At 40.0% G+C, this 71,048-nt stretch overlaps 2 protein-coding genes across 4 annotated transcripts in view; both read left to right on the top strand.

Annotated features, from left to right (window-relative positions):
* The first annotated feature begins 14,709 nt into the window (after window positions 1-14,709).
* On the top strand, window positions 14,710-67,547 carry ATP13A3 (ATPase 13A3). Of its 3 annotated transcripts, XM_041475690.1 has the most exons (33): window positions 14,710-14,762; window positions 33,725-33,818; window positions 35,572-35,745; window positions 36,270-36,440; window positions 36,750-36,820; window positions 40,334-40,414; window positions 41,116-41,185; window positions 42,040-42,174; window positions 42,962-43,034; window positions 43,823-43,954; window positions 44,716-44,895; window positions 47,666-47,823; window positions 48,514-48,702; window positions 49,569-49,630; window positions 50,220-50,370; window positions 50,461-50,577; window positions 51,578-51,595; window positions 51,691-51,844; window positions 51,930-52,050; window positions 53,230-53,354; window positions 54,242-54,420; window positions 54,874-54,996; window positions 55,081-55,160; window positions 55,835-55,877; window positions 55,975-56,084; window positions 56,937-57,033; window positions 58,015-58,087; window positions 58,894-59,071; window positions 59,732-59,919; window positions 60,359-60,447; window positions 60,645-60,725; window positions 64,419-64,508; window positions 65,994-67,547. In XM_041475690.1, the coding sequence occupies exons 1-33, from the start codon at window positions 14,725-14,727 to the stop codon at window positions 66,189-66,191; spliced, it is 3,843 nt and encodes a 1,280-aa protein (XP_041331624.1). In that variant the 5' UTR covers window positions 14,710-14,724; the 3' UTR covers window positions 66,192-67,547. The 3 variants fall into 3 exon arrangements, with proteins under 3 accessions (XP_041331624.1, XP_041331622.1, XP_041331623.1); XM_041475688.1 differs by lacking the exon at window positions 64,419-64,508 and having other exon boundaries at window positions 14,713-14,762; XM_041475689.1 differs by lacking the exons at window positions 33,725-33,818; window positions 35,572-35,745; window positions 36,270-36,440; window positions 36,750-36,820 and having other exon boundaries at window positions 14,715-14,762.
* Window positions 67,548-68,398: 851 nt separating this feature from the next.
* The window catches only part of LOC121357936 (platelet glycoprotein V-like), an 8,480-nt gene continuing 5,830 nt past the window's right edge, over window positions 68,399-71,048 (top strand). The window contains exons 1-2 of the mRNA XM_041475691.1: window positions 68,399-68,555; window positions 71,035-71,048. The exon at window positions 71,035-71,048 is cut by the window's right edge and continues 171 nt beyond it. The gene's annotated coding sequence lies outside the window, so the exon portion shown is untranslated. The remainder of the gene's footprint in view (window positions 68,556-71,034) is intronic.

Raw genomic sequence — 71,048 nt, 5'->3', positions numbered from 1 at the left:
TCACTGCTGGTGGCCGCCACATTTCCTGGTGATCCCTGGCTGCTAGCTTTAGCACCACGAACCATGGCCCAGTGAGATGGAAGCCCATCCAGCAGGCTGAGTATGTCTTCAGTGCTCTGTGTGGAGACCATCACTCATGGTCTGAAGGGAAGAAAGAAATGAAAAACCACAGTGTTTCAATGCCTTGGTCAATTCTCATCAAGCTCTGCTGCCTGGCACTGCCATCCCGCTGAATGAGCTGCTGAGCTGGCACCTGCCTTGGGCACTGGAAAATGCACAGCTCATGAATGGGGTGAGGATGAGGCCTGGGGCCACCAGACCCTGCCTGGTTTGCCTGCAGCAGCAAAAAGAGCGATTGCAGAGCTCCTGCTGATAAGAAGGGCCTGCATTCCTATTTCCAAAGGCCTGAGCATATTGGTGAGTGGCAAGGCTCAGAAATCCAGACGCCAGACAATGGAAAGGCTGGAAACATAAAGGAAAGGAAATTCTTCTGCTGTATTGCCTTTCCTATGGCGATAAGATAACCTCAAGTGAAACAAAAGTCTCTGCTGCAGACGCTGGGGTGGGCACCTCGGCTGCTTTCTAAAGCTCAGGAGCATGTCCGTGCGAGCCGGGATCTCCCAGGCCGGCGGGTCTGGCTGCCACAGGGGCAGTGGGCACACGGTGTTCTCTGTGCTTCACTGGGAGCCTTGCACCTACAGCCCGGCCTGGCCTGCTCCTGCTCCATCCCACAGGAACGTCTGTGTCCTTCATTTACACTCTTGCAAGAAATCATAGAATAGTTTGGGTTGAAGGGGACCTTCAATGGCCATCTAGTCTGGGTTGAAGGAGACCTTCAATGGCCATCAAGTCCAGCACCCCTGCAATGAGCAGGGACATCTTCAACCAGATCAGGATGTTCAGAGTTCCATCTAACTCTGCACTGAATGTTTCTTGGGATGAGGCAACTACCACCTCTCTGGGCAACCTATTCCAATGTTTCCCCTCATTGTAAAGAATTTCTACCTTAAACCTAATCTAAATTAATCCTCCTTCACCTTAAATCCATTACCCCTTGTCATATCACAACAGGTCTTACTAAAATGTTTGTCCTCATCTTTCTGGTAGGTCCCTTTCAGGTAAGGGCAAGTCTAAGGTCAGCCCCAAACCTTCTCCCCTCCAGGCTGAACAGCGACAGCTTTCTCAGCCTTTCCTCATCGGAGAGGTGCTCCAGCACTCTGATAATCTTTGTGGCCTCCTCTGGGCCTGCTCCCACTGCTCTATGTCCTTCTTGTGCTGGGGACCCCAAGGTTCCACTGCTCTATGTCCTTCTTATGCTGGGGACCCTGGCTGGGTGCAGTACTGCAGGTGGGGAGCAGAGGGGCAGAATCTCCTCCCTCACTTGTTGCCCATGCTGCTTTAGATGCAGCCCAGGACACATTTGGCTTTCTGAGCTGCCAGTGCACATTGCTGGTTCATATCCAGACCCCTTTCACCAGCACCCCCAAGTCCTTGGCAGGGCTGCTCTCAATCTGTTCTGTGTTGATATCAGGGCTTGCCTCACCCCAGGTGCAGGACCTTGTGTTTGCCTTTGTTCAACCTCATGAAATTCCCCAGACCCAGTTCTAGGGCTTGTACAGGTCCCTCTGGATGGCAACCCACCCTTCAAGGGTGCCAGTTGCATCACACAGCTTGGTGTCTTGCTTTAACTCTTACTTTAAACACTTTGGAAGAGCTGAGAAAAATGAGGCCACAACATTTGCAAGTGATACATTTCTGTTTGGTATATGAACATGCCCAAGCTGGTGGCAGATGAATCATTGCTGAGTGGCTGAGGGACAGAGTGACACGTTCAATGTGTTCGAGGTTATTTTTCAGAGCGGGGGGACAGGGACAGAGTGGTGTCCATGTGGACAGGACTGGGAGCAGGATTAGATGCTGCCAAAGAGGAGGCTGGTCATGGGAGCAGTGCTGAGTGGCAGCTGGTTGGGAAAAGGCTGGAAGACAATCTAATGTGTGTACAGCACTGGGCACCCCCAGTGCCCAGAGCTAAACAGGCCACAAGAAGAGGTGCAAGGGGCACAGGTGGCATCTCAGTAAGGATTGAGGAGACCCTCTGCAGCACTGTCCTGTCCCAAAGAGGGGATGTGTTGGGGTGGGTACGCTTGGGACAGCAGAGAGAAGGAAAGGAGGAGTGCCTCTGCTGTGTCCCAGAGTAAGGGGACAGTGAAGTCTGAAATTGAGTTGGCTAGAGCCAAATTCAGATTACAGCCTGCAGGCTCAGAGCAGGCCCAGATTAACTGCGGAAATCATTGTAGGCTATTTTGGGCAGCAAGTCTGGGATGAATGATGAGAGGAGTTCAGGGAGGCAGGCCGGGGCTGGCTCTTTGGCTCAGGAAGGCCCCAGGCTGTGGCACTGGGAGCAGCAGGGTGGGCTGCAGGAGGTCACTCTGTGCTGACCTGCTCTGTGCTGGCCCCAGAGGCGTGTCCCAAGGGCTGCCTTGGTGTTCCATCATTGACAGCTGCACTTCAGAAAGCACTGGGATGGGTGCTGTGCCCAGCAAGCAGTGCCTGGTCCCTTCTCATGGGGGTGGGAGCCATGAAGGTGCACACTGGTGTTGGGTCAGGCTGGGGGAAGGGACATTTCAGGGATCTGGCGAAGGGAGGAGCTGCACAGGGGGGGTTGGAGTACATCACACACTCCTGTGATTTGCAATTTTCCAGTAGCTGCACTTGTCCTCTGCCCTGAGGTGCAGCAAGTGGAGATCAGTGGCCTCAGCCCTTTCAGATCTTGTATTCTGTTCACCTGGGGTTTTCCCATTTTGTTTCACTCAGACAACCAAGCTCTAGACAGCAGAGAGCTGAGCTGTAGGCATAGGGGAGCACGCAGGAGTCAGCAGCAGCCTTGCTGGGATGGCTGTGACACTTGCAGCACCTTTCAGTCTCTCCCTTCATCCAGCCCTGGGAAGCAGGAGCCAGCAGCAGAGCAAAAAAGGGCACAAAGCACCAAAACACCAGGTAGGTGTTGTACAGCTGTACATGGTTTGCTGTAACCTCTGCCTGCTCCCAGTAGCCCTCACTGGCTGCTTCTGCTGGGATATTTGGGGAGATACCACTGGCACCAGCACCTCTGTGCAGTTGTGCTTGGGGGATGAAGAACTTCCCAATGCATTGCACAAGCAGTGAGGTTGGCTGCAGGCATCCATCATGGTCCCAGTGCTGTTCCCCCTCCCAGGTGAGCTCAGTGGGTCAGGCAGGGGTCCCTGTGAACATCATTGCAGGGTCATGCTGGCTGTCCCACCGGCCATCAGTCCCCCTGTGGTCTTCTCCTGCCCTGAGGCTTGCAGCAGATGTGAGCCAAGCACCTGCTGCTCCCTGCTCTGCCAGGAAATGTGGTTTGTGGATCCATTGAACAGCCTTTTGGTCCTCATGAGCCTGCTGGGAAGGGTCCCCAGGTGGCCTTGCAGCAGCAAGGAGCAGAGAGGTCACAGAGTGCCCTGCTCTCCTCCCTGCATGGGTGCTTTGCAGAGATGGGTTTGTGGGCGTCTCTTAGATTTCCTGGTGTGATGACATAAGCTCTCCAGGTGATGATCCTCTTTGCCCTGGGACTGGGAACAATGTGTCTGCTGTTGCAACCGGTATTTCAGGGGCCAAGCTGTCCCTGGCTGAGCGTCCCAGGGGCAGGACGGCCACTGGCCACGCTGGATCCCCTGTGTGGTGACAGCACTAGGCTGAGTGCCTTTGAAGTGCCCTGCTGTGCTCCGTGCTCCGATGTTGGACAGGATCTGAGCAGCCATTGTGCAAAGCAAAACAAACCCTTCCTATCTGTCCCAGGCTCAGAGCTCAGCTCCGCTTCCAGCTGTGAGGCTCTAGAGCCAGCACAGCCCTGCCAGAGACTGCTGATAACCATCTCCCCTTGCAAAAGAGTTCAAGTCCCTGCTCCAGGCAGGCGATGTCACCTTATCAGCACTTGAAGGCTCCTGATAAAGGGATCAATCTAACTTCAGCTGCATGCCCACCTGCAAACACAATGCTCTGGGTGCAGCCAAGGTGAGGATGGCCAGGCCCATGTGCTCTCTTCCTTTCGGGAGGGTCGTGGCTGCCCAGACTCCGCAGGGCACAGCCAGGGCTGGGAACAATAGTGGCCACTGGCGACCACGGGGTGGGCGATTACCGAAAATCATGTGCTCACCCCGGCCGCTGCAGAGGCAATTTGTCAACGTCCCGTTTTCCTTTCCCTGATAAGATAGGGCTCAAGGAACACAATAATGCTTTTCTGAGATACAATCGTGGCTCTTCTACCCAGCACACACACAGGGGAAGCTAATTTTGGCCATGCTGGGCTGGCAGGGGCGGAGAGGAGGCTTCTGTCTGCCGGGGCTGCAGTCCAAGGGACAGGGCATCTCTCTAAGCCCCGAGGACTAGGACAGCCCTGGGGGCAGCAGGGTCACTGCCCCTGTGGGCTGGCACACTCCCTGCTCCCTGGGCACTCCTGGAAGATGCTGTAGCTGCAGAAGGAGCTGTTGCTGCTGGCTTCATGACAGGGAGCTGATACGGTGTGGCCCAGTGCTGCAGCTCTGCCAGCACCTGTGAAGCCCTGTCAGAGACTGGGGCAGCCGTGGCCAGCAGTGCTTCCCCTGCTGGCACCCAGCACATGTAGCTGCACCCTCACACCCCCTTCCCCCCTGCCCCATGCTTTAGTCATTATCCCACCCCAAAGGTGGCACCAGGATGCCAGGCCAGTGTTCATGCCCTGGCCAAGGAAAGCTGCCCACTCCCAGCTGTTTGCTCCATGGCAAGCTGGCTGAGCGGGGGGAAAAGTGATCTTGGCTGCCTGTGACAAGCCAGTGCCTCCACAGGCTGCTCCTGTGCCACCGCAGTCTCAAGGGGAAAGGAGTAAAAAGCACCACTGGCAAAGGCAGACCTTGTGCAATTCCCAGCCTCCCTGTGAACCAGACCCTTTTAATAGCATATACAATATTTGTAGGTGGTGGATCTGGCTTTCCTCGGGAGGATAATGAGAAGCACACCCATCTGGCAGAGCTGACGTTTCCATTTTGGCATGTTGCTTGGGATGCACTTTCTGCACAGTTTGAAATCTGTGCATAATCCTATCTTCATGAACCACATTCACTAGTCTGATAATGTGACCCCACAAAAGGTCAATGGAAAAGTTAATATAATTTATTGGCTGATTTTAAAAAAAAAATCTAATCATCTCTTTTTCCTTTTTCCTGACCCCCCCCACCCGCACCCAGTGCCCTGCTGACATTTTCCAGTCATTCCCAAAACAATGGCCAGGGTGGGAATGCTCTGAGCGGGTGCAGCTTTAGAGGAGGCTTTTCCTGAGGGGCTGCAGATGCTTCTGCCTGCTCAGCCTGCCCTCTCCAAGAGGTGTGTCAGGGGTGATGTGCTCAGCCAAGGTCACAAGCCTGGCTAGGGACAGGGCTGGCACCAGGTCAGGTTTGGGCAGATCTTGTGGTTTCAGTGTTTGCTGGGTATCCTCTGCTCTGTGGGGTGACTGGAGTTCAGCTGCTTTGGACTGTGAGGAGACACACCTCTGTTGATCATCTCTGCCAGTTTTGTAGCCGTGGAGAGCAGGGAAGGAGGAGCCAGCCAGATTCCTGGGAGTCAGCAGTCTTGGATGAAGCCATCAAGGGCCCCAAGAACCCTTTCTAGGGACACAGAACCCTGGGAGGTGCCATGCTGCTTCTGGGGAAGGCAGCGAGAAGCTGCAGTGCCCACGGGTGAGCTCCTTTGCACGGCTGTGCGTCACAGGGGACGTGCACTCGTCGTCCTTGCACCGTCCTCCCTTTGGGTTTCCCAGCCACCAAGAGCACCCACAGCACGCTCAGCCCGGGGTGCCTGCAGAGCCCCAAGCGCTGTTTGGAGCAGTTAAGCAGCCAGGTGTTTGTCAGGGCATGACCTGTCCTGGGGAAGCAGACGAGCTTGCTTGTTAGGGTGGAGCTGCAAAAGTAATTACGAGCTGCAAAAATAATTAGACCTTTCTTAGTCTAAAACCTTCACGGATAGAGAAGAAAGGACCCCAGAGGGCAAGGAAGGGTGGAAAGGATCCAGCAGCTTCTCTTTCAGCATTAGTTGCTACTTCGAATTCGTGGCTTTGGAGTTGCCACACTGCAGAGCTGAAGAGAGTGCACTGGGAAAACCTCTTCTGGCAAGAGCGGGGAAAGGAGAAAGCCCAGAACCGCCCATCGCTGTCGGGCTGCAGCACTGCAAGGCCGGGGTGCTGCCACAGCTGTGCATGCAAACCCTGGCTCCTGTCAGCCGCTCACTGTCCTTCCCGGCTTCTTCAGAGCACTGCTCCAGGCCTGGCTCTGGCCAAGGAAAGACTGCAGAGATGGAGGGAGCCTGAGCAGCCTGGCTTGGAAAGCACAGGGCAAAGAAAACACAGGTAACTTCTATAGTCAGTAGTTTCAGAAAAGCAAAATGATGTTTTAACATGGTCTCACCTTGTGCTTTGTAAAGCTGGTTTGTGCACGGGGCTGGCCATAGCCTTGGGGCTCCCTGGCTGTGCAGCTCTGCCTGCTGCCCACCCTGCCTGGCACTGAGGGGTGTTGCTGCTCACCAGCAAACCCAGCCTCCCCAGTGTGGGGAAACTGGGCTCCCACACTGTGAATGCTCCCCTGCCTTGCTTTTCAGTGCCTTGAAGGTGAGCCGACCTTCTCCAGCCCTTGTATAAGATGTTCTTTGTCCATCAGCACATTCAGCTCCTGCTCTGTTCCAGCTGGTGCTGGGCCATGTGGGCAGGGAACGCCAGTCCCGACGGCAGCAGTGCTGCCAGTCTGCAGGGTGGGTAGGGAGACACCGGGGCATCAGAGGGCATTGCAGAGGCACAGTGTCTCAGATCATAACAAACTGTGGACTTTACCCATTTAGTTGAAATAACAGAGATGAAAAAGTTATTGAGGATGACTGATGGTGGGTCAAATGATCAGACAGCGTAACCTGCTTCATTCTCTGAGGCGCCATGCCAGGGAGAAGAGCTGCACACAGGCTTTGGTTCCTGTCCTCTCTGAAAGCAGAGCCTTTGGAGAGCACAAAGCAGAAGAAAGGCTTCCCAGCCCTCTGCTTTGTTGTAACAGCACCGACTGCCAGTCTGCCAAGCACTTTCCCAGGAGGTGCTGTGAGAACTAGGTTGCGGAAGTCACTTCAGCAATAACTGCTTGATCTGCCCTGGACCATGTTAAAATTTTGTCCAGTCTCAAAGTACAGCAAGGGTAATGAGTTGTTCGTTAAACTGGCAGGATGGGGGCATCTTGATTTGGGATCTGTGATGAAGTCCTGGAGAAGTGGATGTGAAATGCCCCTGTTGCTGCCCATGTTGCAGTCCCCGGTGGCATGGCTGCAATAGAGAGATTTGTATTTGGCTACCTGGTGGCAGGGTGTGCAAGGTGTCTCCTCACCCTGGAGTTCAGAGCACTTTTGCTCCTCACTGCCATCACAGATGGCTGGGACAGTGGCCTGTGTGGACCTCCAGCCTGGCCCAGAACAGCTGCTTCTCTGCAAATGATGTTGAAGGACAGAAGGTGAAATCAAGGGTTTCATGTGCTATAAAATCAAGTCCAGGGTTTGTTTGCTTTTTTTTTTTGTTTAGTAGGGTAACTTTGCTGTGATAAATATGTCTCAGACAGTGGGAACCCAAACAGCAATAGTTCAAAGACATTTTTCCAGTGCCACACATTTAAGCTGCTCATCACAGCACAGCTTTGTTGGGTGAAGTGTAACAAGGATCGTGTCCTCTCTTTCTGCCAAGGGTGTAAGAGCAAGGCACAAATTCACAGATCTTGAAGAATGTGACAGTGGTATTTCAGCAGCTCTAATGCTCTGCAGCCTGTGAAGGCTGCACAGTAACTGAAAGGAAATATCTTTGGTTTTATTCACTTGGCTTTATTCCTAATTCACTCTTTGATGCCATCAGCCTGGGATAATAAGTTTTCAGAGATATGCTTGAAATTAAGGAAATGAGTCTGATTAAGTCCTTTAAACATACTTTGAGAGAGAAATGTATAACAATAGAGATATTAAAGGTCCTATTTTCAAGCAATTCTAATATGAAATCAAAACATTGAGCTGCTGGATGGTGAGATCCATTACTAGTGTGCGTGCATTCTTCAGCTGGAGCGGGTATCACCTTCTTCAGCTAGGAGAGTTGCCAGAGAGCTTGAATCTGTCCTCTGTGCTGGGTGGGCAGTGATCAGCAGATCCATTTCACAGTAAAATACTTGCAGCTAAATAATAAAAGCACAGACTCTTGCCTTTTGCATGTTGTATTTTGCTGGGTAGAAGTGATGGTTTCTCTAGAGTCTCATGTTCAAGGTTTGCATGTGGGGGTCTTTTAGCTCTGTTTAGCTAGTTGCTTTATTTTTCTTAGCAGTCCTGGGGTAATTTAGCTGTAAATAGGTTACCTAGTATGGGGTTTAGGCTGTCCATTGGTCAGGGTGGAACTCCCCCCCATTCACTGGAATGCTTCCCAGTGAAGTCAGCAGTGTTGCAGGTACCTACTGCGTCCCCTTGGCAACTTTTCCTTGTGGCTGGGACAGCTGCTACCAAACTCAGCCCTCTGTCATAGCGTGGCAGCCTTTGCTGCTGCTATGATCACCAGTGCTGATGTGGTGCCCCAAGACTTCAGCCCAGTCTGCAGGCTGGATGGGACAAACCCTGTGCAAGCCATCAGGAAACTGGTGTCCTTGGTGGAGACAATCCCTCAGGGAGCTTTTGTGTGTGTGCTGCGTGGCAGCTTTATGAAACACTGTGGTGGAGGTGTGAAAGCAGATAAAGGCACTCAGATCCCACTTTTCCCTAGGTATGATGTGAGCTAGGCAAAGGCTGTCAGTCCTACTGACTGAAAGACTTCTGCCTTGTTTTAAAAATAGAAGGGAGAGGGAAAGGGGCAAGTACCAACAAAAAGGATGTGCCAAGTAGCTCCACAGTGATTCTATTACAGCTTTGTGGAAGCAGGGAACCAGGAGAGGAGAGTGGAAGGTAAATTCTGTGGAGGGAATAGTCTTCAGAGGATCCGAGAAGTAATCTGGAGACAGCAGTGACCTCTTTTACTGCTTCCCATGGCAGTCATGGGGCTAGTGAGAGGAACAGGAAAGCACAGTATTATTTTTTTAATCTAGTATAAAAAGTGACTTTTAAAGATCTTGTTCAAGTAAATGGAGCAGGTAACTCTGCCTCTGACTGCTGTTGAAGACATGTTGAAGACTTACTAGATAGGCTGCTGTTGTAATGGAAATAACTCACCTGGCTATTTTAAACCATGAAGAACTGGATGTCTGGGAAATGGGGGAAAAAGGATCGAGTGGCACAAGAGAAAAGAAACTTCATCTGTGACAATCTTGGGCACTTTGTACAATTTCCTCTTAAAGTGGTTTCACAAGCTCATCTGGCAGAGAAGTGATAAATTGTTCAACAACTCAGGCTTGCCAAAGTAGTTTAAGGAGCTTTCAAAGGAAACTTTTAAAGACTTGTGGCTTTCAACTGCATGTGAATCATCTTGAAGAGTGAAACTATAATTGCTAACCTCCATTTAATGAGTTACCATATACCTGTCTGTGTTCATGAGCTCTGGCACTCAGTTCAAGAGTCACATTCCCATGCAGATCCCATGCCTGTGTCCGAGAGCCCAGAGGGATGCCGCTGCTGTTGCCAACCTACTGAACTTGCAAATCTAAGCTGGCAGAGCCTGCAAGCAACGGAGGTCAGAGAAAACACATAAAGGCCGTAGGAGGAATGTCATGTCCACACACACAGCCAAGGCACGGAGCCGTGTCCTTTCTCAGCCCCTTTTCTTATGAGCCTCTTTCTGTTTGCCTAAGGATGTGTGGAGATTAGAGAGAGTGGGCTATGGGGATTTTATCCCCTGTGTAGCACCCTTGCCAGGAAAATCAAACCAACAGGGCCAGAGGCGTCCCACAGGAGGCCCCACAGCTGTCCTCAGGGAGGGCTTGCTGGTACAGGGCTAGCAGAGGTGTGCTTGCAGCATCTGGGACCAGATGTGGCCAGCTGGCTGCTGGTGCACTGCAGAGGTGGGTCCCATAACCTCCTCTGAGCTAAGGCACATATTTATACAGCCCTACCAGAAAAGGCAGGGTGGAACATGCTAATATATACACATTAAAGAGACTGAATAAATAAACAGTAGTTTCTGATTTATTTTCTCTGCTACTTGGATATCTTAGTTTTGGCACAAGATAGATTTCATACACAAATGTGATCCCCAGATAGGTTTTTGTCCTGCCTGGTTTAGAAACCATGTGCAAAGGAGAAAAACTTCACAAATGTTCTTAAAGCATAATGATATTTATGCTGTTTATTGCCAAAGCACATAAAATCCTTGGCCCCTTTCAGCTAGGTAATATACAATAGGTAACAGTGCTGATCTCTGCCCTGGAGGATTTACAGTTACAGATGGGAGATAACAGTGAGTACAGTCAGACTGGGAAAGTACATAAAATGTGATTAGTCAGTCTGAGACTCACTAAATGCTGTACACTTAATAAGGATTGTTCAGCTCATTTGTGTCTCACCTGGGAGAGAGTGCAGGGTTTGGTGGGGCAAAACCAGACACGGAAAACAGCAAACGCCCTCGACACTGGGGAAAAGGTGATGGGAGGGAGCAGTTGAGAAATGTTCTGGTCACAGAAAGTTGTAAACTACTTGTAAGTTTTATTATTAAGTGGGACTTGTACCCAGTTAAGGTTTCAGGTGGAATATGTGTAACAATGCAATCAAAATTGTCATGGGAAGCCCGTTAAGAAAGGCTGCAGGACTTAGCACTCCTCCTGTCCTCAAGCCCCAAGCTGCTTATCTCCTCCCACTGAGCAAAGTCTGGAGGAATTACACTGTCGTGAATGGCCATAACATTTCCAGAAGCACTGACAATGCTGGATTGTGTTCTCTGGCTCATTTCCTCCTGCTAACCAATCCCTCTAAGGTGAACAGAATGGAGAAAAAAAACTTGTTTTTCTTGCAATTTCTCTTGTAATTTACTTGATTTTTTTCTACCAGGTTAAACACTTGATATTTTAAAAGCACTGGATGCTGTGATTTCTAGGTGTATACCTAGAAATAACTCGTGATGCCCTGTGAGCCCTCTCTTCCCTAGGGAAGCTGCAGCCAGGAATGCTGCAGGAGAGCTGAGGTTGCCAGGAACTTCCAGCAGTACAAACCAGAGTGATGCCAAGAGAGCTGGAAAGCAGGGAGCGTGCCAACCACAAAATTAATCTCTGAGTTAATAAAAGCCTGCATGGTTTGAGGTTTGTGAAGCAATAAACGAGTTCAAATTTGCCAGCAACTGAAAAAGAAAAGCAATTAGGTGTTAAGGGAAACCTTCTAATGGGGATAAAGATAATACATTGGAATATGCAATGGGTTGAAAAACGTGATGAGAAATTAATCTTTAATTGAAAATTACTAAAGGCATTTTGATGAAGAACATAGAAATGTATATATCAAAGCAAACCTTTTAATTCCTTTTACTAATAGGGAATGATAGGGTAAGAGCTTCTGTTTAATAGCACTAATAATTTCATAATATTTTTCCTCTGAGTCATAAGATAGGCTCTTTTTACCAGTGAGTACTTCATCCAAAAAAAAAAAAAAAATCTCTTTGGCTTCTCCTCATCATAGTAGTTTCTAGGTCTGTATGACCTAGGAAGCTGCTTGTACTAATGTGTTTTACCTCTGCTTTTCCAACACCCAGGCAGAAGGAGACCCCTTTCAATTTCCCCACACTCCTATGACTCTACTGGGGACACTGCTAGCAAGTTTGCAAGGCTAAAAGAGGTTATGAGAAAAAGTGAGCCTGAGGAAATACCTCAGTGTGATCCAAATGGAACCTGGGGGAGTCCTTCATCAATGTGTTGTTAGGTGACTCAAATGTGCACAATTTCAGTGGCATCAAAGGAGGCTTTTCTGGTTTTAAAACAAAACATCTTGCTCAAAAGGGAAGAATAGGCAACAATAAAGACATATATAAATGGGAATTTTGCAAGCTGATTGCAATGGGTAGTTTAGCAGTTTGCAAAAGGGGTAAGTAGCTAGGGAAATTCAATGAAAATGTATTGGTCAGTACCATTGATCACCAGTGGCATTTCCTTGAGGCACAAATAAAATCCTAGCAGTGATTTAGGTTGGATGTTGGACAACAAAAATTGCAATTCAATGAAAAAAACCTCTTAAATTATTCATTAATTTTTCTGTTCTTTGTTTAAAAAATTGACACAACAGTGTCACCATATTGGAGGTATTTCACATGGTCTTTCACATGTAACCAGAGTGAATGAAACCACTGGTTCATACCCGTCTTTAAAACGTTCATGCAAAAGAACTTTAAGAATTGCCTGAGAAGATCACCAAACCCTTAGTACTGATTTCTCAGTAAATACTGCATCACTGAATTTCCAGAGAATCAGGGGAAGTAACTGCTGAGTCATTCCATAAAACCCAGTGACTGGTGTGTCCCGGGTGAGCAGGGACAGAAGCTTGGCCAGGCTGACACCAGCCTTGGCAAGAGCGGTGAGGTGTGCAGTCAACAGAGACTCAAACTGTGACAGCAGAGTTAGCACATTAACAGAAAATAGATGTTTTTAGGGTTTTTTCGAGTAGAGGAAGGCGTCCATCTGATTTGAGTCAGAGCAGCTCAGCATTATGTGTGGGTGGCTGCCAGAAGGGGCAGCTTTCTCATTTTGTTTTCCTCTCATTCCCTCAAACAGTGGTCACATGAGTGAATCAACTCACCAGGCCAACAAAAAAAAAACCTGTATTTTCTTTCTATCATTGTCAGAATTTCCTGCTGGACTCCCATGCTGGGCAGACTCCCCCCAGAGCTGTGGGGTCACTGGAGCTGTCACAGGAAGCCCAGAGTGGTGCTGGGCTGATGTGATGATCTGCCAGATGGATGTAACCCCTGTTCAGTCACTGCTGGGGTTGCATGCAATGAGATGTAGCAGTGAATGTCTCCCTTCACCTGCAATGGAGAAGAACTACTGGAAAAAAATAGTATGTGACAATAAATATAGATCCTGTGGTGCCTTACAAATCCTATAAATGGTTTGCAGTGGTCTTCAAATTTGAGCAGACAGTTGACAGAAGCAGGGATGGGTTATTAAAAGCAGGCGTAGCTAGGACAATAGGAAAGATCCCTGATCACTTCTGTCAGGCTGAGGGGAAGAGCTGAGTGACCACTGTGGGGCCGGGGTTGTGTCCAGCACCCGAGCTGGGGTCTGCGATGGGGGTGCCCCAGGGCACTCAGGCTTTACAGGGATTTCCCTGAGGTGATCCCCACCCTCTCTCACTCTGCCTAACGTTCCCAGTGGTCACACCGAGTGAGATGTGCAGAGCTGCTCATCTGGGGCTTGCCTGCCAAGGTTCACCAGTGCTGGATGCAGCCAGATCCCCCAAGAGCAGCCGTAAAGCTCTTGGCCTGGTGTCCTCCCCTATCCCGTGACAATGGAGGACTGGAGGTAATGCTGGAGGGTAGCTGGCACAGCTGGACCTGACTCCATGGAAATGTCTGCCATGTAGATTTTAGGGGCAGCACCCAGCCCCCAGTGCCAGCAGGACACCCACGGCCAGCACACATGGCCTGGGGACCCTGGCTCCCACCCGGAGGTGGGGTCTGCAGCCCAACACCCCCCGCCATCCCTGTCCCAAAGGGACCCCTTGTCCTGCCCCCAGAGCCCTGCATAGCCATGTCCCCCACAGCCATGTCCTGCCACAGATGTATCCCCCATATCCACCTTCCCGCGCGTGGCCGGCAGCGCGGGCGCCCGGCGTGTCGCGGCCGCCGGTGTCCGGACACGTGCGGCGCTGGCCCAGAGGCCGGGCCGCCCCCCGCCTTGCCCAGGGGCCACCCCGGGCTGTCGGGGCCCCCTCGGCACTCGGGCAGCTCTCCCGTGCCGCTTCCTCCTCCTCTCAGCCCGGCCCCGGTTCTGCCGGCGGTCCCGGTTACCGAACCGCGCGCGTTCCGCCGCCTGGGCACACGTCAGCGTGTTCTGCAGTGGCGGGGTCGGTGGGGAATGCCGGTGATCGTACCAAAGAGAAACTTTGGCAGCCCGAGATGAGGACTCAGTGCGTCTCATCCTTTTTTCAGCACATGAGTCAGTGCGTTCTGCTGCTGCTGCTGCTGACAAAGGCTGTAGAGCACTTTTCCATCAGCTGAGCTATGGAGCCGGGATCTCGCACTGCGAGCACCTCTGACAGCCACTGCGTCATCCCTAAGAGGAGGCCTGTTTATGCCTGTTCAGGATAAACAGCTCCTAGGTGAATTAAACACTGAGAACCTTAACAGAATTGATACTGAAAATGAAGATGAACTCGAGTGTCTGCAGTATTGGCTCTGAAAGCTTGCTGCTACCATCAGTGCTCTGGCTTGCCTGCTGGGATCAGTGTATCCCTGCAGGTGCTGTAGTTGGAAGAGACTTTTGGAGCCCTTCAGGAAGCTGAGATAGCATAGCCTCCAGCAGTGGGAGATGGGTAACTCTAAACTGTTCTAACATGAGTGCTGATGGTTGTCTGGCCACGTTGACTGGCTGCTTCCTCTGAGGTTGCTGAGTTAGAATTCGTTAATGTGTTTTCTTTGCAGTATGCACTCACTTCAATTGTAGGGTGTTTTCTTAGCAGGGGCAATCAAGATTATGTTTTATTTAGCCTATTCATTATATTCATTACTCTGACTGTTTTTTTTTTTTTTTTTTTTGTAGGTGACTCAGCTGTTGTATGTATGAGATTTGTCCACACACTGGCTCTTCAGACAGGTTAGTAATATTTTTCAGCCATCAGTTTCATCATGTTTGAAAGAATTGCTACTTTTACCTTTTCTTAAAATTTTGTACAATGCTGTTGCATCCTGTAGAATATTGATTTTCTTGGTCTTGTGAGAAACAGCTTTTTTGGCATTATTTAAATTTATTCTGTGGTGTAAGTGTGGTCCTCATAAGTTTAATGTCCCTGTATCAGTGTCATGAGTGACAGCAGTGTATCTTTATTACATGTATACTGAGGAAATGTTTGTCTTAGTATTTGGCATGACACTGATGGCTACATACTGCTGTTTTTGTTAGCTGCTTTTTCTTGTTGGCTAAGTACAAGTACAGTTTCACAAAGTTTAAAGAAAATACACTGTGTAAACTTTGAACTGTACAATTGGCTTGGAAATTGATTGGTACTGATTTAACCCTCCTGACTTCTAAGAAGCATATCATTAACATGATTTAGTGAAACAAAAATGTCATCTGTTGTTGGTGTAGTCACCTTTGGGAAAGAACACTGGCTTCTGGCTACATTGAGTGTTCCAGTGTGAGCATCTAGGTCAGCTGTGAAAAACTCATGTGCTCCAAGGTTATCAGTTTTTGAAGTGCTTCAGAAAATGAGTAAGAGAGATCTTTTTGTTAACTTTGGTTTTGGCCAAGGCTGGCTGTCTGACACAAGGAGGTGTAAGCAGTGAAAGGGGTCTGAGCAGGACTCCAGCAGAACTGCTGGACAGCAGCTGCTACCTTCCCAAACACCTCCCAGGAGCAGTGGGGCTGTTCCAAGCTCTGCTTGGTGTCTTCCTGTAGTGCTGTCTAGGCTTTGAGCTTGTTTTGCTCTCCCCACTTACATTTTTTGTTAGTTGTCTTCTAGCATCTGTTCCTGTATTTGTTCTTCATTTCTTTCTAGTCTGTGGAGGACCTCATGGCATTGGTAGGCACTATTCATCCCTAATCTGGAGAGAGGGTGGGGTGAAAGGTCCCAGCTGCCTGGTCAGGAAGCTCACAGTGCCTGCAGGGGAGCGTGGGGGCTGCCTAGCAGGAAGGGAAGTTGCATCATGATGTCTGAGTGATTGAGAAACTTTGTGATTCAGTCCTCTTCTGCTGCTGTGCCATGTGACAGGCATGGTGCATCAGACAAGCTATTTTACTGTGTTCCTAATAAATTATTTAAAAAGAAGGAAATAAATTTCTTTGTTGATATGGAACCCTAAGGTTATATTTTCTCATTTGCTTTGAGGAGGTACTATGCTACTGTTTTCTGTGTGGAGTATAAAACAGCCAACAGGACATTGATTTTCTGTGGGATGAAGACAAATTCCATTTATTCTGTGGAAGTAAAATACCTTTATATTGTTAAAACCAGGTCCAAGTGGAGTGTCCAGGTCATAGAGGAAGTCAGTTGTAGAACTGGGAACTGACATGGAAAGGTCAGGTTTTCATCAAGCGTTTTGACCATTGCAACCTTGTTCCTTTTTCTGGAAACATTCAGATAATCTCTGCTTTATTTCTGTAAACAACAGAAATCTGCAACAGGGGATTACTTTGACTTAGCTTGTCCAAGGTCTGTTGTAGAAATTATTACTTTTGTTGTGATAAATGTCTCTGTTGAGTGCTGTGCTTAAGCATCTTCAACTGCAGACCAGGGAGCATGGTTGTAACACCTTCCTTATTTACTGTCTGTGTGGTAGACACACGATGGATGCCAGAATAAAGTCACTCCAGGACAGAACCTGATGGTAGCTGGCATGGAGAGATGATGTGTCATTCCTTATTGCCTTGAGAAACTAAGTCCTTTAGTTAAATCTTCTAAAACTCTTGAGTTTTGGAAATTAGAAAAAAAGGATTTCCTTAGATTTAATTTACTCAGTGCCCAAACCTTATCAATGCAGGGTGAACGTAAGTGTTCTGCCATTTGTGTTCAGGCTCATCTCTTGAATGTCTGCAAGAATTGCCTTGGAGAACAGAGCTTGTGTTCAAGTGCAGGTTTTTTGGGCAGGGATTACTGGTCTCCACAGCATGGCATCTATTGTGGTCAAACCTGCTTTGGGTCTGGAGTTGTGTTGTTGTGCAGATGGTTTTGTGGACTTGCAGTGGCAAAAAAACTGCCAGCATTCTGACTAGTGCTTGGATATGGTTATAGTTAGCATGAGAAAGTTTATACAAGACAAATCCTAGTTCAAAAATCCTAATTTTACATGAAAACATTGAAAAAAAATGTTTTAAGTAACAGTAATGCTAAAATGTTTCCCTTTCACTGTTACACAATGAGCTAAAAATAGTTTTCATTCATAAAAAAGCTGTTTCCTTTGTTAAATAATCTGCATAGCAGAGAACAAAAGTTCATTTTGTAGTAAACTGTAGCTGTATTACAGCTCCAAGTCTGACACCTTTATCCCGATTGAAATAAGACTGTAAACTTTAATTTTTGGTAGCTGAAAAGCAGGCTTAAATAAAATAGAATGGGTGATACACAATCGCTGTTCAGTAGCTATGGATGTGATCTGCACAAAATGCTGAAGTTCTGTGTCTTGCAGCTCTTTTTCTAAAATGTATAATTTCTGTACCATCTTCATGGAGTGCTGTGCAGGGGTTGGGATTGGGAAGGGGTCTCCCTGGCTGTGGAATCTTGCTGATTGCTCTGAAGTAGTGCAGTGTCAATCACATTCATAATCCTACCAAATTTAGCAGAATTAGCTGCATTTGCATTCATACAGCTCTTTGGATGTGGTAGTGGAACTGGTAGCAAGTCCATTACTTTTTAGTTGGATTGAGATTTTTTTACGTGGTATTTAAGACTAAAAGATCATCCTTCAAAATCAAAATACACAACTATTTTTTTTTTGACCTTTAGCAAAATTATATGGCAGTGATATTTTCCGTTTAGAGGGTACATGCAGTAACATAAATGGCAGCTCCTTCAGATTTTATTCTAGCTAGAAGATGTCAAAGGTGATAAATGGCAATGGCTGTGAAATCACAGCTGATTCTTTTAAAGGATAGGAGAACAGTGTAATGAGAAGGCTTTTGAGAAACAGTAGTAAGAGCAGCTTAACTGGATTGGGATGCCATGAGAAAATACATGCAGAATGTGAACTTGAGTCACGTTGTGAAGAAGATATGAAAGAGACTAGTGGGGCAGATATAACAAAGGCTACAGCGCACATGGAATGGCGAGTAGCAAGAGACATAAAAGTCAGCTACCTATAAAAGTAGTAGGAAGAATGGGAAATGTAGTAGGGAAGTAGTAGATTGGGAAGTAGCAGGAGGAGGATTGGGAAATGCCTCACTTGGTTTGGTAGGGAGTACATGTGTCTGCAGAAGGTGCGGAACATCTGAAGGGTTTAGTGCCTATTTTGCTTCTCTTTCACATGGTGTCATGCAGGTGCTTAATCTTAAAATATTTTTGACAAGGTAGTATTTTACACTACAGTGTACTTCCACTAGATGTTTCTGTGTCAACTGGACCTGATAAGTTTCATTGTACAATTCTTAAAACTCAAAAGTATTACCTAGAACTACTCAGAAGTACTAGAAGACTGACAAAGGATGAGTCTTCCGACACTTACAAAGGAGAAGTGCCGAGGGAGATGAGTTACAGCCTGACAGTTCAGTTTGTCCCAGTTTTTTCCATCAGTTGAGATTAATAAGCAAACATCAAACATTCTATTTTCAAGTGCTTGGTAGATACAGCAGCATGAACTGATTTGTGGGAAAAGTAATTGTGTCTGAAGTCTTGATACCTTTTACTGCAGAGCAGAAGGCTCAGTGGCTATAGCAGAAGCAGTGGAGGTTTAGTCTCCTTAATTGATTGATTTTAAAAGGTTTTCCTCATTTTAATGGCCTCATAAGTAAATGGAGGCATGATCTGGGGGCAGATGATCCTGTCTGGAGAACTGTAATTAATAATTTGGTGTTAAAATGAGAAGTTAAGTTGAAGGATTCTGTCCTGGGTCCTGGCCTTTAATGAAAATATTAGTCAGCTGGCTGATTAAATGTGCTTAGTAAATTCTCAGGGACTGTGTTGGAGGACATGATGAGAGTTCAAAATAACCTGAAAAATTAGCACAATATTCAGTAGGGACAAATGCAGGTACTGCACTTAGGCAGGAATTGCCAGCTGTTGAAATGCGGGGTGAGAAATAACTGGTTAGCTACTAGAAAAAGGACCTGGGGGTGTACTGGATCACAAGTTGAACATGAGTCAGTGTCATGCTGTTTTGCAGAAAAGGCAAGTATCTTACTGGGATGTTTAAACAGCAGTATTGTCTGAGAGACGTGAAGTTTAAATCCATTGGCTTTATTTGCTGTTGATGTACAGTCTGTGCAGACAGCATCTGTTTTGGGTGCCAAGATTCAAGAAGAATTTGGACCACTTGGAAGGAGTTCAGAGTAGAGAAATGAGAGTAATCAGAGTTCGAGGAAACAACTTCATAAATGTGGAAGAAAATCCAAGCTATTTTGGCAAGAGATGAGGAGTTTAGAGGGAATGTAAGAGATTTCAAGTATTTAAAAGATTTGTAAGATGGAAATGCTCTTTTCAGTGGCCATGATGGGCAGGTTGAAGTGGGATTAACTTTCATCACAGAAAACACCAATTAAGTTTTCAGCATTTCTCACAGTTAATGTAGAACTTTAAGAAGTCTTTACTTGTGGCCATGAAGAACAAGTTTGTGTGTTTACAAAGAATGGTATATGGTTTAGGTTGGAGAATAAACTCAACTCGCTATTAATGCCCCTTTCATCTCATTTTGTAAGATTCTATTTTTAGTTGATGTTAAGTTTGAGCCAGTGAGGGAGAAATTGTCAGGATTCTTTTTGGCAATCTCTTTGTTGTACCATGTGGGTGTAGATCTTGTACAGGTTCAAATGGTTAGAGCTGTGGTGCTTCTATTGGTTTGGAAACATACAGTGTTTTGGATTACTTTCTTCTCCTGCCTGCTGCCTCCTGCAAATGGAGCAAGGTTTCTTGTGCTGTCAGGATGTTCTAAACCTCCATGGTGGAGGTACTGCATGTTAGCAATGTCTGTGTGAGTTAAACCTAGCACAGCACGGATGAATTTCCATTCATTTTAGCAGTCTTGGTAGCTTTCAGATTACTGCTTTAGCTTCAGGTGATAATCTCATCATGTTTCTCATCCATAGCTACAAAGGTCCACCTTCAGCTTTGAGGATCTCTTTGCAGTTCCCATACTGTGGTATATTCACCACTGCAGGGATCCTCACTAAGTGAGGACAGACCCATTGCAAAGTGGAAAGTCCAACTGTGAGTGTAGCCATGCTATTTTATATATCATTGTTTTTATGCACTATTATCATAACTTTTGATTGTCTGCAATAGGCTGTGTGGCAAAACAAAGGATCCAGCTAATCCTTCTATTTCAGCAATTGATTTGTAATGTAACTGCAGTGTGTGAAAACAATTAATTCTATGCATTTTGCTGCCATATCACATCTCCAAATCATAGAAGAAAAGTACAGTTACCCTCATGAACTCTGCCCTTAAGATCTGCTATGGTGTTTCACATCAACAATAGCAAGAGCTTATTTTCTGGAGGCTGCATTTAGTGCAGCAGTAGATAGCAGTAACTGAAAGGTCAATGACAGGGATAATGGCTGGCCTCCGGTGGGAAGATTGTACAGTTGAGTTGCGTTACCTGCCTGACTTTACCTTTACCCTGTAATACTATTTATTGAACTGTTTAACTTTTGGGTACAGGTTCATTTCCTGAAAAGTCCTATTACTGTTGGCTAGAGGTTTTTTTCTCTGAGCAGAGGGGTAATTTTTCTTACCTCTGTTTCTCAAACAGGGGATCTATTTTTATCATACAGGCATGGAGGGTTCTTAACATATCTGCTGTTGTCACTAAGTCGTGAAAGCTTGATCCAACGTCTGGTTAATTCAAAGGGTTGTTCCAGTGGCTTGAGTGATCTTTGGCTGAGGGTGCTGCTGTCTGGAAGTGGTGCTTCTGTCACTAGAGCAGTACTCCAGATCTGACAAGCAAAAAGTTCTTTTCACACCAACTGGTAATTCAAATGGAAACATAAAAGGGCTGTCAAATGTGCAGTCTTGCAGAGTACATTCTTTAGATTTACCCTATCTCAGCTCATCCATTTAGTGAGGACCTCAAACCTTAAGTAGTGCTTTGAGAGAGGGTCCTGACATTGTTTTCCTGCATCATAGCCATGCTTTATTGCTAGAGGCAGCCTACTGAGCCTTAATACTCGCAATATTGAAGACTTGTGTAAGGGGTAATGCTGCTGAGTCCAGTTCAGACAGCCAGACTTCAAATGCCAGCAGTGTATGGATGAAACACAGCTTCTGCTGTGTTACAGTTGTGCTGTTGTGTTGGCCTTCAACTGCTTGGGTGAGATCAACCTGTGGTGAAGGGCATGTATCTGGAGCAGAGGCAGATGTAATGCGTCTGAGTGAACCGGAGCACTTGGAAAACCATTGTTGTTCAGCCTAAGTTGTTTGAAAGTCTACTTGTGCTCCTAACTTCTTAATTTTCCTTAGTTTATCTACAAATTTTAATTTTTGATAGCAGTATAATTTGTGGTTTTTTATGAACTTGTCTTCTCCAGCAGAAATAGCTTTAGTAATGAACAGGCAAAAATAACACACAAATTTCACCACACAAAATGCATACCTTTTGTAGGATGAGAGCACAATGGAAAATAACCTACAGTCTTGTCAGCCTGGCAGAGTCCTTACTCAGTAGTGTGCAGATGGAGTTGTCCTCATAGCACTCTTCATTCTGCCACCCTTTCCATTACCCAGCAAAATCCCTTCCCTAGAGTAATACAGGTTTTTTAAGTAGGGAGTCTGTTGGCATAATTGCATTCTGAGCATGTATTATGGAGGACTTCTATGCCTTAAGCTGGTACTGGTATGCTGGTAGCATTTGTAACCCCAGTTCTTAGTCCATGGTCATTTCAGTAGTGACTGTCTGGTGTGTTCAATAGTGGCTGTCTCTGCTGGAGATGCTGTTCCACATAGGTCCATTGCTGGAACAGGTCATAGAAGTCCTTGGCTCTGGTTTCCGCGTAGAGTATTTTGAATTAATGTAGTCTGCACCTTGCATTTGGAACAAATGTACAGTCTTAGTTTCCTGCTTGCTGTCATCCTCTGCTGGCATAAATGTCAGTGAAGAAAGAGTATCTTAAATGCCAGAATTGTCTGTGTAGCTGAAGTCTGATAACACTTGGATGTGCCATTGGTGGGTGTGGTAGCAGGACTCATGCAGCCTTATAGTCAAGTCAGTAGTGCTGGTTGGTGAGGTATTGTCAACAGAAGAATGTATTGGTTGACAATATTTTGGTGTGCACTCTCAGAGAATACTTTTTGTTGGCCTAGCTTAATGGAAGTAGTTCACCTTTTGTAAAGCTCACTTACTTTGGAGACTAATTTTTGGTGGTGCAGACATTATGCTATACCCAGATGCTTTGCTAAGTTTGTGGGGCAATATTTTATGGTGACTTATCTCTGTGGTGCTCTTTCCTCCCATTTTACCTTTGCTGGATTCCTGAAGAGTGTGTTTTGTATCTGTGTGTCCCTCTCTATCAGAGAACGTCCTCATTCTTTGGTTACTAATTTTGATTTTAGCTAGGTTAACGTTTTTCAATTTTGAAAGTGTGGTAGTACATCCAGCTATGAAAAAGAGTTTGGTACCTATAACATCAGCCTGAAAGTTAGTAAAAATGCAGTAACTGGTGGTTGATTCCTTTCTTAATGTCCCATAGAAATAAGGTAATGTTCAGAGCTTCAGTGTTTTTCAAAACATTTTGATTATTTTGCTTATATTCAGATTAAGCAATTGTTTGGCAGTTTGCTTTTCCTAATGCTGTAGGCAAGGAGAAACTAAAGTGCATGATCATAAAGCTAATAGAGTAGGGGTCAAAATAAGGGCAAAATGAATCCTCTGTGAATTCAGGAGTTCTTTGCAGGATGATGGCAAGCTTAAAACATGCCACAAAATAATTAAAAAAAAAACCAGAAAAAATCCACTTAGTAATAAGTAAGATGATAGGGTATTTGGCTCATGAAACTTTTGGACTACAAGTCCCTGGGACTGGAGATTGTTTACTGGGGAGCATCATTATGTGACTCTCTCTGTGCTGTCTCCTTGACTGCCGGGGAAATGCACGTTTGATCTGACCTTTCTGGCCCACTGTTTTGTTGCTCTATTAGCCTTCAGCCCAGCTTTCTGCTCTTCCATGCCACTGATACAAAGAGTATGGAGTAAAAGCTACTTGGGCATTTAGTATAAGTGAAATTGTGACAGTCCTCCTTGGTACTTTAGGAAGCTGACCTCTGTTTTCACCTAACATTTATGAAAAAGCAAGGCTGAAGGGGGAAAGCTGGGTCGAGCATCTGGAATAGAGCTATCTGGGAAGAGGCTATTTCTGGATATTTGACTAGACAGTGGTGATATTTCAGTTAGTGAGGTCAATGCTTGAGGGAAAAGCACTCCTTGATACACTTCATGTACTTGAAACATTTCAGTCTTGCTTTTCAGGAAATTTTCCTCCTCACGGAGTAGAAGATGGATACAATTACACCTCTTAAAACTGTTACAAAAATTTTTATAGCTAGGAAAGAAAGAGAAGTTCTAGAAAAGGTATTTCAAACAGGGATAAAAATGTTGCTCTAGACAAGGTGCGTTAAGGCAGAATTTCTCCTTTAAGGTAAGTGTGCAGGATAAAAGTTAACTATAAATGGACTGATAAGCAAAAGCTATTACTTATGGGAGAAGCAAGATTCAAGACCTTTGCTGATGGCCATTAGGACTGAGAATAATGCAGCAGTTGAAGGGATATCCCTTGTCAGATTTTTGCAGTCTGTTTCCATTATACAGGAGAGGTCTCCCACTGCTGATGCTGTGGAAGTCATTCCCAAGGGGCAAAGAATAGTGCCATTTAAACAGAGCTATTTAAGGCAATGATGAAATGTATTGTAGTAGGATGTGGGGAGTTAATTTAATTTCATGGATTGTAGAAGTCCTTCTCTGAAATACAGCTGTTTACTAAATATCTGAAGCTTTTCTGGGTTTGTAGGACTGTTCTGAATGGCTGGGACATAGTAGCTAGGTGGATGTGGGCCAGGATTTACATTACAGGCATGGAGTTAAATGTTACAGTCCTGCATGTCTGTTCTCTTCTTGTCTTTGTCAAACATCTTTTCATGGAAACAGAGTGCAACTTTTCCCCCTTGATTTTTTTCATCTTGCCTCATATGGTAGTTCTGAGCATAAATTAATAATTTTCAGACGTTAAGCTGTTAGGTTCTATAAATTCCAGTGCATAAAAAATTGTCCTGTACAGCAGTTCAGTCTTGGAAGGAACTTGTTTGCAGATTCTTGTGTTAATCCTTAATTTCAGTTACTGTAATTTGAGCTCAAAACAAATAAATTGTCATATGTGACGTCTTCAGTTGAATTTATGAAGTCTTTTAACATTAATATTTCTTGTTGTTATATGATATTTAAAGTCTTAACAGTTTCTGTCATGCACAGTATTTCTATTGATTGACAAGTTGTTTGCACACAAGAGCTTTTTTCTTGAAGTGTTTCTGATTTAAATTAAGTGAATGTGCCACATACTTCAGACTTTGTGTCAATTTATTATGACTATTTAAAAAAATTATGCTTTCAGGAAACAGTAGAACCCCCTGGTTTAATGTATAGATTTTCTTACAGAATACATTTTTAGAAATTAGTACAATTTGGTGTATAATTAGTACAATCTGTTATTCAGGAATATACTTTTGTGTGGTGTACTTTTAGTAGTTACATAATTGAACTTTAGAATATCTGAGTTTTGCATTTTGACTTCAGGAAACTGAAGAAATACTGCTGCTTTGTCTGAGAATGCTTTGCTAAAAGCAGTGAAAGGTACTAAGTCATAATTAGGATGGGAAAGGAAGATGTGAAAGCCAATTGCTTGCTTACGTTGAGCATGACTGCTGTAGTCATAGCTGTATGCCACTATGTGTGCTTCTGAGGAAACAAAAGTTAAATGTCTAAACTTTAGAGGAAAGTTCATCTCTTGTGATTGGTCTAGTTGTGCTTGATGATCTTCTTGCAGATGAAGAGAAATTTGATTCAAATGTTCTTATGTTAACCTCAAAAATATTTTCCAAGAATTTAAGAGGAAGAGGAAAAAAAGTCATTGCCTCCTTTTATTGAGCATCCATACTACAAAAGCAAATATATCCCAGGAAGCAGATACTCTACATTGCACAATAAGGCGGCAGCCACACAGGAAAGGTTGGGCTCTTGGCACGGCCCCTAAGGGGAAATGCTTCCTTGAAAGGACCCATTGTTGCTGGGTCTGGGTCTTCAGACTCCCAGTTCTCCACTGGAATGGCTGCAGGTCTCCTGGTGCTGGGATGGGGCATCTTTGCCATCCCCATTATCTAACCAGAATAGTCTTGGTTATTTAATCACATAGAAGGGCTGAGTAAAGTTCACACCTCATGTGAGAAAGGAACGTTTCTTTGGAAGCAGCCTCAGTGCTCAGCTTGAGAGCTCATGCTGGGTGTAATGGTGTCATGCCTTGCCCAAGGTATTTTGAACAGTTTAACTTTCTCTTCCAAGAACAAACAAAACACAGTCTGTGAATTCTAACCCAAATGTCTGGTATACTCTTCCAAGAGACAAAAGAACTAATAAGCATCCAAAATAATTGTGTGCTTTGTTGGATTCCCTGACTGTGGAACAGGTTTTCTTTCCCTCATGGCAGTTAGGTAAGAGATCCAGATATCTGAAAGGATATGGGTAAAGACTGTTTCTGTGAGCCTGAGAGTGGGAACAAGCTTTGGGTGATTGCGATTTTTGGTGCTTGGTTTTCAGTTTAAAATTTTCGTTAATGTGAATAGCTGCTGCTTGAAGTACGATAAATGAGATGGTGGGAAGGTTAGGTGGTAAAATGCTTGACTAATTGTCCTTGACATGACCAGCAGCTTTCCTAAATTCTCTTCCGACATATCTTCAACTTCTTCTTTGCTGCTATATTAATAAGAAATTTCTAAGTGGTCTGAAAATAATGATTTGAAGACTGGTTAGAAAGTAAGTTTTGAGTGTAGTATTAGCTATAGTACTTTGTTATCATGATGAATTGACATAGTGAGTTTATTGTTAGATGTAGGATTATCTTTCCTTAATGTAGCCTGTACTCTACTATAAACATTGCAATTGCTCTTACAGCCTGCAAAAAGTATACTTTACAAAGAATACACTCTACAAATGTAAATACAATTTTGGTTTGGGGATTGTTGGATACAATGGTCTTCCTTAAGCCTAAACACAGAAACAAAAGCTTGTATTATAACAGAAAGCCTAAGATGGGAAGTGATAAAATAGGTATTGAGTGGAGGGCTTTGTTAAAATTTAGCTCGTGTACTTGTAAAATTTCCATGTATTCATTAAACTATTATGTCATTCTTATTGTTAGAGCTTGGTTAGTTGACTAAAGTGTTAAGCTTTGTTTGTAGTACAAATTATAACCTTAACTCCTTTCAAAATACAGTTGAAGGATTTTTGATCTGCCATAGTTATTTGAGTTTGTATGTCTTACCCGAGCATCTGTTGTACATTATGTGGATAAATTAGTATGTAAGGGCTCAGCTGCAAGGTACTGGAGAGCTGTAAATGCATCAGCTCCCATTTCTGTAAGGTGCATTTCTTAGGGTGAGGCTGCCTCTCAAGCAAAGCATCTCTTGTGTTTATAAACCACATGCTTGTAAAAATACAGATATGTTCAAATAATACTGAAAGCTTTACAGGTGCGTTACGTGTGTAAGCTCATGGTAATGCATATTGAAGTAAAAATCATAACCTTTTGGTTTTTACGGTCACAAAAAGTGTGTGTGATAGCCCCAGGCCTTTGGCTAAGTCATGTATCATCTGTAAAGGGACCTGTTTGAGTTCCTGGGTGGTCTTTGAGTGACATGGGTTTTATGTTTTGGGGACAGGCAAAGAGGCTCTTGCACGAGATGTCGGGCTTGCCAGGTGGTGTGAGACATCTCTGGCATTGTGCTGCTGCTCAGACATGATGCTTCCAAGTCCAGGGTGTAGCAAAATCTGTCTGGCACACACCATGGCTCTGGTCCTGGGTACCTGCAGCAGTGAAGCAGAATCAGAGAAGCAGAAATGTGGAGTGCGTGCATACCTGTGTACAGAAGCTCTTGGGAGACTGGGAATTCAAAAGGAACAACTCGGGAACTCTTTCCTTAAAGGACGTACAGAGAGTAATGGTGAATCCTGATTACAGACTCTTTGGTGACAAGATGTCATGAGGTGCATTTTAGCAGGACTTATAGCTGTTTGAATAGATTTCAAGATTTTTAATAGCAAATGTATTAAAGTGGTCCTTCTTTCATTCTCAGTGGCTGCAGATTTTGCCTGTCTTGTTTCAAAAGCTGCCAGTGGAGAAATTTTAGGAAATAATACATTATTTTTACAGAGGCTAAAGTAGGATATCTTATGTAAAAGAGAAGTACTGGAAAGTAAATACAGGACTTATGTCCAAGACACTGTGGGCAGAAATTTTGATTCCATCCCTTGCAAGCTGGAAATGTTGTGTCCAAATTTGCTTTTTTGGTGATTGATTTTTAGCATGTGCACCATATTATGAAATATGTTTTGAGAAGAATGTGCTTGTAAGTATTTTATAATCTTTTTTCTTAGCGTTGTGTCAAGGAAAATATTTATTTCCTTGTGTCAAGGAAAATGAACTGCCATCCCTTTCTCCTAATGGTCAACTATCAACCAGGCTGAATTCTCATCTTTCCTAAGAAGTCAGACTTATTTTCAGATGGAACATTTTCTTAGAAGATACATTCATTCCTCTTCCTGGCCCATTACAGCTCTTCTAGTTTGAGTGTTTCTTCACTCAAAGTTTTAATTTCATTACTGCCAGTATGGCAGAGATTGAGCATTTGCTGGTGTTTTGTGCATGTCTAGCAATTCTTTTACCTCCATTTTGGGCCCATTGCATGAATCCCAAAAACTTTCACTATAATGTTTGGAAGAAATGGAAATCAGTTTGATAACTGATCTCAGTGTATGGGAATCTCATGGTACTGTAAAAGAATAAGCCCTAGTGGTAAACATTACCTTTGTACGGTCTGTTCTGTTGTAGGGTTGATTTCTTCTTGGGGTAAATTGTTGAAAGTATGGCTCTAAAGTGCAGAAATTTAGAATTTCTGAGTGACTAAAAAATTTTGGATTTCAAGTTGCAAAAACCCCCCCCCCTTTTTTTTTCCTGTGTTTTGGCAGCTAGTTGGGATACAGTTGAAGATGATGACTTTTAAGGTGTTTTTTATTCAGAAATATGAAAGGCTTTTTATGACATCGAGCTATTTAGAAACATAATTTTTAATAACAGAGGTGTAAGGTGGCTCTTAATGGAGGATGTACTTGTTGTAAATAAGTTCTGAAAGAGGAGTTCTAGCCCTTTAGTATCCTTCTGGACCCAGAAGAGCCCGGTGAGTCACTTGCTCGGACAGTAGCTCAGATATCAGGAATGGGAATTGTGTTCGATTGTTTTCTAGACAGGTCAGCCAGGTTTTTTTTTATTATTATTAATTTTCTTCCTGTATTACTTTGATTTATTTATTGAGAGTAATTGCATAGGGTGCTGAGGAAGATTTACTTGTATTAATCTTTGCACAGAGGTGAATTTGAAGTTTGGCCTCTCTTATGTGTCTCTTGTTTCTTCTGCCTGCCTTGCTAGTCTCTTGGTTTGCCTTTTGTGTTCTTACCAAAGCAGAGCTGCTTGAGCCGTGTACAGAAAAGTACCTTGTTTCTGTGATGTTCAGGTAGTGACAAAGTTCACTTTCTTAGCGTTGTAGCACTCAGTCTCTAAAGGCTATTTGATCTGGTGTGTGTGATTGCTTCATTATGCCCTGTGATGAACTGCAAAATGCTGAGTGAGAAATGCGTGCATTTCTGACCCGCTGCCTTTAGCTCCTCAAAATGTTGTCTTCACTCACAAGCGCTGTAAATACAAGGAAGGGTTTGGTCAGCAGCTTAGATGCTTTTAGCTGGGCAGATAGTATCAGGGCTTGTGCATAGTCCTGCGGGTGTCTGCAGCTCCTGGGGAGGCATTTGTTGTTTGAATAGAAGGAGCTGGACCGGGCGGCCGATGCCTGGAAGCGCAGCCTCCGCGCCAGCCCGGCCACAGTCTTGCAATTGTTCGGCCACTCTGGAGGGAAGAGGAAAAAAAAAAAAAAAGCATTCCAGGCAGTGCCAAATTTTCTTTGATATGTTAATCTTTTGATAACAGTTTGAAAAGCCCTTGGAGACTTTTTTTAGATTTTAGACAAAATAGTTCATTTGTCAGGACTTCCCTTGTAGATAGGGTCTCCGTTATTAAGAACTGCCTCGCTAACTCATGGTAACAAAAGCAAGTGCAGAGGACAGCTGCTGGACTGCTCGTTGGTAAGAGAAACTATTAGTTATCATTGGACTTGTTACAAAAATCTGAAAAGAATTAAATAAGGAGCATTTAAGATACAAATGTGTAAGTTTACTCATGTATTTTAAGCAGACAGATGATATGAGCATAAGCAAAATTAATAACTTGATAGTTTTTTATATGTATCCATACATGGATTTTATTAAAGACTTCAGCTTTAAAAATTATATTTTAATCGGAGAAATCTGGGGTTTAAATTATCCAATGGTTGCAGGAGATATCAAAAGTTTCTTCTTTTGGAGTTGTAATTTGTCCAGACTTTAAAAATTTTCTCTTGAAGCTATGAAACTGCCACTTATATTGAAAAACTGGAAGAATAAACAGACAGCAACAATGTGTGTATTATTTAGTTTTTAAGGATTTGGAATTGGGAGAAATGTTGAAGGCAACAGAGGGAAGATTGTCTTTGCTTCCCACCCCAAAAATGAAACTAAGGGTAAAATTTGCACTGAAGTAGTTTACTAATTATGCCAGCTGTTAGAAAACTGACTTGAGGTAAGCCAGTAGTCCTTTGAAAGTGTGGCTTGCATAAATCTTCAGGTGAACTGATGGAGACTTGCTCTGGTGCTTTTAGAACATTTTCCTTAATAAATACACCATGACTTCACTTGCACCTCTTATACTGTTGCTACAAATGTTTGTATAACAATATTACTTACAAATATTTTGGTACAATTGCTTGGTATCCTAGTTGTGTAGTCAGGATAGATGAACAAATACAGAGTGGTGTAGTAATTGAGACAAAGTGCAGCATTTTCTTCATTATGAGGGATGCATATAATTTTAAGCTCTGTACACTGCTGTAATTTCTTCAATGATCCAATTTGTGATTTATTTTAGCTTCAAATTGTATCAACTTAAATCTGAAGCTGCAGGTGCTGTCCTGTTCACGGCTGCACACTCTTCAGGACAGTAACAAATTGGAAATGCTGTTCAACTTAATTTTTATATGCTGTGTTTTGCAGGGTTGCAGATTTACTGTTTAAGCTTGTGACTCTAATGTATGCTCTTAGAAGTACTTAGAGTTCAGACACTGTTCAGCTGATCTCTAGACCATTTGTTAAATTTATACCTACATTGTTACAAAATGTTACAAGAGATTTTATTCTCTGAATCTCAGTGGCAAACTGCCTTTTCTTTTGCAGAGCTTTTTGATATTTCCTACTGCTCTGACTCTAGAATATGCTTAGCTATTCAATAGCAATGCAGTAAGTAAAAATTATGAGTGGAGTGATAGTAACTTCAGCATTTTCATTGGTTCTAAGTCTTCTTTTTTTAAAAGGTTGCTGTTTTCAATTTGTTAAAAGGGGCAGAGGATTTCTCTGCCTTTTCACTCCAGGGCCGGAGAGAGGCTCAGTGGCAGCCTGTAATGTGCATCAGAGGCACATTATATTTGAATATTCCCACGTTCATATTGCTTATTGCAAGTGGATTTCCACCTCACTTCAGTTTGAGTACTAGTAAAATGTTACACTCTCTCACTTGGTCTGGAAAGACCAAGGTTTATATTTAAATCTTTAATTGAAGGTTTAAAGTAGTGAAATGTCTAACTCCCCATCATATTATAGAAGGAAGGAAATAAAACTCAGATGCAGATTGCTAAAGTCTCTTCTGAATTGGTAAGATTTTTTCAGTCTGACCCAGCAGCCTGAAGTCACCCAAGGAGGCAGCACCATGTGGTGATGTTCAACCCCAGCTTTCAGCAGGGCAGGGGGACACAAACCAAAGAAATTACCCATTTGAACTCGAGGTGACATGCTTGGGCTGATGGTGTGCCAGAAGAGACATGATAGGAGGGAGAGTGCAGTTCTTTGTTGTGGAATAGGAATAATTTTCATGACCCATCAACGAAGAAAATATTTCTATAATGCTTTTTAAGTTTCGAGCTTTGAATTGGACTTTAATATGGAAAATTACCAGCAGTATGTGCCATGTTGAGAATGTGTGTTAGTTGAAGGTTGTTCAGCAAATGAGGCTGTATAAAATAATGCAGATGGAGCTAATGATGTGAGTCAGAAATAGCCTCCTAATTCTCCTCATGTATTCCCTGTCTGATTCTACCCAGCTGTTCAAAGAGCTTACTGAATCACAGGAATTATTGCTAGTGCTGAGATTTCTTTTCATACTTCTTCAGACCCACAACTTGATGTTCCTTCCCATTGCCTAAATGAAGGCAACTGCACTTTTCTCTCACACTGCCATGGTGTCCCATGAAGTCCCTATGCTGACATACTGGCCATGGAAATCTCAGTTGAGATCCATTGATATGGAAGCTATTTGCATTTATTTTTCTGTCTGGTGCTTTCCTGTATCAATTTCCTACTTGACGTGTCCATCAAGGTTGGAGAGTTGCCTGCAGGACCCTTTTTGATGTTACTGTGCATCATAGCAGGGAAGTGTGTGCTTGTTTAAGAGCAGACTAGCTCAAGTATGATTAACCTAATAATTCTTTCCTGGACCTGTGAACTCTATTAGGAGTATAATTCTGTAAACACACAGAATGTTTTCTGGCTGCATGACTTCTTGATTGAAAATTTGATTTGTATGGTGTACATAAAGTTGTTTGATGTAATTAATTCAAGATTGTCCTCAGGAGCTTTCTTAGCAGTCCTGTGTAGATTTAGGACAGATTTTAACTGGTTCTATGTATTATCTACACCTTTCCCAGGATAGAAAACTCCTTAGTTAAGAAAAGTGACAATTTAAATGAAAGTGTGGTTTAGAACTTTAATGACTTGTGTGGCTTAATTTCCAAATAAATCTGGAATAAAATTATAGTATAGAAATAGAAAATTTTTAGCTTAACAAGTGAAGGGAAGTGTGAGCTGATGTTCTAATCAAAGGAGGCAGTTGTTGCCAAGTTAGCTTCCTTCCATTCAGAACAAAATGCCAACTGAATCAATTTATGAAGTACTGAGCTGCTTCTCAGCTGAGACTCAGCTTTGGGCTGTGATGCAGTTCTCTCCTTTGAGTGTGTGTTTCTTCTACTAGGACCTTAGTCAGCAGTGGGAATAGATTTCTGAGGAGATCCAGTCTTGGGTAGTAAAATAAATCTTTCCTGTTGGGTTCCTGCTTCATTTATTGGGTTAAGTGGGAGGGGGATGGTAGGTGACACAAAACACGTGTGGATGTGATGCTGTAGATAAGCTGCAGGAGATGGGAGGAGGGATCATTCAAAGCTGGCATTGCTGGTGAATGTAAGTGCATGGATCCAGGGGCTGGCTTTGAGAGGATCTGACTTGTAGTCTGGTGATTTGGTTTGTGAAAATATTGGAGAGTTAATGACAGAGAAGTTGGTAGTGATTGTACTTAGTAACATTACTTATTAATAATAATATGTACTTATTAATAACAGCCTGAAAAAGGACAATTAGAGTAGCTGCTTGTGCTGTGACTTGAGGACTGGTTATAAGTTATGGTAGTAGGTGCTGTCTTCCGAGAGATTTATGTATGTGCAGTAAATAAAATTGAAGGCTGTACCATGTCAGTGCAGAGATTTGTAGTTAATTTGTGTCTTGGCAGGTGAGCACTGGCTATTTAGTGACTTTAATTGTGGTAGTTTTTTCTTCCTGTGCATTAATTATAAATTATATACAATTAACATGTACGGGGTGCCCAAATGAAGGTTAGGTGCAGTTTTAATTTCAAAAATTTGGCTTTTTGACATGGTACTTTGGATTTTTTTGCTTATGTGATGAGGAAAATTTTGATAAGCCTTTTGATTAGTCTTTGTTTGTAGCTCTCCCCTTTTGGAGTAGGGATCTGTGTGCACTACATTCATCTTGTAGACAGTGCCATATTTTTTCCATCTTGAATCTTTTCTGATTAATGAAAATGGTGATCATAATCTGTCCTCAAAGCACCTTTCAAGATTAGCAACTGTGGGAGATTTTTGATGCAAATTGAACAGTAGAGGCATTGGAAAGAAGGGGAAAGACCGATCAAAAAGCATGTCTTGATTTAGAATTAGTAAGCTGAGGACTAAATATTTTTAAGAAAGTATTTATTCTGCTCAGATGAGAAGTGTAGATCTCAGGGGTACTGTGCCTTTCCTCTTGAAACATAGCCTGACTTCTGAAAGCATCTGATTGGAACTGTTACATATAGAGTGATACAAATGTGTAATATTGACCTACTTTTAAGCTTTTTTTTTTTACAGGATTAATTGATATTTCCAGCATCAAGCTTGTAGAATGTACCAAAAACTGCTTGCTGCATGTAGAATGTAGCCAAGTTAAATTGGTACAAGCTTCTTCTTCCTCTTTCAAAGCATGATTTTTCTGCAGTATTTCACTTGTATTCATCTGATGTTCAGTCATAAAGCTATATAGACATCCTTGGATAGTTATTTCTAGAAACTAGTAACAGTGAAAATTGACGATAAGTATTAATATTTTGTCAGTGTTGTGTTTTATGTATGCACTTACCAAAAGTAACTTGAAACCACCTAAACTTAGGTGTAAAATCACCTAATTCTTGTCTTGTTGAAGGTCTTCCATATCTCAAGTTGAGAAGTTCCATATCATACTAAACATGGAGAAAGAAGAAAAGAAATATGTCAATAAAGCAGAGGAAGATGAGATGGTAATGAATTCTGTTAAACTTTTTTTTATACAATGAAAGAAACACATTTTCAGTGTTTTTTGCTTAAAGGGGGCGTATTACATCGGGAAGTGGATTGTCTCCATTTAAATTAATTTAGCAATTTGATAAGATTATCCTTGGCAATATTTTTTGGCATTAAGAAATTAGTCTTGGGGTAGGAAAGGTTTTTGTTAAGGTCAGTAGTCCAATAGATAACACATTTTGGTGCTTAACATTTCTACTTTTACACATGAAAATGGAAACAAAGTGAGTTGTGTTTTGGTTTTTTTATTATTACCATTATTTAGTTGTTCTTTGGTTAGTTGGGGTTTCTTCTCTCCAAATCCTGGAGATTTCTTGTTGTATTTTAAAACAGGTTAATGCTTCATAATGTGATTCAAAGCTGTAAGATTTGACAGGAAAGTACAAGCAGCTAATCTTTCAATTTCTAGCCCACTTGGGGTTCATAGGGATTTTTCTAGTCCATTTGGTATATATAGGGATTTTTGTTTCCAAAAAAGATAGGTTTCTTTGAACTGAAGTTCTTGTTCTGTCCTTGTCCATCCTGCTAAGAAAAGTAGTTCTTCACTAGACAGCTCTAATACAGAAAGTAAGCAAAAGCATCTTAGAACAGGAGGTGCTTATGGCCTCTTCACTAAAGTTAATATTTTTTTGAGGAAATAATTTTATTTTCTCCTAAAAAGAAGAATTAACTTCTCTCACCATCTTTCACTCTCCTATTTTTATTGCTGAAGAGTGTTTTTGAGGTAAGAGATATTGGGCTTTATTTCTGCTTTTTGTCATCAGAGAAGGTGGCAAACCAAACTTTTGAAAAGCCTTTTCTTAGGAAAGGAGTTTAAACAATTTCTAACACTGTTTAATGAAAAGTGAAAAAAACATCCAAGAAGTTCATGTCAGTATGAACAATGGGTGGGACTCAATGGGAAACTTCATTACCCTTTTACAGCAGGAAATATAATCTGATGATGTAATGTGAAACTCAGGAATGTAACACAGTGTCCAGTAAATCACTAAATTATTTTATGTTCCTGGCTGTCATCAAGTTAACTTGGTGCTTGCCCACTGGATACTTGGGAGTTTTTTCATGGGAGAAAAATTTTTCTAACTGTTGCAAGTTACAGAACCTTTGAGTGTGGTTTGGAGTTTGTAAATTAGCATTTCTTGTTAAATGGCGGGCAAAATAAGCAAAATTCTCTACTAGAAAGTGATGTTTGATATATTTAGGGGCTTTTTTAGAATGTATAAAATTCAGCCTGCAGTAGTAATTCAAAACTGTGAATGCTAGCTAATCAGATACTGTGTCATAAAATCAACATTTAATAAAACCACACACTTCTGCGCTTAAATGTTCAGTTGACTTGTGCTGTGTCATGGTCAAAAGTGTTGTTGTTCACTGAGAGTTAAGGCAGGTTGTGTTGCAACCTCAGTCCTTAGGGAGCAGTGCAGAGAGGAGACAGTCTTGCAATGAAATGTTTTACACGGTGTGGATGATCTGCCTCTGTCAGGCTTTTATTGGTGTTTATATTTCTGACTAAGCAAAACAGTGTTCCTTTTTGCTCCCACTCCACCATGTATTGTGTTCCAATTCTTTCCTTCCCCCAGAAAAGAAAAAAAGAGGAAATGGCTTTGAAATTTGATTTGCTTTAAATATTGCACATAATGAAAAATTAATGTCGGCATCCCAGGCACAGTAATTAAGAGAGTCATCATTCCTTGTTTTACTGCCATGCAGGAGGTCTATGGCTATGATCTGTGTCGCTGGAAGCTGGTGCTAGTTACTGTGGGAGTGATCTGCTCTGGTGGCTTTCTTCTCCTCCTCCTCTACTGGATGCCCCAGTGGCGTGTGAAAGCAACGTGCAGAAGGACGGCGCTTAGGGACTGTGAGGTGGTTCTGCTGAGGACGACTGTAAGTGTGCAGGGGATGCGCAGTTCCTCCTGTGTGCTGGAGTACACCAATCCCTGCCTTGCAGTGCGGGCATGATTGTGTTTACTGCAGTGCAGAATGGTGCTCCCGTGTGTAGCTGTGTGCCTCTGTGGGAAGGCTGACAGCTGTTTGCAGTGAGCGTAGCATAGTCTGTCTTTCAGTTGTAACAATCAAATACAGGAATGCTGTTGTCATCAACAGTTACAGAACAAATACCTTGTTCCTATAAGCTGAAACATGGTTTCCCCTCCCTTGTTCAGCAAAGATACATTTGTTGAAGTTAGGTGTAACTGCTGTTACAAAGTGCAAAAATATGCTTTTAGAATTGTGGAAAGAAAATTATTCTTAAAGTAGCTGATATTAACATGGAGATATGTTCTGTAATTCTGTATGGGCTCTGCTGCTAATCTGTGATCTGTGATTTTGCTACAGCTGTTGTAGCAAAATGCTGTAAAATGCTGTTCAGATGCTCTTTCAGCTAACTCATTTTCCCCTCTCTTCTTAAGGATGAATTCAAGATATGGTTTTGTGCAAAGGTTCGCATTATGCCTTCCTTGGGAGCCAGTCCTTTACAGAATCCTAACCCTATCATGCACAAGGTTTCAAATGGCCATGCTGTTCATTTCTCTGAATCTGCTGCAGAAGAGAATAAAAATGATTCGAGAAAACATTTGCCTGTAAGTGAACTTGTAATACTGTGCTGGCTAATTCTCAAGTACTATTGAGAATAAACACACACAGTACAGTACATGTGAGCTGCTACTTTTGTCTGAAAGGCTAACTCATTTTTGAGTGGAACAGAAATCTCCTCAATAACCTGTTACTGGAAATTTTGGAAAGCTTGAAAGATTATGTTGAAAGAAAAGTACTCATTTTTCAGTGAAGCTTTTCTAAATTCAGTTTTTGTCACCTCTCAGAATAAAGTCAGTCAGAAGAGAAGTGTTAAGTGGTACCAGTTTGACATCTATGTTTTGTTGCCCTTACAGATTCGTTACTTCACACATCACAGTGTGAAGTATTTTTGGAATGATTCAGTTCAAAGTTTTGATGTTGTACGGTAAGAATATTTTTTCTTATGTGTTGTGCTTCAAACTGTATTTAAAAAAAAATAGCATGCCTAAGACCATGCTGAAAATTGGTGTTATTTTCTGACCAGCTGTTTTAGCTCATTGAGTCTTTGTTTTAACCATAGTGAGGGCAGGGAGATTTTAACTCAGTGCGAATTTGGAAGGAAGATGTTTGTTTAACCTGCCTTTATCAAATGTGATTTGTGTAGGGTGGCAGGCTGCATGCTTCTGCAGGCTTTTTTGCCTTTTCTTGGAGTGTTACTTGAGAATCAGAGCACCTGTTCATAGACAGTAGTACTTGTATAAATACTCAAAGGCTTTGCTTATGATGAAATAACTTACATTTTTTGTGTTGCTGAGCTAGACCCAAAAGGAGTATGTAGGAAGAAGAGGAATTCACCAAATACCTTTTTTGCTCATGTTTGTGTAGGTCTGTTTCTACGTTTTAGTGCAGTTGAGCTGGATCTGATCCATCTTTTGTTACTCTTTAGTAACAAAAACAGGTCTATTGCACTGATAAAAAATGTCTTTTAGTGGGCAGCACTACCTTGTGATGCACTGTATTTTCTTTTGTCCAGCAACACTGTTGCATGATGTTAGGATTGAAGAAGAAAGTTTTTCTTTCTGTGATAAGGTCTTCTCATAATGCCACAAGTTAAATGAGCACAGGCTTCTCCATTTTTTGGCAACTGCCCATTGAAACAATAAATTCAGATCACAAAATCTGTTTTAAGCTTGAATTAGTATTTACTGCATTGAACCATCATATGGAGATGGGTTTTTTTCCCAAAAAAGTGTGTGCAAATAATATGGAAAATTACCAGCAATGAAAACAATTTTAAGAAATTACTTTAACACAAGCAATTACAAAACTGACCAGTCCTTATCTGAGAGGGTGGAAATGTCTTCCTTCTCAGGAGTAAGTAATTAAAAGCTTTGTGTGCATTTTTTGTGTTAAGCCTCCCATGAAATACAGTTGTGCAGGTAGTGACACTCATCATTTTGCATTGCAGTCTCCTGTTTTCTTGCCTACAGTGCTCCTAATTTAAACTGTTCAAAGGGAATAGTTCCCACAGATGAGATTAAGAAACTGTACTTGTATGTTAAGAGCAGGTATTGGAAAAAAATCATATGACTTCATGTGTTTAGAAAAAAATGTTGTTCCTTAGCATTAAAGCAGTGACTTGAAACTTGGCATTTGTGGCTATTTGACTGTGCCTTTTGATGTTCTTGTGATAACTTGGCCAATTTATAAGCCCTGGAAAAATCTCAGATATGCCTGTGAAGTTATGTGAGCATTTATTCAATCACATTCTTGCTGATAAGCCAAACTTTCATTTGTTTGATGTATTAGCCATGACTGAGCCTGGCCACTTGTTTAGTCAGGTACAGTAGCTGAGCTGGACAGGATTATTTAGCTATTGAATAATAAAGAGGAGAAAGAAGTGGATCTGAGACATACTGGATACTGTTAGAGCACTAAGTCACTTTTCCACAAGGTCAGATTAAAATGCCAGTTTGTTGCAACTTTCCTCTAAAGTGGATGATCATCTAGTGAAGTACTAGATACCATGTGTAAAATAATATCTGAGCTTGTGAATGATAAATATTCTGAAATAAGGTCTTGAAAAATTTGTCTTTCTCTAAGATATGTCTTCTTATTCTGCTCTTCAGTTTATATGTACAAACCAAATAACATGGTAGAGAATCAAGTTAATATTTATAAAGAGACAGCCTGTGAGACAGAGGTCTTTATAGTAAAACCCTTAAACAGGCAGCGTGTTTGTAGTTGTGATCTAAGCACAAGACTGCATCATGAAGAGCATTCACTTTGGGCTGCTACTTATGCAAGTACTCAGAGACAGAACAGTTTGATCACATCATGAAAGGCTTAGCACAGCACAGAAGGGGGGCAAATTAAGATTTTTTGGGCAATTAATTCAGTTATGAGAGCTTGAGTTTCATATCATTGTTCTTTTTATATTACCATAATATTAAGATCACTGTTTTAAACACAGGAAATGCAAGTGTAATTGTTCTTGGACGAAGTCAGACTTGGCCACATGGCCAAAGAGGATGCAACTCTGACCTTGGATGTCTGTTTTGTTTTAGCTACTGTCAACTGAATTTCTGAGTGGGTTGATGAGTGCTTTATATAATAAACTGTGCACACGGGGATTTTAATGCCCTGGGAATTCAGTCTGTAGCAGTAGTGTAAAAAGCAGAGAACACCGTGCTAGAAGCTCTGTCCTTGCATGGACATTGCACACATAGGTATGAATATTTGCATATAGAGCACTTAAATTTAGGGACCCTCCTTAAATCCACTGTTACATTTCTTTTCCTACAGGAAAAGTTGTTGATGGTAGAGTGGGAGGAGAGACGCAGCTATTAACAGAGTTTTGTGTATTTTTAATCTAAAATAGTATTTTTAAAATCCTCGAACTTAAAAAAGTTTAGAGAAACCTGGTAAACCTAGAGCCAGGTTAACACATAATTTTCATCTCTGTTCTTGTACAAGCAGTTGGTGGAAACGTGATCCTAGGCTTTGCAGTAGTGAGGATATTTAAAGCTTTCCCTGTGTTCTAGAGAATGGAAATAATTGCTATGAAATATGCACAATAAAGAGTTGGGTTTTTTCTTTTTTTCTACTGGGACAACTCTGAATCCTTTTTGACAGATAAGTTAATAGATATCCAATATATGAAACATTAGTGTGGAATAACGCTGCTTTTGTCATGATGTTTGTGAAAGCCTTTTGGAAGTGATATTTTCCTGTGCATCCACAGTATGTCCATGAGAAAATGCCTGGATATTGGGCAGCATACATTTGATTTAGTGCATTTGATAATTAACACAATCCCATAGCTGTAAACATAACAATGTTTTAGATTTTTCTGCATATCTGTAGATTTCCTAAAGCACAGCATTGGCTTTCACAGCATGTGGAGAAGTCCTGTGAAAATGAGTCTTCTGGTGATAAGAAAGAACTGAAAATGTAGGATGCATTTTTCCTTGTCATGGATAACACTGTGATAGTAAGATGCTGTAAAATAGCTGTGGTATAGATTTATTTAATAAATTGATTAATAATTATTTCTAAAAAACTTCCATCACTACTTAGAGTCAAATGAAGATAATTTGAAGAAATGTTAATCCACATTGATTTCATATAACATTTCATAAAACTTGCTCACTTTTTAAAAGCCTTTGAATACTAGTTATGCTAGTATTCGACTTCATTTTTTAAATGTCTCCATTTTGATTGGAATAGGTATGACTACCTTACAGAGTAAGATATATCAACATGAAGATTGCTTTTAATGTGTCACTGGTATCTGCAGTTGTGACAAAACCAGTTAAGAACAAATTAGTCCATAGATTTTGTTGTTTTATAAAACAGTGTGTACCTCTTGCCAAAGACCTAGCTCTTTTGAGTCACTCAAGACTTAATTTTAAATATCAGATTTCTTAAATAACTCATTGACTTTTCCTTTATTCAGAGGTCTAGATGAATCTACCTTCTGCTCTGCAATTCATAATGAACACAGCACAGGACTGACAAAAGGAATGCATGATTACAGGTAATATTGCAGTAGTATTTGGGGGAAGAGGTGTTGATGTTTTATTACCTGTGCTCAGGGTGGTAAAAAGCCCAGAAGACAATTGAGTGATCAGTGTCTGATTTTTTTTGAAAATCAGATTAAAATATGGGAGCATCTGCTTGCTTATCAATTCATCTTCTGGCAATTTGTGTCTAAAATAAAAGCCTTTCCCCTCAGATAATTTTAAGGGCTTTTTCATGTCACTGTCATTTAATCAGCTCTGATCCCATTAGGGCTTGGTTTCTTGCTCTCTCTTTCATGATTTGGCTTTCTTCCTTCTAAGAATAAAATTAAGATACAGGACCTTGAAAACATTGTCTTACTGTAGGGTAAGAGTTAACACGGGTTTAAGCTTAAGCTAATGAGAATTGCATACTGGATTTCAGAATGACATATTTAATAACCTTGGACTCATACACAGTTTACAGAAAAATCTTATTATGAAAGAATCTAAAAAATAAGGTACAGTTTAAATTGAAGTATAAAATAATTATCTTTGTATTGGAACATCTCACTAGGTAAATGCTTTCTGAAAAGCACTTCTTGAAACTATGATAAATAAGAAGAGTGTCACAGATTTGGGACATGTTATACTTTATCAGATTAGCAGAATTCCTTTGACATCAATAAGACTTCTAAAAAAATCTTAACTTTTTTGTATTTTTCTTTTTTTAATGCAGAAAAGCATTCTATGGAGTAAATGAAATTGCTGTGAAAGTGCCTTCCATTTTTAAGCTTCTGGTTAAGGAGGTAAAATCTTTTCTTTAACAAATTATAGGTAAAAGTATATAATTGAAAGTTGTTTCAGGTGCAATGACTATTGACTGTTGGAAACCTTCCCCTAGAGCCCAGCATTGTAAAACAAAATCATATGGACAATTGTTTTGAGCTCTCCAGCTCTCCTTAGAGCTAAAGATCAAAGAGGCCTCAGCTATAAGCTCTCCAGAGTTTACAGCCTGGTGCCTTAGTAAGGACATTAGAAAACATATCAGAAAACATATCAGAATTCTTTGAAAGGGTCAGCATCTTATTTATTTTTTGTAGTTAATTGAAAACATAAAATGACTTATGTTCTCCATGAGGAGGCGAGGGATTATATATAACAACATAATCAGTAAATCAAATGTAGTCTTGTTGAATTTGTTCAGTTTTCCTTGTATCAGGTGGATTTGAATAACTGGTTTGTTATCTTGTGTTATAATAATGCACAGTAGAACTTCTGAACAAAGAAACTCTCCAACCTGATCTAAAGGAATAAGAACTTGAGATATCAGGGCATTTATTAAGAATAAATAGAAAATAATATCCAAATTGGTTTAAGAATTATAACTTAAGGTGCCATCAGATATTTCCATTACCTTGTTTTGAGGTGTAGGGGAAAAGGCATTCAGTCTTCAAAGTCTGTATTTTGTGTTATTTGAGTGAGCACTGTGATTTTGAGGGGCTGAGGAGGTAGTGAAAAAAAGGATCATTTTGGCAAATCAAAAAATATGTATAAAGAACTGAAATTGTCTTCTCCCTGGAGGAGGATAATTTCAGCTTTGTTCTGATGGAAAACCCATGTGACCTTTTGGTGTAACTAGAATGTTCTGTCACTCTTCTAGGTTCTCAACCCTTTTTACATTTTCCAGTTGTTCAGTGTGATATTGTGGATCACTGATGAGTATCACTACTATGCATTAGCAATTGTGATTATGTCTGTAATATCCATTGTTAGCTCACTCTACACCATTAGAAAGGTAAGTTCAAAGAAAATGGATGCATCTTTTTGGCTTTTTACTGATTGCCTTATTTTGTTGTGAAATTGTCTACAAATCTTTAAGAATTTTTTAGTTATACAGATAGAATATTGTTATGCATTTTCCCTCTTTGAGCTGAAAGAATTTGGATTTATAGTTTTCTTGGAGACCTTTGCAGACTTTCCACGCTGATGAATCAATGGGTTGGCCTCAGATAACAGAAACACTACCTTGCTTAAATAAAACATGGACACAAGTTTATGTACCAAGTTTTATTGACAGTAGTGGTTCCATCTTGCGTTGTTTCCTTGTCTGAAAAGACCCTGCAGAACTGAGCACCAGTGAAGCATATGGATTGTTAAACTGGTGATTCAGTTTGCTCTGTAGACTTAGCTGATGGGAATCAAAGTAGTAATTACCCTTAAATTGCAATCTCTGAATTCAGTCCAGAGACAAAAAAAATCCAAACAATTTCTTTCTTAATACAAGTTCATAGAACTACTGCAGCTGTAACTTTTTTATGTTAATGACCAAATGATTTTATAAGATTTTGCATGACAATGTATGCTTGCTTCCAAAATGCTGTTAAAATAGGAGCTTGTACAGGTTGGTGCTCTCAAACTTTATTTGCCCATAAGTTTTCTAAACTATGTTCAAGAGAATGTTTTGAGTAGTGTTTTGTTGTTAAAGAATGTTAGTAGAGAATCTCATCACTTCTACTGTAGAATGTGCATTTAGAAGAAGACAAGCTGTGCTTTTGAATAACGAATTTTTCTCCTCTTTGCAGCAATATGTTATGTTACATGACATGGTAGCAGCTCACAGCATTGTAAGGGTTTCTGTCTGCAGAGGAAACCAAGGTAAATTTCACAGGTTGTTTGGAAGGTTGAATTTAAATTGCTCGTGAAGTGTGAGTGTAAAGTGGGTCTGAATCTGTTCTTCTTTGATCAGCTTGAAATGCTTGCATTCCTTAGCAAAATTGCATGTGAAAAGAAGTTCAAAGTGGAATTTAGATAGTATAATGTGTTCAGGGTTAACCTTCTAGATGGAATTTTCAGTGAGTATCAGGTTTGTTCTAGATTAGGTGCTTGTTCTGTTGCTATTTCCCATTCTCTACCATTCCACTTATGTAATTGTCATTCTGGTTTCTTTCCTGACTTGAAGATGTGCATGCGTTGGGTCTCCATTATAATTTGTTACCCAACAAAGGCTGCAATATGATTTCTGAACTATCCGAAGGATATATATATATATTTGGATACCACAGCAGTTGAAGGTGTGGTATCTAAAAGGTTGTGATGCATGATATTGTTTTTAAGACATACATTTGTGTTGAACTCATATCTTTATACTGAAGTTACACTATAGCTAATCATGAATATCTTTTGTACAAGCTTGATTCTTTTCATTTGTCATGATGTGTTCTATCCATGTGCTCTGGAGGTTAATCTGTGGTGGAGTTGGGGTTTATCAATGCCTTTTTCTGTATATTTTAAAAATCTTTTCATGCCATTAATTAAATGAAGTTGTACTTCATTTTATTAATAGTCATACTTGTCACCACCTGGATATTGAATGTGAGGATCTTTATCAGGTTTCATAGGTGGTGGCTATTTTCAAGTAAACTTGTTTGTGTTCTAATATTCAGAAATAGAAGAAATCCTTTCCACCGACCTTGTGCCTGGAGATACCATGTTGATTCCATCCAATGGGACAATTATGCCCTGTGATGCAGTTCTGCTCAGTGGTACTTGCATTGTAAATGAAAGTATGCTAACAGGTAAAGTGAATTTGATACACAGTGCTGCATGGCTAAAAGTACTGTTTATACCTGTGTGCATGCTTACTTGCAGTATGTTTTAGCAGAAGTGGATATGTTTATTTTGTTTGAAATGTGTATGTTCTTACAATTAGATGTGTTCTGAAGTACATAGGTACTTGTGTCCTACTTATCTGCAACAGCTACCTAATACTCCTTGGAAACTCCAAAAACGAGTGGTTGTTTCTTTTTAAAAGAATTTCTTCTTGATAGTTTGTCTTCCTACCTCTTAACTTGATGTTGTCAGTGCAGATGGAGTTCAGAATATGCTTGATTTATATGACTATGCTTGATCCTCTTGCTGCTGCTAGCAACTGATAAAAATTGATTGTTCCCCTAGCTTGAGTGCACACAAAGGAGCTGAGAATAATTTTCTTCAGCTTCTAGTTTTTCTGAGTAAAGATGTGGGTAATGCTTTTCAGCAAGAGAAGGAGGCTTGTCCTGTTTTTTTTTAGTGAACTATGTTTTACATCACAAACTGTGATTTGAAGTAAGGGACACAGAAGTTCTGTAAGGAATAGAGTTAAATAGTATTTGGGTAAGGGATCTGCTGAGCTGAGGCTAATAGGTGAGAGACTACCTAATAGCATGCTAAAAGGAAGATGACTTCCATAAGTCTGCCTGTGCTGCTGAAGTGAGGTTATGTTATTCTACTTGTAGTTGTGAATGAAAAAAATGTCTGTTCTTCTCTGATCTTGCTTAGAGACTTTCTTTCCTTTAAGGTGAAAGCGTTCCTGTCACAAAGATTAATCTGCCAAATCCTTCGGAATATCCAAAAGCAGTGGGAGATGAGATCTACAGTCCCGAAGTGCACAAGCGGCACACGCTGTTCTGTGGAACCAACGTCATTCAGACCCGCTTCTACACCGGGGAGTTGGTCAAAGCTCTGGTAGTGAGGACAGGTATTGATTGTTGCATTTATCCCTCGTTAATGTACTATTCCTTTTTGCAGGTGTATGTCAGCTGGCTGATGCTGCTAAACTTGGTAAAGGAATGTACCCCAAATAGCTTGATAAAAGTCTTAAAATAATGATAAAACTAGATGATGGTCTGAAGATTAACAGTTGGCAAGGAGAAAAGTGAATCAGTCTCCCGCATCAATTTAAAAGTTATTTGAACGTGTTTTCATGTCCTTTAGAGGTTTTTCTGTAGTGTGTTGTTGAACTGCATGTGTCTCTTGGAAAAGGTTTGGGTGGATAGTGGGGAGCAGCTGATTTTAGCAGTGTCATTCACAGTGCCAAATGTTTTTCTTTATCTATAGTTATTTCAAAGTCCATAACATTTGCTTAAAAAATGAGTTTGATCTAGCTACGGAAATACTAATTCATATGTTAGAGATCTGGTGTTAAATAATAGTCTGTGAAAATCAATTGCACAAGCTAGAACAATTGTGGGATTCTGCTTTACAAAGATCATCTTAAGAAAATTGTCACAAAATAAATGAATGCAAGCTATAATCTAAGGTACAATAAAATTACATAGAAGAAATTGGGCTATTACTTAAAGCAAGTTTTCCAACAAATAACTTCATGCTAAATAGCTGCTTCTTAATCTGGTGTATTCTTTTCACCTTCTGTTAGTCTACTTTAACAGTAGAAGTTCTAATTTTTTGTTTTATTCTCTTTCTTGAAGCTTTTATTGGTCTTTTCTTTCAAATAGATATTTTCCTTCCCTTGAACACATCTGCCATTTATTAATATCCATCTCAACTTGTTTTGTTTCTTAAATAAATTCCGTGTGCCCAGCCAGTGTGCATGTACAGCAGGATGAGCCCAAACAGCAGCAGAAATGGACTGCTGAAGGCATGTTGCTTCTGCTCTGCAGGAAGGATAGTACTTTTTGTTTTGAAATCTGATACTATGGTCTGTAACTCTTACAAGGAGCATTGCCATTGCTCCCAGCACTCTTGAGTCTTACTGCCCTGACATTGGAAGCTGTGTTTGTAAAATGTTCTTTGCCCATGGCAGGTCCAAGTTAGCTCCTGTTGTAAGCAGGATGAATTCAGCTCTGTGGGCTTTATTCAGGTTTTTTGTATGGACAAATCTGATTTTCCTGCTATGGCTTTGTATAGAGAGAAGCAAAGTGCTGCAAAATTCTCTGTTCTTAGTTTTTAGGCAAGAGGGAACTTCCCTCTCCACGGAACAGGATAGATGTCACAGCAGTTGCAGCTTCTTTCTCCTATAATGGCTGGTAATAAGAACTAAAGCAATTCTCACTCAGTGAGATACAAGTAAAAATCCCTTTATATAAGGGAGGGAAATGCCACAAAATTGAAAGTATTTAAAAATCTAGTCCTTAAATGATCTAGGAGAACAGAACTCAATACGTTTGTGTGCAAAGGCATGTAGTCCTTATCCTAAACCAGTATATAAGATTGATCTGCTGGGGCTATACTCATAGTACTCTTCAAGTTAAGCCTTTAACATATGTGATGTTACAGCTGAAATACATGTAAAATGTATTAATTTCTTCCCTCATAAAACTCAGTTGATGGATGTTGTTGTGGCTCCTATTTGTAATTGAAAAGAATTCAAAACTGGTTATTTTGCTTTAGAGAACAGAATTGTGCACTAAAGTTATCTCTATATCCAGTGTGTTCTAAAGACACCCCATGAGGTTTTAATTTTTTGTTTTACCCTGATGTGCTCTATCCTGTGTAGCTGCAGAACCTTCTGCAAAACCATGGGAAAAAAATAGAAAGTAGTTCTGATTTTTTTATCAATGACTGTGTTGAATTACAAAGCATTCATTGCTAGATACTCAAGTACATACAGATATGGTGAACTTCTCTGAACAGGCCCATGGTTCATATTCTGCAGTAGCAATTTCAAAGCCTGGAGGCTTCATGGCTTCATTTTGTGATGAGCTCTGTTGCTCTGTTTTGGTAGAATCCTCTGTGCCAAATGTCAGGGTTCAGCCTTTTCTGTGGTGGCCTGCACACAGAAAAGCTATCAGGGAGCTGTCACTGATGACAGAAGACCTGGCATTGATGTTGAGGTTGTAGTAATAGACTTTGAAGTCTAAGCAGATGAAAAATGTTTTGGGCACACAAAATTGGGCATTAATGTTGGGCTCTTTAAACATTGAGGCAAAAGTTCAAGGAGGACCTTGGGATATCTGTTGGTTGTTCAACTGTAAGACCTTTAGACGGATACTCTCCTAGTTTAATTGTCAAAATGCCTTCAGGAGGGGCCCTTCTCAGAAGATGACTCCCTGTCCTGCAGTTTTTTCTGAATCTTTCATTCTGGCTCTCAAGGGAACTTAAGGTGACCTGCCATTTAAGTATTTAATGTTGGACTCTGAATATCTTAATTTTATTTTTTGCAAGGACTGGCTTAATTAGACAATAAATATATCCATTAGCTCTGCACTAAGAGGGGCAAAATGCAGTACAACAAACTCTGCCAGGCCAAACCATGTGAGGATTTGCTGCTGCTGCAGAGGAGGGGTTTGTTTGCATCAGCTCTACGTCCTTGCCATAGGAGAGAAGCCCTTAGTATGATGTGCACGTATAAGCACCTTAATTACAGTATTGCAAAACATCTGCTATGGGTATTGAGAAACAGTTGTAATGAAATTAGTAGCTTAAGGGTTTTATTGAGGTTTTTAATATATTTTAATAGCTTTGCTTTTCTTTGTATTTTTAATAACTTACTCCTTTTTTATTTCTAGGCTTTAGTACTGCTAAAGGACAGCTTGTTCGTTCCATACTGTACCCAAAGCCAACCGATTTTAAGCTCTACAGAGATGCCTATTTGTTTCTCCTGTCTCTAGTGGTGGTAGCAGGCTTTGGGTTTCTTTACACAATTGTCAATAGCATCTTAAATGAGGTATGTTTTCATTTCTGGTCCAGAAATGCCTTATTTTAGAAAAGGGATGACCATGACTTCCATCACACTTCAGATGCTGAGAAACTATTTGATTTCAAGTGAAAATTTTTTTGCTCTATTTTATATCAATGAAATGAGACAAGGTTACTGAGAATAAAATTCAGCACAGAAGCAGAATTTGAATATCTTACAGGGAAATTTGAGTTTACCTTGGTTTCTCTTGACCCAATTACTGGATTTTTATCTTTGATATATGTAAGATTACCAGCTGACTTACAGACAGTTGAAAGAAATAGGATACAGTCCATCTAAAACATGCTGCAGGGAAAAAAATCCTTATCAAGGAATAACCTGATAATTGTTAAGTTTTTTGGTTTGGTTTTTTTTTTCTCTCAAAAAATTTTGTATTATTCAGCTAATGTTTTAAAGTAATATATTTCCAGAAGTTATGTTTTCAAACATAACTTTCAAACATAAATTTCAAATTTGAAGTTATGGGTTGTGTATAATTTAGTACTGGATTATTGTGGTTGCTGATGGGGGGTGAAGATTGTGCTAAATTTCTGGGCAATCCAGAGCACACTGTACTGGGGAAAACAATGTGTGGGTTTTGCTCTTGGTAGCACGTCAGTGGGACAGTGAATCTGTAAGCAGCGAGCTCTTGTTCATTAACTCTGACCTCTGTGGCAGGTTCCAGCTCGCACCATCATCATTGAGTCTCTTGACATTATCACTATCACGGTGCCTCCAGCACTCCCTGCTGCTATGACTGCTGGCATCGTTTATGCACAAAGAAGGTTGAAAAAAATTGGCATCTTCTGCATTAGCCCACAAAGGATAAATATTTGTGGCCAGCTGAATCTTGTGTGTTTTGATAAGGTAGGTGAATTTTGAAACCTTGCTACCTGAAGGAGCATTGTCTTAGAAAATGGAGTTTGTATAGATAAAAAGGGAGAACTCTTCATTTTTCATGCGAGTTAGATGATTTGTGATGCGTTAGCCTCCAGGTATTCAGTGTTTACCATCTGCTCTAAAAAGTTGTTGTAATTGAGCTGCTTTCTTATCTCAAGACTCCCAAGTCCCAACTTACTACTGGCAGCTCAGAAATGTGAGAGTTGATGTTTACTAAGAACTTTATTTAGCACACAAGCTTCTGAAAAACTTAAGTGTGAAGTCAGACTTTTTCTCATTTTCATTCATTTTAAGGAAAAACTGAGCGAGTGTATTTTGTTATTATTTGTTAAGCAAACATGAATTGAAGAGAGTAATGCTGCTAGTCAGAATTCTTTGCTTTTGGCTATTTCCTAGATGAAATTTATTTTCCTCCTTAGATTTTATCTCAATAATATAATACTACCTGTATTATTTCAGCTCTAAATACATTTCAGTTAGTGTTTTAACTATGTAAGATAGTACTAATGGTTTAGCACCCATTTTCCATTGTCCCCAGTCCCTGAATATTGAGATGATATGCTATCATCTTTGGATTTTAAGGGTCTGTTTCATTTGAACAACATGTTTATGTTTTTGAAAGTTATTTAACAGGTTTGGAACTTAATTACTAGTAAAAAGTAAGGGACATACTGTATTTTCTGTCCCGAAGTCTTGATTTGTATGTGAAAACAAAAGAAAATATATTGTTCAAGTGTAATTTGCTTAAATAGCTGATAATTTTTGCTTTGCTGGAAGATAATTTGTTTCTGAAGGCTTTTTCTTCATGCCATGGCCCTTGGTCTCTTTTGCAGACTGGCACACTTACTGAGGATGGCTTGGATCTTTGGGGAATTCAGCGGGTGGAAAATGCTCGGTAAGGATGAGCTCAGGGCTGATAGCAAATAGGATACTCACGTTGTACTGTAACAGCTTCAGCAGAATAGAACAGAAAATTCAGTGTGAGCTCATACATGTTTACATTTCTGTAATGTGCTGTAGGAATGCCACTTAAGCTGTGGTTTAGGTGTAGTGGAAGTTAAAACTCCAAGTGAAGCTGAGGTAGAATTTTATTTGTTAGAGTCTGAGACCTCTTCACGGTCATTTTGCAAAACTGTTGCAGGTACTGTTGCATATTTCTTTAATCCTGTGCTCCTAAGCAATGACTGTTCAGGCTGCTAAAATGAATTAGTTTAGCTAATTAAGTACTAAGTGATAAAAGGGCTTTGTATGAGAGATCAAACTAGACAGGGAAGGAATGAACACTGAGTGTTTGAAGGAGGAAAAAGTTGTGATAGCTTCTGAAGATTCCAGCCCAGAGTCTTACTTTGTTTTCTGTGTTGTGTGAAAACACAAGTGAAGGGACTTGTGCAGTCAATTTTCTTCTGTTAATCTAAACAAATCTTTTGAAGTGGCTCATAATAAATAATTATAGTGCTAAGTATATTATTACTTCATTGTTTCAGTTTCCTTTTGCCGGAAGAGAGGGCTTGCAGCGAGAGCTTGCTGAAGTCAGAGTTTGTTGCTTGCATGGCAACTTGTCATTCCCTTACAAAAATTGAAGGGGTGCTTTCTGGGGATCCACTTGATTTGAAGATGTTTGAAGCAATAGGATGGGTAAGTGCCTTTTTTTCCCTGAATATTGTATTATGAACAAGTCAAAGTTAATGAATATATAAATTAGTTGATTTTTTTTTTTTAATATAGATTTTAGAAGAAGCAACTGAAGAGGAAACAGCCCTTCATAATCGAATCATGCCAACAGTGGTTCGACCTTCAAAACAACTTTCCCCAGAATCCAAGCAAGCAACAGATCAAGAAATGGTATAAAAACTCAAAATAACTGATTTGAGTTAAAGAAACACATTTTACTGTATGCTGAGGTTCTGGCTGATAAAATTGAAATTGGATCAGAACTGTGAGGGTTTTGATGGCAAAGATACAACAAACATGTTTAAACCAGTTGAAGGTAGTGATTCAGTATATGCCCCTTTCAAGGTGAGCAAAGTGAGTGTCAGCATTATTGCCTTTACAGAGTGGTTATGAAGTACAGTAATGCTTTTTGAGCTTATTCCTTTTAATATTGGTATTGTTACCAAATTCTTATGTTTTAATGAAGTGCTTAGGTGTGCTCACCTTGCAGTTTTAGCTAGAGCAATCATTTGTTAATGTCACTGTGTGGCGTGGAATTCTTGCCACTCTTGTACCTTAGAGCTAATATTAAGTGCTGACTAAAAAAACAAAATGTCCTTAGCAAATGTAAAAGTTTCTTCTAGCTATATTTTGAAGTATTTTTCAATATTTCACAAAGTGAAATTTTAAGCATGTGAGTAGGGTAGTGGGAGGGTATAACAAGTCAACATTTGTATGAGTTGTATTTTGTAGTAAATAGAGCTGTCTTTTGTTCAGTGCTCAGTGTACGTGCACAGCAGTAATTTCTGTGCAATAGTTGACATCTGAACATTCTTGCAACTTAGTACATTATTTTTTGGAGGGATATACTTAATAATCACGGCCTCATTCTGAAACACCATTGTACTTTAGTCATTTACAAAGGCTAAACAGAGTTTGGATGTGAAAGGTCTTCGAAATTCTAATCAAGAAATCAAGCTCTACAGTTCTACTGTGTCTCACTTAAATAAAGGATACTAAACAGATGCAGTATATTTATATTCAGCTTTTATGAAATCCATTAAAAATACAGTATGGCTTGATACCAAGAATGCTGTGCAGATTCTTTTACTGATTCATGTTGAAATTGTTTGTAGCTGAAGAAATACTTAAAATTGATATTTAGAATGACTGTATATTTTCTGTTTTTCAGGAATTGTTTGAGCTGTCGGTAAGTATACTTTTTCATTTGGCACATACCTATTTTTCTTAAGATGCATGTGAATGTAACCCTTTTGTTCCTTCCTTCCTTCCTGTCTGACACAGACTGGGTATGAAATTGGAATCGTGCGCCAGTTTCCATTTTCCTCAGTGTTGCAGCGCATGTGTGTAATAGCCAGGGTTCTAGGGGAAAAGAGAATGGATGCTTACATGAAAGGTGCTCCAGAAGTGATTGCCAGCTTGTGTAAGCAGGAAACAGGTAAAGGAGCAAATTGTTTTTATTTCTTCTATAGCTCAGCTGAAACAGGAATATTTTAATAACTCAAAACTTGATTTTTCTGAAGTTCCTGTTGACTTTGAGCGTGTCCTGGAAGAATACACTAAGCAGGGCTTCCGAGTTATTGCTCTTGCTCACAGAAAACTGGAGTCTAAGCTTACGTGGCACAAAGTCCAGACTATTAGCAGGTAAGAGTGACATCACTTTTTTAATAAGTAAGACACTTTAAAAGTTGCATGCTTTGAATTAATATGTAATGTGTATTTTTGTTTAAATCAATTACTACTCTTCTTTAGCTTTTTTCTGTCTTGGCATACATAGTTCTGTACATCCTTTAGTTGTGCCCTGGACACACAAAATAAGGAGGTTTTTTTCTGCAATGAAGTGAATTCAGAGGATGAAATTTAAGCTGGAAATGAACTGGAAGATTATTTTCATGATGTCTAATTTACATTATTGTGGCAGACAACCTCATCTGATTTCTTTACTTGCACATACTTATATCATCTATGTTTATTAAGGAGAGTGGCAAGTAGTGGAAATCCTCCTATGCATGTTTGATGCAGTTTCTTTGTCTCTTAAAGGCAGCATGTCTTATTTTCTCATTGCAGAGGTCTGAAAGGTAGAAAGGTTTCTTCCTTCTAAGAGTAGCACCTCCTGTGAATTATTTTTCAGCTGAGCCTAGTTTTGTGGATGATGTCATCTTTCCCACAGTGCTTGAATGTGTAGCACAGCTATGAAAATGCCAGCTTTGACTGTGTTCTTTTGTATCAGCCCTGTGTGCAAGGTGAACATTTGGCAAAGCAGAGAAATGAGTTTTCCAGTTTCAGGTGCGAAAGTCTACAATAGCAGTAGAATACTCAAGACCTGTAAATACACTAACTTTTTAATGTAAACCAAAGAGAATTCATTTCTCTGCCTAATTAGCTAGTGCCTATTAATCTTACATGCCTTTGTAACAGTGTAGTAGCTTTTATGTTAAGGTTCAGCTAAATTGGAAATAGAGATGTGCACTCTAAACATATCTTAATATTTGGCCTGTGAATGCAGTTAGTTTCAGAGCAGGTTTTCTAGCTACAACCTATTTGAGACTGTAATTTCCTTTAGAAAGCATTCTTGTGGAAGAAACTGAAAATTGTGCTTGAGAGGAAACAACATTTTCTCACACTGGTTTTCAAATAAAACAAGGGAAATAAATATAAATTATTGTGATGGTATCTTTCACATCATTTTTTATAAAGCAAATTACTTAATGGTTAAAAATACACATTCCTCTTTACTTTGCTAAGCAGAAAATCAGGCTTTTGAAGCTGCATCTAATAATTGTAAATCTTAAAATCTTCTCTTCCTTGTCTCTTTTTCATCAGAGATGCTATTGAAAGCAACATGGATTTTATGGGGTTAATTATAATGCAAAACAAGTTAAAGCAAGAAACCCCTGCTGTACTTGAAGATTTGCATAAAGCCAACATTCGCACTGTCATGGTTACAGGTTAGCATGTAAACATTCATACTCAAAGATCCATCTCTTTCTGGTCTTGTTTTAATTATGTGTATTAAGTAAAATTTTAGTGTCAGTGGGTTTACACTGTGTTTATAGCAACAGGGAAGTTTAGAAAGTTGTGAAAATATTCAGACTCCAATTTTCTTCTTTTTGGGTGCAAGTTGCTTTGGTGAGTCGGAGAAACCAAAAGAGGCTTTAATTCCACTTTGTAGTTTCTTCTCCCTAGCTCCAAGAATAAGCTACTTGATACTGAATTGGAGGATGAAAACCCTGAAAAGTCTTCCAGATCAGGCTAAGTGGAAGTCCTAGTCTAATTTTATGACTGAACTTGCTTTGAGCAGGAGGTTAGACTGGATGTCCTGAGGTTCTCTACCATTTTAATTTATACTATGAAAAGTCACTTTGTGTTGGATTTTTTTCTGGGAGAGTGACTTAGGTCCTGGTAAGCATTCTAGATGTCTGTGCTCAGTGTTTTTCATACAATATATGTTTGCTTTTTAAATCACAGGTGTTGTGATTTTGGAATGTTTTGCTAGGCTAACAATACAGCTCTGTTTGCATGTTCTGTGACTGTGTAGAAAACAGTATTTTAAGTGGCTGCCTGTTTTCTGCCTGATTTTCCATATACTAAGATTTGGTCAAGAAGAGATCTTTATAGCTCCAAGCAGCAGACAAGATTTCTAGAGGAGGGAGTTTTCCTGGGGGTTTGAATGTTGTCTGTAGGCTTGGTTTGCTCTGAGGCTGGCACTAGTATGTGGGGCAGTCCTCCTCATAGTTCTCTACAGGCTTACTTAGCTTTTCTCTTACAGGGAATATTAACGTATGATCTTGATGCTTTTCTGACTGAAACCCTTTCAAATGCAATTGTTTAACAGGGGATAACATGTTAACTGCTATCTCTGTGGCCAGAGACTGTGGAATGATTCTACCTCAGGATAAGGTCATTATTGCTGAAGCACTACCTCCAAAGGATGGGCAGGCTGCCAGGATCAACTGGCATTATGCAGATACCCTCGCAAAATGCACTAGTTCATCACCAGCCATAAACTCAGAGGTAATATCACCATATTATGCATATATATTAGAGTGTAAGCAGTTAGTTTTACTGTTCTTTTTATATTACTCCATTAAATAGTAAATCTGCTGTTAAGTGTCAGTTCAGAATTGATATACTGGTTAACTTTCAGATCTTCAAATACCAAAGACTAGTAAAGCAGCTGGGGGAGGTAGTTTTTCAACTGTGATATGACATTTGACATTTCACTTGATAGGGTTTTTTCCCCAACATTTCCAATCTGTCAAAACTTCTCTAGCTGCTTGTAGTTGAAACATCAAACCACATTTTCTTAGTAATATGTAAGCGTTTTTATTGTATGAGGTTTTTTTTTTTAAATGACCTTCTTATAAACCTAGTCATCTCTAGGAATGCCCCTCTGAATATTAGCTTGAAATGGCAAAGTATCTGTGTAGATCCATTACAGCTAGAGTATTAAACTACTTTTGATAGGATATTCCAGTTAAATTGGTCCATGAAAGCCTTGAGGATCTCCAGATGACAAAATACCATTTTGCAATGAATGGGAAGTCATTTGCAGTGATTTTGGAGCATTTTCAGGACCTGGTACCCAAGGTGAGCATTTTACTTGAGTATGGGGCACTTTCAGTGGTGAAGAGCCTTTGCCCTCTGAGCATTAAGAACTCTCCTGTCTTGCAGCTCGTGCTACATGGCACTGTGTTTGCTCGCATGGCACCTGATCAGAAAACTCAGCTGGTGGAAGCTTTACAAAATGTAGAGTAAGTATTTGCTTAAGCATAGAAAGCGAGAGGGTTCACTGTGTTTGGTGTGATAGGAGACAAAAATTATGCATGCTGTTTTGCTTAAAGAAAAATGCTGAGCTGAGAGAACTTTTTGTGTTGCTAGATCAGCCTATTAGCTGATCTGATGGAATGAGAGTAGTACCATCTGCTGGCTAGTTGGGAAAGTTTCAGACTTTTCTTGAAGTTTTAAGTGGGGAATATCTGCATAAACTTAGTAACATATTTTATAAATGCCATTGCTTGGTTTATGAAACAAACCCATCAAATGTCTTCCGTGTATTACAGAAGTATTATCAGGATGACTTCTGTTCACATTGGTCATTATGTGACTGTTAGTGTCAGGCCTTGCAGCTTTACAAAATACTACAGAAGTGTCATTGCCTAGAGCAAAGATTCTTTAGACCACATTGGGGTGATAGAGAGCTAATTAACCACTATTGCATTGATTGACCTGTCATGGTCATGTTACTTTTCTGTCTACTTCCTTATATGTGTAACAGCAACAGTAATTGACCTCAGCATTAATGATCACCCATTGTTATGCAAACCCTGAATAACTCAAAATAATATAGAAGTAATTAATGAAATAAGCTAAATGGACCATGGTTGGAGAACGGTCCAGAATGCTGACATCTGTTTGCTTTTTATAGTTACTATGTGGGCATGTGTGGAGATGGAGCAAATGACTGTGGGGTAAGTATATTTTTATTTTCCATACAGAACCATTCAGTTAAATTGTACAGCTGAAGGCAAGTTCTAAAATGGTCTCTCTTTCAATGTTACCTGGCAGGCACTGAAGAGAGCACATGGTGGTATATCTCTGTCTGAACTTGAGGCTTCTGTGGCATCACCATTCACTTCCAGGACACCCAGCATTTCCTGTGTGCCAAAGCTGATCAGGTAATGCCACTGACTGTAGACTTAAATGTGTCTGTGCAACTCATTTTGTATGCTCCATTTTAGTATGTATTTGATGTTCTGTAATTCACACTGGTTTCCTGCAGCAATACATACATTTTAGTGGTTCTGTTTCTTTACCGAAGGTACTCAGAGCAAAACCCTGCCATAGCATGATTTACCAGTTTGTTGTAAAATCCTTTGTTCATGTAAAGTTAATTTTTCAAAGCATGACCAAGCTTCTACACATTAGTCTTTAATTTTGTCTTAGTCACTTTGATAGTTTCCATAAAGGCTATGTGTAATTGCAAGCAGTAAAAATCTTCAGATAATTGCTCAGCACCATATAAAGAAGAAGACAAATTCTCGAAATAGGATTTGACCAATTTTTTTACTCTAGAATTGGAAATTAGGTAACGATTTTGGATAAGAAGAATGTAAGGGTCTGTGGGGAACTAACAAAGTAATGGAATTAATTATTAAATGTAATTATCAGAAACATTTCTGAAGTCAGCAGCTCTGTGGCTGACTGTGTGTTTATTCAGTCCATGCAGTAAACTAATACTTCATAGATGCTTGTGTAAAAAGACTTTAATTTTAAAACCTCTGTTGAAAAAACTACAGACTGCCTTCAGTCCAAAGAGGACTGAAGTTAGGTGGTGGCTGAGTTCAGCAGACATGCCCACAACTTGATGTTGGGGGAAGTGTACCATTCTCCTGTTTCTGTCATGTCTGTAGCCTAATGTCCCTCAAACGGTTTGCTGGTGTGTTTAATTGAGCTAACATTTTGGTAGGCAGGACATAACTGCTTGCACAGAAAGCTCTGTAGTTACATGATTCCATCTGTTTTGACAGGGAAGGCCGTGCTGCTTTAGTAACTTCCTTCTGTGTGTTCAAATTCATGGCATTATACAGCATCATCCAGTACATCACTGTTACTTTGCTGTATTCTGTAAGTATTCTGTCAATACCTATGCAGTGTCGGCATAATTCAGAGATTTGAAAGTTGATAGATACTTAATACAAATTATTACAAGTCCCTTTGAGTACAACATATGCATTCCAAAATACATTTAGACTGAAGTGTTATTAGTATTTTGGGGTTTTTTTTCATATTAACTGTACAAAATACATGTTAGTATTTTGGGGTTTTTTTTCATATTAACTGTACAAAATACATGTTAGTATTTTGGGGTTTTTTTTCATATTAACTGTACAAAATACATGGTAGTATCTGTTTAGAAGAGGCAATAACTAATGGCTGTGCAAAGAAAGTCTCTACAGTGGGAAGACCAAATAAGCATATATACAGAGCAAAAATACAGGCTTCGATTATTTAAAAACTTCCAGTATTTTGAAATAGCCTAACTTATTTTAAAGGGCAATGCATTCCTTTTATGTTAGATTTTGAAGAAACTGGAAGTACTGATTTAGGTGGGTGGGGGGGAAGCAAAATGGAATATTTCCTGTTAATATGATTGGTTTCACAATAGTGGCATGTGGTAGAAATCCTGTATTTTTTTTTTTTGTATTCTGAGCAAGTTAAAGGTGCAGAGTACTAAAGGACCTTTGAGGTGGAAATTTCAACAGCTGTATGAGTACATAGTAAGGCTATGGTGTTTAAAGAACTGTAGGCCAAGCTGTTATTGCATTGGTATGTAAGATTCAATAATATCATTTTGATTACAAACAAAATACAATTACAAATAGCTTGTGCATCTTGAAAAGGAAATTGTTTCATAATGTGATACTTCAGGAATTGTTCTGTCAATTGTAGAGTGTTCAGGACTCCTGCAGGTAAAGGAGGCCAGTTTGACAGGACACTCTCTTGTTTATAGAGCAAAATTGAAAGAATTAATGCCGTGAAAGTGTCAGTATAATTTTTTTGTGTTGTGAAGAAATTACCAATGTTTCATTTGTTGTTTCTCTCCAGATCCTGAGCAATTTGGGAGATTTCCAGTTTCTCTTCATTGATTTGGCAATCATTTTGGTGGTTGTCTTCACTAGTAAGTAGTACTGTACTGAATTACCATCGTGGCTTCTGTGAACCACTTTTTGCTTGGTCAGATTTTCTTTAATATCTAATTACATGTGGTTTTGAGAAAACACTATGACATACAGTGAAGATGTTATGACTATTACATCTATGCATTAAGAAACCCAAACCACACTATGTACTGCATTAGATTCATCTGAAATTTGTGAAATGTCCTCAAACAAGAAGCAGGTTGTGGGCACGATCTTGGGGAACTAAATCTTCACAGTACAGGAAGCCGGTTTTGGAATCAAAACAGGAGTCATTGCAATATCATCTTGCTCAGTTGTTTTGATTCCTTGCATTCTTGCTTTGAACTTCTGTCCACAAAATGTAGTACTAAAAATATTGCCTAGTGAAACAGTTGATTTCATGTATGAGCCTAGCATTCAATTCACTGGCTAATAGTAGAATTCCATTTTTCAAATTTAATAAAAGCATCTTAATTGAAGCAATGGCAGTCCAAAAGTGAGGAGGCAAGCTGTAAGTCCTTGTGCCAGACAAAGGGAATTTGGCCAGACACTGCTAATTCCTTAAGTCTGATGACTGCTACTGTCCCTGCTGTGCTGTGCTGCTGGGGAACCAACCTGTAGAAGGCACTGTGGTGTTGTTCTAGGGCTCTATGGTCTTTGCAAAGTGGTTTCACATTTGCAGTTCTGGACTAAATATTAAAGTGATGTCATGAGCAAGCCATTCTCATCCCACAGAATGTGAACAGGATAACTCTTGAAAACCATAATGATGCAATGTGTCATTTGTTTTTTGTTCTCTCTGCAGTGAGTCTGAACCCTGCTTGGACAGAGCTTGTTGCACGAAGGCCTCCATCAGGTCTTATCTCAGGTCCACTTCTGTGTTCCGTGTTGTCTCAAATCGTCATCTGCCTTGCTTTCCAAACCCTGGGCTTCTTTTGGGTCAAACAGCAGTCCTGGTATGAGCCTTGGACACCAGACTCTGAGTAAGTGTTTCAGTGGCTCTGCAGGATACAGTAGTGATTGGAAAGCTATAGGCAATAATGCTCTCTTCTTTCTTGACCCCCTCTGTGGGGACTTTGAAAATAAAGCTTCTGTATTGCAGCTTGTTAGTCTGCTGATTTTTTGTGAAAAAATATATGGGAGCTACCCACTGGCTGAAGAACAAAATTGGGTCAGAGTCATATGGCTTGGTCTAATGACTCTTCAGCTTTAGGACAGTTGAGGTAGAAATTTGAAATTTATGGTTCAGATCTATGCTATCTCTTTCATGTTATAAAGCTTTGCTTTCCTGTTAGTTACAGTAAATCAAATTAATTTTTTTGAAAATAAAGAGTTGTTTTAATGTTATTTTTTTAGATTGCAGTATTTCCTTACCTGTCTCTGAAGTCTGTCTACAATGATAGTTTTTAAACAGTTTATGTAGAAAATTTACAAACTGGCAGCATAAAAGAACTTGAAGCTCTAAATTCACAAAAATTACTACTTCCCTGCCAGTTTTGAGTTATTTCTTACTACCTGTAATATGTTCTCAAGTTTAAGCTTTTTTACTACTGTAGCAATTTGTTCTGTCAATATTTTTGTAAATAAGTGGGCCCTTTTTGCCTCTTCTCCATAACTCAGTGTTCAATGTTTTTGTGTTGCAGTGCATGTAATGTGTTGGACGCCCAGAACACCAGCTCTGCACACCACGGGAATGAGACTATTCATGATGAACATTACATTAAAAATTATGAAAACACAACTTTGTTTTTTATATCCAGCTTTCAGTACCTCATAGTGGCAATTGTCTTTTCTAAAGGAAAGCCCTTTAGACAACCATGCTACAAAAATTGTAAGTCCTTTCTTAGTATATACAGTTCCAAGTAAAACTCCCAAGTGACTGTGCACTTGTTGACAATTCTGTTGTGCTACTTCAGAAGCAACAGTGTTGCTAGGAGATCATAGTGGAGTTATCCTCTCATAAGCACAGCTAGAAAAAAGGAACTATTAAACTGTATGGAGAAATTTGTGTTAATAGTTGCTTAATTTGTAGATGTATATGTGTCTGTATATTTCAACTTCACAAGTGAGCCAGTGAGAAGGAGTCAGGGTTTATCTGTCTTTATGACTTATCAGCACAACTAGTATTGCCCCAGTTTGCCTGGAAGGGGTTTATGGGGAGAAGAGAGGTTGTTTCCAGGCCATAATGAACTCATGATACATGTTAAAACTGTCTAAAACTCTTGATTGTGAGATGGTCCAATTAAAATATTTTTTTTCTTCTTTTACAGTTCTGTTTGTTTTATCTGTTATAGTTCTTTATGTCTTCATATTTTTCATCATGCTGCACCCTGTTGAACCTATCGACGCATTTCTTGAGGTGAGAGTCAGCAGATCTGTGGGTGTGTGAGCTTCCTCGGGCAGCTGGTGGGCTGCCTTTGGGGCAAGCATGAGCCCTGCAGAGTTTTACCATCACATCACTGCGTGGGAAAGGGAGAATTTATAATTCTGAGTCTGTTTGGGATGTGTGTTTACTTCACATGTGTGTTGCTAACCTCTGGCAACTTGTTTCCACAGCTTGTGTGTGTGCCACCGGAGTGGCGCCTAAGAATTGTCATCATCGTTATTCTAAATGCACTTGTATCTGTGCTGACAGAGGTAAGAAATCCACGTGGAAAAAATGCTTCTCTTTTAAGTGCTTCTTTTGCAGGGTACATGTTTGTCTTTTATTTAGGTCACTCTTCACAGCATGCCAGTATGAGTGGCTGCTGTTGTCATGTTAGGTGTGTATTTGTACAAATGTCCTTGTGAGCTAGATTTAAGGTGTCAAGACTTTCTGTGTCTAAAGTGTAATTTTAAATATTTTTTAATTAAAAAATGGGGGCAGGGAGGAAGTTAAAAGACTTCATAATTCAACTATTTCATATTAAAATACTCCATTTTTATTTTCTGTGTTACTCCAGAATAGCAAAATACTAGAGAACTATCTAAAATCCTTAGGGGATCCACCCTTCCTTCATTTGGATCATACACATAGCTTATTGTTCAGAATTATGCAGGTCTGTGTAATGCAGGTCTGTCTGATGTGATCAAAGTCCAGAAGTAGAGATGTTCATGCAAATCTGCTTTTTCCATCACTAAGCTTGTCTGAAGTCAATCACTCTGGATGTTGACCTCTTCTGCTATAATTCCAGAGTTAATGTATGCAGAAGCATGCCCTACCTTTCATCCAGGTGTCTTGTTTTTGTTTCCAAGAGTCAAAGTTTGACAGATAAATCTTCCAGAAGAAGTCTGGATTCACAGTCAGTTATTTATTCTGTGGTTAGTTTTTCTCCCTATTAACTGACATGTGATTTCCAACCTGAATATGTTTGGGTTTTGGTTGCAGTCATGAGTCACTTTTTTCCTGCAAGATGAAAAGGCCTTCCAGCATTATCTAGTGCACACTATAATTATCTGTTTTTACTGTATAACATTTTCTACAGCTTCTAATCAGTATTTCCATTACAATGTGAGGGATTACTATCAATGTAACCAGCATAATACTTACTTGGATCATATAATTTTGGTCTTCAAAGAGTACTACAGCATTAATATTCTATCCAATTGACATGTTTTTTCCCTTTATTTGTGACCTAGTAAAAATTAACTCAAACAAAGGGGTTTTTTTCAGATACTTGAATCAAAATTACCACGGTTTTGTGTTTAAAATGTTGTTCCAAATAGAATTTGCAAAATATGTTCTTATGTTGCTGCCTATTGGAATATGTTTTTGAGTTTTCACATGGCAGGCAACAACTTGTCTTTTCCAAAACGTGTCAGTAGATACTAATTTTCTTGGCCTCTTGTCTTGTGGTTAACAAGTTTATCCACTGTTAAAGCTCCTGTGCCTTTCTTACATTGTCCTGTATGTACTCTAGCTCTTCCTGTGATGATTTTCCTTTATGGCCTTGAATTCTTTTGCTTTTTTTTTGTATTAGTGAATGCTTAATAGTTTGGGGATTTTTGGCTTTCTTTTATTTTTGAAAAGTAAAATTTATGTATTTTGCTGTCTTTGCTACTGAAACAAAACAGCTATTCTGAAGCTTCAGCATCATGGCTTTTTTTGTCTTCTGGTAAAATTAAAACAAACCTCCTTGACAGAAACATTTTATTCAATTTCAATATTCAATCCAGTGATAAGGATTAGTGAGAGAAAGAAATTCACCATCTGCTTGAAAATTCCTTTGTTCTGCCGGTGATCTTGTAACTTTTATAGAAGCTGGTGTTTCTGTTCTGGATGTGTAAGGGCTCCAGCAGGAAGTCTGTACAGTGTGCCAATCCACGTGGCAGCACGTGGCTCTTGAGGAAAAATGGTTCTCCTCTGGTTTAAATACGTGTTCATCAGGTTCCACTTCTTGGCCTTGTTGATTGTCACATCAGCCTGAAAACTTGTGAATTTCTACTAAACATCACTTAAGCAGTATTTTAAAAATTACCTGCAGATTGTGTTCTTTCATCCAGTATTTTAAAACCTCATCCTACGCTTTTTCCTATGGAGGTTTGAGTTAGCATCTTTGTACACTTCAGTCATTTAACTTTCATTACTGCAGGGGTAATTTGACATATTTCTTCTAAACAGCTTTCCCAATTTATCTTGTTGTCTGTACTTTGGTAATAAAATAGAAGTACCTACTTCTTGGCAGTAATTGTGTGAGCTGTTATGCTTTGTCTTAAACCAAATTTCTCCCACTTTCTAAGTGTGAGTTGAATGCTTTGTTATGGCAGATGAGCTGTTTTACTGTACAGTAAGTGTCCCAAGAGAACTATTGTGTAGCAATCCTCAAATCCTAAACCTTGTTTTACAATACACACTTCACCTTCCATAAACTGGAGCCACCTCTTGCATTTGCCCAATTCCAGCAGTGTTACTCTACACTCTCTAAAGCTTTGTCATGTGGTGCCAGCTCCTTGGGTCCAGTGTGTTGTGTAGAAATCCCAGGCTATTTCTTTCCTTCACTTCAAGTATAGCTCATTGTCTTTCTCTCCTTGTGTGCCTGGCTGGATTTTCTGCTCCCTCCACTTTTCACTACAGACCTGTGCCACAGGTTACATGCTGAGTATCTGGGGGTGCCACTGGTGACAGCTCCTTCCATCTTTTAACAAGGTAGCCTGTATTTCACCTGGAGTTTATTCTGCAGAGAGCTGTTCCTCAGGAACTGCCTCTTTAAGTGTCTCATAATTATGAGATACATGAGGAATTCGTTGTTCCTTAGTCACACTTGCCAGTGTGACCCTTCAGTGTCGCACTATGATCATATGTAGTTTTGTCATTGCTTCTACAACAGGAATAGTTTCTGACTGTGGTTGTTTTCTGTTTGTTTTCTGAAATGCCCTGAAAAGCTTTTGTTCCTTCCATGTGGGTGCCAGACTAGGTTCACAAAGCATGCAGATTCTTTCTACCATATGATAGAAAATATTGCACAACAAAGGCAGATCCTAGCAGCTGTTCCTCCTCACCCCTGAAGCCTGGTATAGACATGCTTAAACCAGACTGGCTTCAAAAAATGAACATCTAACAAGATGAAGATTTGTTGGCTGATGCTTTATAAAAGCACTGTCAAATTCTGGTGTGTTATAAAATCATGAGCATTATAAAAATCTGTTACAAAAGTCTGACTAATCAGCTCCCCGTTTTCAATGGCAGCAGTTAGTCAGGTGCTAGAAATGGAATCTGTCCAAGGATCAGAGTTGTAGGCTCGAGGCCATGGAAGGTACAGGTTCACACCTGTGTTGTCAGATTTGCTCAAAGCTCCTGAGTCCACCCATGCAGCTGTATGAGGATAACCAGACGTGCTCCACATACTATTCAAATTCTGCCCTCTTTTAAAAACGTGGAATTACGCATACCAAATTCCTTTATTCCTGCTGGTGGCCCAGCTTTGCCACACCACTGCTACTTTTCTGAGAGTGTCCCTGGTTTAAAACAGACTATGTAAAAAGGATAGCTCCAAGATGGTTTATGGGGAAACTGCTCTAAGCACTCATGTCTTCATGTGGTGCTGCACAGGTTTTTAGAGTATAGAAACACATATGTATTTATGTTTTTTACCCTTAGAGATGGATGCAGATTTGGTCATTGTTGCTGTTGATTTTAGAGTATATGTTCATATTCTTAAATTTTGTGTGAGCACTTTAGAATGAAAATGTTTATCACAAAAGTAACGACAAACAGCATAAACTCCCTGTTTTGCTTGCCACTGAATTAGTTATGCCTAACCCACTGTTTCAGGTTTTATTTGTAATGTGCACACTAACAACAAATGATCATTAGTTTCTTTAACTCTTCCCACTCACTGTAATGTCTCACAGAATGTCCTCCTTGATATGATCCTTTGGAAGGTTGTGTTCAATCGAGACAAACAAGGAGAATCTCGCCTCACCATACCCCAGCCGCCTCAGGTTGGAGACGAGTATTTTGCTGTCATCATTTCAGTGCATGTGGATTAATTTGGTTTTGTCTCTTATCTATAACTGTCTGTTGCCTTATCTTTAGCTTAAGTCTGCTTAAATTAGATTTCTGTAATTGGAATATTAAAAACAAAGGCTTCTGGGTTTATATTTTTTTCTGTATTGACACTTAAAGAGTTTAGTGTGTGTGCAAGAACTGTGAAACAAACCTAGAGTATTGCTTTAAGACTTTTTTCTCACTTCATCTTTAGTTTCCACATCAGCAAATTTTTTTGGTGTCGCAAGTTAGTATGCTAGGACTGGGAACATCTTGATTTGCTTAGAAGCAGTTAAAATAAATTAATTTGGTTTAGAGTTCTAGGTCCTTGTCTGAGAGCAGTAATTTTCAGTATGTACCAAATTAAACAAAACAAGATGGCAATGAAAATACACTCTTACTGGTTCAGATGGTTTAGGACAGTGAAAGATTTTTCAGGTGACCATGAATTTTGGTCTGGTCTGCCCCTCTGCTGTTAATACATGAAGGAAATCTATGTGATTCCCATAAAAACAGCTTTACTTTAAACCTGTTGGCTTATTACTTTTGGCTGATTGTATATTTGTGCTTGCTAGAATTATAGTGGTTTATTTCTCAGCACTACATTTTATTAAATATATTCACTTCAGATTTACATTTGTCCTTCTGAGGCTGTTGTAGAACAAATTGTTTTGTGGTCACTGAAGAAAGGAAACTGTGCTCAAGGCTCACATTTGCTTTAGTTCACTAATTGATAGACATTTAGAGCATGATGGAAACTATAGAATGTCTTACCATTAAAATGTCAGCCCTGCAAACTATAGGTGCTCTCTGAGACATGAGAGGGATTCAGTCTCAAGCATGAGGAATGTTGTTTCTCTTCCCCAACTGATTACATGCATTTAAGACTGGGAGAGAAAGCATAGGAAGGAAGTCTTAAGTTTAGTATTTTGTGTCCTTTTTAATAGCTATTAATACCTGCAGTATTTAGATTTCACATGCCAGCAAGTTAAATTCTGCTACTTTTGTCTGACTGGCTGCCTTCAGTTTAACAATTCATGACTTAAAAAGTGTTTTGGGGTTTGAGGAATTTGCTTTTTATAGACCAGGCTTTTATTCTCCAACAGTAAAATAATTTATTGTTCCCTATTCTCTCTGTGATTATTGAAATTACTATAAAATAGGCATAAAAACTGTTGGTGGTCTTAGATGTTATGACAATGTGAAATACTTGGTTTTTTCTTAATGTTTTTTGAATGTCATTACTATCACAATCACAGAGAATATAGAAGAGATGACACAACAGAAGAGTTTCTGTACCACAGGTCCAATCCAATGTGATAATGAAATAGTAAAGACTGAAATAATAGTTTTTCTTCTAGTAATTTACTGTATTGTTACTGACTTTTTTTTTTTTTTTGTTATGGTAATCCAATTTTCAAACTTGTTCACTTCTGCAGGAGGCTGGGGACCGCTGTGGAGTCTGTTTCCTTTCTTCCCTGTTTGGTTGTAGAGAGAAGACACCAAAAGCCAAGTATATGCACCTAGCTCAGGAACTGCTGGTTGATCCAGAATGGCCACCAAAACCCAGGACAACAACAGAAGCGAAAGTACCATCCCGAGAAAATGGTTCATATCAAATCATCACTGTAACGTAGCAGTGGATCTTGGTGGCATGCATCTTTAGTAGTATTCAGAAGAATGTAATTTTAAGGCTTTATTTGAAACTGCAGTGTGCTAAATGTCAAATTCTAATGCAGATATTTCCAACTGTTTTGTCTCTCTGAATACAAAATTCAGAGCCAGGCGTCTTATGGCTATACATTTTAAAAATGTAAGTTATCCTAGGCAGAACAAAAATGATTGTTTCCTTCCACCTTCTTTCAGATTTCATTGTTCCTAAATGAGATGCATTTGAAGGTTTAAACTGCAGGGCAGTTAAAACAGGTTCACATTATTTGCCTGGAGTATCTTAATAGTTGTTCTAACCTGCTTATCTGGGCATGTGTTCATGTAAACCCTATGATGTGATGGTTTCATGGCTGTACTAGAGGTGCATAATAACCTTGTCATGGTTTGGGGTTTTTTTGTGTCTGTGTTTTTGGTTGGTTGGGGTTATTTTGTTTGTTTAGTTGGTTTTATTTGACTGATGAAAAGTTTTGTGCCTCAGAACGGTTCTAAAGTTTGTGTGTGTGTGTACCTCTAAGTTTGTCCCTATTAGTAAGGAGCATTTCCAGGTGTAATGTTTGGGTTCTAAGTTCAGTTCTTTAGTCTGCCACAGCAGACTGGGAATGCTGTAGAAGCAATATGCTCTGTCCTTAAGAAATAAGCACATTGCTTTCATGTAGATTCTTGACTTCTATTCTAGCTAACCATAGGGAAGGCTTAGGTGGCCTCCAGGGGAGGAGCCATTTGGTTACACTCTAAAGTTTTTGGAGAAAGAAGGATGGAGAATCTAAACCCTTTCTTATGTCACGTTTTATTACATTTAGCTATGCATTTCTCCATAGACCTTGCTTTTTCCAGCAGAAGGGTTGGATTATCCCTTTGTGGACCATGTTTTATTTGTGAATCTAAAGATAATTTTCTTATATACCTTGAAGTAGTAAGGCCAGAGTTACTGCTGCAAGGAATATGGGAGTGGGAGGGAGGTATTGTCACGTGCCCATGTGTGGGGTTTGTGCACGTTAAGAGCACAGGCGTTTCAGAGTCTGCCAGTGTCTTAAACTCTACATGTAGCTGTACAAAACAAAATTAAGAGAAAATTGAGCTAAAGTCTGTCTTGCTGCAGAACTATAAGGCTTATGCAGATTTTATTTATTAAAAAAAAAAAAAAAAGAAAAAATAAAAGCATGTATCACCACTAATGCTGCTTAAGCACTAGGGGTAGCCATACGTAATTTTGCCATGAGGCAGTATCAGAACACAAGACCACTAGAAAAATAGGTCTACAAAGAAGTAGAGGCAGACAGCACTTTGACTTGCAAGGTTTAAAACTTTTTTTTTTTTTTTTTTTTTTTTTTTTTAAATACAAATTACTTATCTCTAAACCATTGTTGACTTTGTACATGTTTGGAAAAGTCTTCCTTAGTGTCTTTGGGAAGATGATAAATTGAGTCTTGATCAGTCTATTTTTGACTGGGGCAACTAACTGGTCCAGACACCTCCAAGCTTTGGGAGGAGATCTCTGGTCTGAGGAAGTCATGATTCTGTAGAGATCCTTTAGAGTAGTTGTGGAATGAGACTCACTGGCCGGCTGGGATTGTTTTGAAGTGTGTATATTCTGATGATGGAATTTGAGGTTTTGATATTAGAGATTTTTTGCTTTCTTTTTTTCCTTTTTTTTTTTTTTTTTTCTTTTTCCTTTTTTGGGTTGTCTTGTTTTTTTCTTTTAAATTCCTGTGGAGACAATTCCATTCCAGCCTTGTTTTAATAAGTAGAATTTTTCAGATCAGGCCTAATTCCCTTGTGCTGTTCTGTAAGACAGTATGGACAGTGTGCCCTGCTGCTCATAGAATCATTAAGGTTGGAAAAGACCTTCAAAATCATCAACCATTAACCATGTTAATGTCAATCATGTTGTGGTTTCTGCAGTGTTGAATATACTGTGCCAACTGGGAATTTAAAAGTGGTGCTAAATGGTTTGGAAGACCTTTTCCTAGAACTTGGTTGTTGAAGTTATTGCTCCTCCTAAATAATATGCATATGGGTGTACTATCTTCCAGTCCAGCTGTCAACTCTTTTCCTGATTTCTGTTGTTGTTGTTGTTTGTTTTCAAGGAGTGGAGCAGGGGGAAAGGGGGAAGTGGTTTTCTTAGCATTCATTCAACAGAGCAATGTTCTTATAATCCTGGCTTCATAAGGTCATAAACATTTAACAACATTGGTGGCTTTTAAAGGGTCTGTAAACATTGGATACATTAATTAGTCACGAACCTGAGTCAGTTGGCTAATTTCTGCCGATGTTGATTTTACAAAATCTTTGTAGCATGGAATAACTGATGAAGAATAATTCTTAGCTGCGTAAGTAGTATTCAAATCTAAACAAAAATAATATTTTAGTTGAAAAATATTGTGAAGCTATGCATCTTGGACCTGGGAGCTGTGACTTATCCTTAAAAGCATAAGCTTCTGCTTTCCATTTCATTGACCATTTTAGATTTGCTGTTTCATGAGAACTGAAAGGAAATATTTGTGTCTTTCCCTTCTAGAAGCTTTTGCTTAATACTTTCCTAGACTGATAATTTCTCTTGGCTTGTTTGGTTTCTGAAGCTAGTTTTTCAGTCTTATTCTAGTTTGTTAGACTTACCTAGAAAGTGAGGAGAAAAACAGCTCATTAAGGTGGGCTTGTCTTCGGAGAACATTTTAGGGAGCTCTTACTAAAACAGAAATTGCCAAGTGTCTCCACTTAACCGAGTGACTAATGAGCGTAGTAAACTTGAATGTTTTGCAAATGGGAGCTTGTTTCCTCCAGGTCTGCGTTCAGGGTTGGTAAATGTTCCTGAGGTTGCATGCTTGAGCTCTGACGCTTAGTCAAGAATAATAAATCAGCTTTTCTGAGAATCCATCTTGTTATTGCAAGTTCAGCCACAAAATAAGCTTTTGCATTTTCTGCAATTATTGGGATTTATGCCTTCCTGCCCAAGAGCTGAATTTGACCACCTATAATTTTTCTCATTTTGAGCAGTTTAGTTTTTCTGGTTTTCAGAAATGCAGCAAACTAGATCTGCACTAGTGTATTCAGTTTCTGTTTTGAAGTAAGATGAAATTCATTTTGTGAAAAAAAATCTCTTTCAATGTTCATCTTGGAAATCTAAATTCAGGTGAACAGACCAAGTTAGTGAGCTCCACTAGATACTGGGTAGACATTTTCTTCCTGCTGTATATTTTGGCCTTATGTTGAGGAGTTTGATTTATTATTAAATTATTTGTGTATGCAGACTTCAATCTGTACGTATTTTATTTTGATGTATTAGGATTTGTAAATATTACTGATTTTTAAATATTATTTATGCACATACTTAAAGGACTGGTCTATCCAGAAAAGCAGTTGCTAAATAATAAATGTTACTTTTTAGAAATAAATCACAAGATCATGAAATTGTATATCCCTCAGGGTTATTTTTAAAGTTTTTTTCCTTCCTTTCCCTTCAGAGTCAATTAGTAGTAACTCTAGTTTCATGTACTATAGAACTAAATCTACTGTAAAAACAAAATGCTGCAAATAATGCTTGAATAGAAGCGGCTGAAAAAACCCACAGAACTGACTGTCCATATTCATCATAACTTTAAATTGGAAACTCTTACTGTTGCACTTTTTAAAAAGTTGTTGGATTTTTAATTCTATTTATTTTTTTCTTTCTTCATGAAGGTTGTGCTGAACAGTCATCCCAAATTGGGTAAATAATCCTGTACTGTATATGTGTATATGCAGTATAATACTAAGCAGATGTGGAGTCCTTTTTATGCTGCAAATTTTTAATGCTTATGTTGGTCATCACAAAATGAGAGAGCTCAAGTCCTGTAGGATTTCTCCCATGAAATTCTGAATTGTAAACTTAGGGTTTTGTATGTCTAAGGGAAAGCTGTGGGTTTTTGACAATTTTTAGAGTCTTGAATATGTTGATTTTATATACAGTAAAGCTTCAGGTTTTTAAAACTATTTTCAACAAACTGCAGCTTGTTTAATAATTATGTGAACCAGAAACTACTTAGTTTGTCATTAATTCCTCGAGCCTAACACAGATTAAAATGTTCATCATTACAGCACTCTCTAGAAGCTCAGCTTCCTTTTATTTTTAAATCTGAAATGATACTACATCTTTGTATTTAAAATATGTATTGCTGCTCTAGAATGGTACCCTGTTGTCAAGAGGCATACATAAATAACTGTACAATAGAATTGTAAATAGACTTGTAAATCATTTTTGTGACTGAAGCTCTTTGAAAATAAAATTAAAATGAACGGATATTTTAACTCTTCTCATTAGTTTCATGGAATTGTTTTAATTATTCTTTATAGAATTAGATGCCAAGCTTGTTGAAGAACACAGGTTTACTCCCTCTGATGTCATGGGATGTTGTTCAGTGGCTCTGTGTTTCTGCAGGTGGGGTGGGAGGAGTGCCTGCTGTGTCAGTGTCATGCAGGGGGATCACACTGACTGCAGCTCTACCTGGTGGCTTATGGGAGCCGTTCTACAGGCTTGTACGTGTGATAGCAGCTTGTTTCCACCTTTGGTTATTCAGATGTTCCTTCTGTTTGGACATGTGGGAGGCATGATCTCAGCTGTCACCATTGTCAGAGTCATCTTCAGAAAAATCATGTGGAAATGAAGACATCTTTTCTGTCCTCTGGCTCACCTTCCAGTGAAACGGTCATTGGCAGAGCACATTATTTTAAACTTGAAGACGAGATACTTAACATACCTTTTTACTTAATAACAAAAAACTTACTCTTTCAATTTCAAGCTTTTATTTTTACAACTTAGCTTTTCTCTTTCAGAATCTTACAGGTTT

This window comes from Pyrgilauda ruficollis, unplaced genomic scaffold (genome assembly GCF_017590135.1).
Source record: "Pyrgilauda ruficollis isolate IOZ18807 unplaced genomic scaffold, ASM1759013v1 scaffold36, whole genome shotgun sequence".
NCBI lineage: Eukaryota > Metazoa > Chordata > Aves > Passeriformes > Passeridae > Pyrgilauda > Pyrgilauda ruficollis.
This window is presented reverse-complemented; position numbering and strand designations above follow the sequence as displayed.

Bases quoted from the DNA above. Each gene is read 5' to 3' on its own strand.
- ATP13A3 (XM_041475690.1), top strand. From the start codon at position 14,725: ATGTATGAGATTTGTCCACACACTGGCTCTTCAGACAG. The intron at 58,088-58,893 runs GTAAGTAGTACT...TTCTCTCTGCAG, and splicing joins TTTGGTGGTTGTCTTCACTA to TGAGTCTGAACCCTGCTTGG. The intron at 60,448-60,644 runs GTGAGAGTCAGC...TTGTTTCCACAG, and splicing joins CTATCGACGCATTTCTTGAG to CTTGTGTGTGTGCCACCGGA.